Raw genomic sequence first — 72,089 nt, 5'->3', positions numbered from 1 at the left:
TCACTTGTTGTTCACTCACTTCGTTGGACACTCATGTACGGAAGTGAAAGTTGGGTATGGCAGAAGAATCATGAAAGCAGAATAAATGCAGTTGAGATGAGAAAGTTAAGAAGTATGATAGGAGTTAAACTGAGTGACAGGATAAGAAATAGTGAGATAAGGAAACGTTGTGGTCTGAAAGAAGATGTAGTGACAAAAATAGAGAAAGGTATGCTCAAATGGTTTGGTCATGTCGAGATAATGAGTGAAGAACGATTGACGAAAAAAGTGTATAAGGCAAGTGTGGATGGAAGGGTTGGAAGGGGTAGACCTAGGCGGACGTTCCGAGACCAAATAAGGGACATCTTGAAAAAAGGCCAGGTCAAGAGTACCCTAAACCGAAGAGCATGTGTGAAGGGAATAATGAAAGTGGGCGAAGCGAAAGAAGTATGTAAGAATCGTAGCAAATGGAAAAAAGTGGTCTCTGCCTACCCCTATGGGAAAAAGGCGTGATTATATGTATGTATGTATGTATGTATATATGTATGTATGTATGTATATGTGTATGTATGTATTTTTGTATATTCCACCTCCAAGAATATAAACAAATAAATGCAAGTTTATTATAGAACAAGACCGCAACCAACAACCAGTTCCAAAACATATTTTTTAGATCTATTCATACAGGTACATTAAAATACTATACATATTGATTTTTAAAACCAACCAATCCCTAAAACGAAGTATTAAAGCCTTCTGGGGGCTTATGGAACATCGCTTCAGCCTGGAATATCCCACTGTTGGGCATAGGCCTCTTTCCCCGTGTAGAAGAAGGATCAGAGCTTAATCCACCACGCTGCTCCAATGCGGATTGGCGGATATATTCCCTACTATGAGTAACGATCGCTATCAGGTGTACATGATAACAACCAGGACCTACGGCTTAACGTGCTCTCCGAGGCACGGTGGGGAGACCCACAAGGACTGCACAAACACCCAGACCATGGCAAACACCTGTATGGCCAATACAAATGTATGTCATATGCGGGGATCGAACCCGCAACCGCCAGCGCAACCGGCACAATCCATAGCTGTGACCGTTGCGCCAACGCGGCGTCCTTTAAGGAACATACAAAGAATAAAGTTATCTGCCATAGAAAGTTCCATTAAAAAAGGTCAGGCAAAAATTATAAAAAATGTTATTTTGGTGTATGTACCGTGTATATTATACCAAGCAATTATATTAATACTAGCTGTGCCCGTGGCTTCGCCCGCGTTGAAATTAGTGTGTCACAAAGTTTTCCCGGCAAACTTCCAGTGAAACTCTCATCAAAATCGGCTTAGCCGTTCCGTAAACCTTCCTCTTGCCAATGGTGGAGCCCTCTCTCCAATGGCGAAACCGCATGAAAATCCGTTCAGTAGATTTTGAGCGAATCGATCACATACACTTGGAGACTTTGTTTTATAATACACTAACTGTTGCCCGCGATTACGTCCGCGTGGTTATGCAGATATGCATTACTATTAAGATGTTTAACGCAAATAATTTTTTTATTTCAGTCACTTGAAATGCTTATCAAGCTGAGTAACTTTGTAAAAAGCACAATTTAGTATAATTTAATAGTTATTTTTATAAAACCTCTCTATACACAACATTTTTAGTTTTATTTTCAGGCTGCATATGTGTCATACAAACTATCAACCCCAATGAAACCCCCTTAGAGGTGGAATATCGTAAAATCCGTTCTTAGCGGACGTCTGCTAACTATAATCTACCTCCTTGCCAAATTTTATCTTTGTCCAACCTGGATAGATAGACCATCCAGCGGTTTTTGAGTTCTCGTGACGAGTGAGTTAGTGACCTTTCTCTTTTATATATATATAGATTACGATTCATTATTTGAACACCTCCTCGTTCTTAGCGGATGTTTACGCCCTATAATGAACCTTTATACCAAATTTCAAGTTTGTAACTGTTATGGTTTCGGAGATTTCGTGATCAGTGAGTCAACCTACCATCCCCCGTTTTAACCCCAAAAGGGGGTTGATTTCTTAAGATAAATTATTTGTACGCCTTCTTATCATCTATAGAGCATACATTTTAAATTTCAAGTCTCTTACTTCAAAAAAATAGGACTTTCATACAAAATTGCAACCCCCGTTTTACCCCCTTAGGGGTCGAGTTTCGTAAAATCCGTTCTTAGCGGATGTCTACGTCCTATAAGGAGCCTACCTGCCAAATTTCAAGTTTGTAGGTGTTATAGTTTCGGAGATTTCGTGATGAGTGAGTGACCTTTCGCTTTTATATATATTATAGATTATAGATTACAAACAAACACTCCAGTTTTATTTATCATCATCATTCAGTTATCTTATTTATATACATATATATAGAACCCGTGAAAGATAATTTTCGACATTTGCAGTTTTACTACCGCTTTCATTCGTTTTTCTATTTATTAATTCATTATGTAAGTTTTACATAATATTTTTTATTTCTAAGTGAAAACATAAATTCAAAAGAGTTTTTTCCTTACATATTTAAGTTTTGGTACTCGTCATATTGGTTGGCTTTTACGTTTATTGCTTCGTTCCTATCAGTAGTAAAAATTTTTTATAGCCTTTTGCTACTTCTGGCAAATGTAGTTTTTAATTCGTAAAAAAATTTATAATATTAAGGATTTCTAATTAGAGTACAGAAATAACTTTTTTTAAAAAAACAATTGCAGACAGTATAGAAGCTGCTGTGAAGATTGTAAAATTAAAAAGCTTGACTCAATTATAAAGGTCTGAGCTCTTTATCTGATCTTATTAAAGACTCCGTGAAATCTCTTTCCGATCACGTAGACAATTATTCGAGTAAAGCGTGCGGGCTTGAATCACTAACCTCAGTGAACGGCCAACTTTTACAATAAATCCATCCTGGCCTCGACAGTTAATCAGTCCTCCGATAAAAGCTTTAATCACGAGTTAGGTCGAAGTACCTGCTACTCGCAACCCATTTTATTAATTTATATTATTTTGTAACGTTTCACTCTTCAACATAACATGTACTAGGAAACTATTAAATTACTCTAATCAATCCATGTTTCATTAGAAATTCAGATTAAATAAACATTATTCGACGAAGAAAATCGATGGTCGAACTTATACCCTTAAGACGTTTTAATCCGATTCGACAACGCTAATATCACTTACCAGAATTAGGGCGGATTATTTCGCCTATATATTACGAACACGTATACGTTAAAAGTGGTGGTTACTTTGATCCAAAAGTTTGTTGTTTCAGTAAAGAAAAAGTTAACCCTAACGTTTGTCGAAGATGTTTTTTTTGGAGTTTACTTCTTGAGAATCAATGCAGGCTCTTGTTATGAAAAATATGGGAAGTTAAATCGTGTGAAACACAACTAATCAGTGACGCTAACAGTGACGTTTTTCAGTGCTTTAAACTGTTTATCATCCGATTGATTACAATAGAGTGATTCCAGAGGAAAGTTCATATGTATAACACCTGCATAGTATAGTAGAGGAGCACTGATAGTTTTTGCAACCGTGCGAAGCCGGGGCGGGTCGCTAGTGTAAAATAAATCGAATAATATAAGCTAGACATCATTTTAAATTTATTAATCAATTATCTCATTTTAGTGTTATAATTTACTCGTTTTTTAAGAGTATGCAGAAACTAATACTTAAATATGCATAATGCATTTAGCTTTTAATAACAGTATCTAAAGTTAAAAAAAAATACATATTTCCAATGATAAAATATTTTACAGTCCTTATAAAAACAATGTATTTTTAAGCCGTAAAACATATACAACTTTCAGCAATCAAGCATTGTTATGATACATGATCGAGATCTAGATTTGCGAGTGTAATTTTGATTTTATACATAAAAATTTCAATTTTATTTACGGTTATATCGAATCATTTGTAACAAATTCGTTTGATCATTTTAATTTCAGAGCCCATTGATTCTATTTAATAAATTTGTATGATATTATATTAGAAAGCTTTTTTTCTTGTTACGCTTTTTTTCATCACGCTCCCATCCCGCTTAGTGCGTGTACCGCGCGATAAAGAACTTCGTTCAAAAACAAGTTTCTATTATTTATCAGACAGCGTCTTTACAGATCCGATTTTGAAAATAAGTTTTATAAAGTCTTGTCCGTCGCGCATTGTTTGCGAACAATTCAAAATGTCTTTTGTACCCGATTCGAATTCGAACTCTGATCGAGCCTCTGTACGAGTACAACGCACGAGTCTGTTCAACAACTATTGACGGTCGATGAAACTTTCTGCATCCACGTTTCTTAGAATAAAATATTTTCTATTTACAAACAGGCAACATTTTATATTAACTTCTATATTACTAGTAGTAGTAGTAGTCACTGAACTTGTAGTAGCAGTGCAATAGTAATTTATAGTAGTTTAATTTAAATTATTACCGAAAATTCGTCCTGTGTAACTGTTATGTAACAGTATATTCATGTACCACAACTAAGCACAGCCTACCTTATATCTTAATTTTACCTGATACCTTATCTCCTATGATCTATGACTATACATGTAACATAATATCTTATATATAGTTCTTTTTTCACCTCTGAGCACGAAAACTATTCTATATTTTTAACCGACTTCAAAAAAGGAGGAGGTCAATTCGACCGTATATTCGTATATTTTTTTTAATGTATGTTCGGAGATAACTTCGTCGTTTATGAACCGATTTTAATAATTCTATTTTTGTTGGAAAGGAGATATCCCTGGTGTACCATGATAAGGAAACCAAGATTTGATGATGGAATCCCAGGGAAATCGAGGGAAACTCAAAAATCCGCATAACTTTTTACTGGGTGTAACGATTTTGATGATTTTTAATTTAATCGAAAGCCGATGTTTATTATGTGGTCACATTTAAATTTCATCGAGATCTGATTACAAATTTTTGGAGTAATCTTTGATAATACGTATTTACTTGACTATTTTGTCGTCTTTCTACGTTGTATTATGTTTGCCTGCAAACACAATTATATATATTTTCATTTAGAGAAACAAAATAGGTATTATTAATTTTGAAAGGAATCTAATGAGTTGAATGTATATTATTCGTTTAATTTAGATTCACTTGTTTTAAAGCTTGAAGTTTTTCTATTTAGTAACTCCAAATAGATTTTCATAATAATAAAAATTCTTGAAAGCTTTGCTAAAATGATATCTTAAATATGATTTTACTTATAATTTATTTAGCCTTACTAATTTTCGCCATTATTTATTTAATGAATGAAGGCAAAAATTTTGTAACTTAGCCTTTAAAATATAAAAGAAGTTTTTTAATTTTTATTTTAAGGAAAGTTATTTTTCTTACATTTTAAATCACGTTTCATTTTGTTTGTATTATTAAACAAGGCCACTAAGTTGACATTTTAATTTCTCGAAAGAACAAATTTTCTTGAACTATACTTCAGCCATGTATTTCGGTGCTACGTTGTAAAGAGAAAAATGTATGTGAACAGATGAGAAACGTGCTTTAATTTGCATGTTGTGATAGACGAATTACAGGTTATGTATGCACTTCTTTGCGAAGGGATATAAAAACTGTGCATTATTTAGCTCAATGTGCAGATTTATTAAAAACTGAAATGCGTTATAATATACCCAATTTAATACAACACTTACAACACTTACAAACTTTAATTAAAATACGGAATACAGAAGTATGATTTTATGTTTAGTATACATATATATTATATTTCAATTTGACACCTATACAGGCGTATCAGTAGCGCAGTGGAGTAATCGTAAAATTCAATAAATTTCTCATTTACTGAAACATATTACAATATTGTTACTTCAATAATATAATTAGTTTTTACAAAAATTACATTGTAAGCATTGTTTTAGAAGATTATTTAGATATAATATAATAATGAACGTATTAATCATAGTAAACGTTAATTTTACATATTCATATTTGTAAATCCAGGCGAAATTTGCAACATAAGCCCAACATTTATTTATTTATTTATTTATACTTTATTGTACACCACAACTACATTTTAAACAATAAACACATTAAAAAAAAACATTCACAGACTGTGAAGTACAATGGGCGGACTTATGGCTATTTAGCCATTTCTTCCAGACAACCCAAACATTTAAACTGAAATGAAATGAAAATATGTTATGTATTGCAAAGACAATATTTTTGTAGTTTATTGTAGCCAATTTAAAAATACGTTATTAACGTAACGTAATAATTTTTAAATTGAGGCTATAAATAATTATACGTCAACAAAACTTAAGATCTATAACTTAATTGCGGACAATTAAGTCCCATAAATTGGAATTTATTATACCAAAATAAATTTAAGTGATTTCTTAAAAAAAAGTTTGCTTCTACATACTCAGAATCGCGTGTGACTTGTTAATGATTAGTTTTACCAGCCTTGTCCGTGAGGGCTTCAATAGACAGCGTTTACCTACCAGTCTCAAAGATTTCCCTCGACATTCATAAAAGCAATAATGACAGCATCCTGTTTACAGTACAACGAGACTACTTAATTCACTACACTTTTTTTACTACTAAACTTCACTAACTTATGGTTAATATTACTAGGATTTTTATTATTATGTAAGAAAATTTATTATTCTTATGTTATCTTATATGTATTTATTATGTTATTAATATAATGGTCGTTCGTCTTGTTAAGTTACGACCTCGAGGGCGCTGATTAATAAATCAAGATCTGATGAAAATCAACTACCATTTGCGAAGGGAACTCTTGAACGGAGTACAATTAATCATTTGCAATTAATGCAGTTGTTGTATAATCTTATAATGATTATTCATATTGACACTTGACAAAGACGACGCAGTAGCTAGTAGTCAATTAAAGTTGACTGTATTATGTAAAATAAGTCTTCTATGTATTAAAATTGATTGTTCATTTAATGCTAAAGAGCTGCCCGAGTTTTGTATAACATTATAATATAATAAATAACTCATGCAGACCTGACTGACGATGATGATGACGACCGCTTTGATCTGCCGCGTGCTGTGTTAGCGTCTATACACCGGTGAATGGTTATTTGTGTTTGTACATATGTTTATTTCCTGTCTGGCTGTCTTTCCTTGTGGGTCTCTCCACCGTGTCTTGAAAACTACGTTAACCTATCGGTCCCGGTTGTTATCATATACATCTGATAGCGATTGGTACTCAGTAAGTAATATCTACCAACCCGCAGTGGAGCAGCGTCATGGATTCAGCTCCGATCCTTCTCGTACATAGAGAAAGCGGCCTATGCCCACTATTGGGATGTTACAGGCTCAATAATGATCATGTAGACATTCATATATCGTATATTACAAAGCTGCAAAGGACACACTAAAACAAGCGCGGTGTACCTACCTAGTTAAAAAAACTTGTAACGAGTGATGTTGAAGTATATTTTTATACTTTTTGAAATACCGAAATGGATCAAAATTGGTGGATCATTTTATAAAATATGTAAAGAGTTAAAAACAAACACTTACAGGAGGACATCGCCTAGTGTTCGCCCCTCCGTCCGGTCCTGCCCCCACTGAATTCAGTGGCCCTGTCTTCTTAAGGTCGTCAGTCCACCTGGATGGAGGATGGCTTGTGCTCCTTTTGCCGAGAAATGGTTGCTAATCGTGAACCTTCCTTCCATCATACATCGATCATCGGTTCTCATTGCAATATGACCTATACATTGCCGCCTTAGCTTGGAAATTTTGAAAGTTATGTCGGTGACCTTCGTTTGTCTACTGATCTCGTCATTCCAGACTCTGTCACGTAGAGACATACCAAGCATAGCTCTCTCCAACGCTCCCTAAACAACCTTGAGCCTATGTAAAAGGCTAACGGTAAAAGACCACGTCTCAGCGTCGTAGGTCATCACTGGCAACACACACTGCTCAAATACTTTTGTCTTAAGGCACTGAGGTATACTGATCACAGTAGACATTACAAAGAACATACCAAAAGTGTTAAAATAAGATAAAACATCATTCAAAATACCGAAAGGTTTACGAATTAAGTTGTTTATCAGACATATTACAAATAGAACTGCATAAACTTGATTCATTTAGTAATCGACTCGGCGGTGCCGGTCGGCAGGAACTTTATATTTTATGACAGAAACAGAAAACGGAGAATCTTTTGTAGCGATCTTTTATCTTGATAAAAAAGCTATTCGCAATAATCTTAGTTTGTTGGTGAGTAGCACATGTAATAAGTTTTTTACCCATGTGGACATGTAAATACTTCTGTTAGTGTATTGTATAAGAAATAACTTAAATAAATTCGATATAATTGTATTAAGTATTTTTATTAATTGGAGACAAACGTTAAACATAAATTATTTTATTAGGATTTTGAGTTTTCATAGAACATTAGAATCGCCATATAATTTGCGTAATAAAAAAAAACTTGAAAGAAACTTTAGCTTGAAAATATTTATGCAAAGTAATTCTTACTCAAATACAATTTCGTTCTTAAAACCAGTAGTTAGTATTATATAAAATACATAATATACACAACGTTTCCTTTATTTAAAGTAAGAAAAATTGTTCCATAGTTAAAACTCTACCGTCCCCACTGGTACTAATGAAGGGGCTACTCTATCTTCTGCTAGTGTTACATGGACAAGGTATAATAAAATGTTAAAAAATACGGAACAATCATAGGAATTAACTTTAATAATGTAAAAATTAAAGCTAATATTGAAATAGATATTTTAGATATGTGCTGGCGAACCGCTAAACCGCTACTAGTCATTACTGCTTATAAATTTATTTTTATTCTAAGTCTGTTTTCATTCATTTTTAATAAATGTAATACAAACGAGGAACAATATTCACAAAATTAAGAATTATACTTTATACCATGAAAATTGTTAACATGAAAAAAATTTTCTTTCATCGTAATTTATTCAAGTATTCTCTATTCATTTTATCTGTAAACTAGCCGACCCGTGCCCACTTCGTTGGACGTTAATTATTATTATATTAACCAAATAACATACTTTAAAGAACAAATTTTATAGCACTTAAATAAATAATATGTTGCTCCCGTGTATTTATTATTTTAAATTACAGAGAACCAAATAACATACTTTAAAGAACAAATTTTATAGCACTTAAATAAATAATATGTTGCTCCAACGCCATCTATCAATAATAAAGAAAACGTCGTCGATAGACTAAAATAAGACTAAATTAATAACGTCGAAAGACTAATAAATTTTTTTCTCTTAGCGATAGATGGCGCTAGTTTATTTACCATTTTGATATTATATTTTAATCTTTTTCTTATTTACTGAATTTTTGGTTCAATTACAATAAAATATAGCCTATGTCACTCCTGAATAGTGTAGCTTTCTGGTAGTGAAAGAATTCTCATGATCGGATCAGTATTTGGAAGATTACCCCCTACATACAAACAAAGTTATAAACTTTACCTCTTTATAATATTAGTATAGATTGTCTCAGGCTGTAAAGGCACAACTCAAAATAGCGTCAGGCTTATTATAATAAGATTGGATAGAATAACGATAAGAACGAGAATATTTGCTGCATTCCCTCATGTTTTTCATTTGGATCTTCGTAGTGTTATAAAGGATGAACTACGGTAACTGTATTTCTGATTTTAAGTGATATTAATAGCTGAAAGGATTGCGGAAGATCGGGATGTCTGGTGCGAACTGGGGAGGCCTATATCCAGCAATGGACTTCAATAAGCTGAACTGACTGATTATTATTTTATTAATCACTTTGACGATAAAACGGACGGATGAAAGGTCCTCTTAGTATTTCTTTGGTAACATAACCCTAAAGAATACTTTAGAAAATAAAGATTCTGGGTGTACAGTGCAACCTTATGTTATATAGCCTGTTATATATTATACTCTTTTAGAAACGTAGAACGGGATATAATAAATGTTATATTTAATGTCCTGCAACAAAAATAATGACAAAAATTAGAAGAATAATAATTACAAACTGTATAAAAATGAACATAAATTAGTGTCCGATTTGCTGAACTTCTGTTATTAGATTTAGAATTCTGTCTAAGGTAAATAAGAATTTGACTAAGATATTACTTATAAAGATGCTGTTCTAGCTGCCCGACAGACTTCATTCTGACGAAAGTTAATAGTAAGAATTATTATTTTTTAATTTTTTTTCATGGCTGTTGCGCTGGCAGTCGCGGGTTCGATGCCCGCTCACGACAGATATATGTATCGACCATATAGATGTTAGTCGTGGTCTGGGCGTTGTGTTTGTGTATTTGTGTTTCTGGACTCCAACACAGGAAAATCCTACTGGGGGATTCGTTGAGTGTGAAGCGTTTATTATTTCTTTTTTTAGTATTAAAACCTTCCGTGGGCCTTAAGGAACATACAAAAAAAAATTGCCGATTGGTCGAGCCATTCTCGAGTTTTGCGCTTAGCAACATTCATTTTTATTTATATACATTAATGCAATTATGTTTTTCTTTTCAATACGAAATACTTTAAAAAGCAGCATGTTACCCTTGCCGATCGTTCAGGCGCTAATGAACCGCGCGATGAACATTGTAGTAAAGACTTCGGAGTGATCTTGGGGCGGATTTTTTTGAGCGCACCTTCTTCGCTTGTTCATTAGTGTAATTAACTTACGCCGTACTCTTCCACAATTCGTTTCGGTAACCCTCGTTATTAAATTGCTTTACTCTTGTAAAACGTTAAGCGAAATATATTAACAAAAATATATATTTCACCAGGTCTGTATAAAACCTTCCTAAAGCAGAATATTGTTATACAATATTTCTTTAAATTTCTTATTTTGTAGGTCTCTTAATATATTCTTTGCATAAATGGCTGAATTATAAATGTGATGTACGATTGTAATTACCGAGACTGAAACTTTTATTATCATGTTATATATTTATTAATAAAAATAAAACATGTCAATTACAGATATCTATATATATTATCTATACATGAATGGTAGGAAAGTCAAAACTGTACATTGAATATTTTTTTTAAAGAATACTTGGGGTGTGATCTACAATCGATACCGAAGCCAAAAATATAGTTTTTAGAATTTTTGTCTATTTGTCTGTTTGTCTGTATGTATGTCCGGGATAAACTCAAAAAGCACCGCATGGATTTACTTTAAATTTGGCACGAATATTATTAAGAAGTCGGGTCAACATATAGGCCACATATTATCATGCTATCACCTACCAGGAACGAGCAGTGAACCTTTATTTCCTCAACGCATTCTGTAACAACGTGTAATCTAACGACGCATATTTGAATGTTGTTGTTATTATGTTAATAACCATGCTATATAAGCTAGCTTCACACTATAAAAATCGCGCAATATAAGTAACTAAGCCGATCAACATAATTAAATGAATATAAGTAGACAAGACAATTTTAAAGCAGCGCCATCTATGAGATTTTTCTGTAGATATGAAATGTAAAGAAGAAACGGGTAAATGAATGTTATTTTAAAAGGTATAATCGTAGGTTTTTTGGTGCTGTATAGCGTTCACGCAGACGACGTCGCTGGCAGCAGCTAGTTATGTACATATATTAATACGTGAAGCAAAAACTTTATACCCCTTTTTACGAAGATTACGCGAACGGATGAATATGAATTTCGCACTCTAATAGATAACATATAGAAGTGCAGAGTGCAAATTTTTTTATTATTAAATCTATAAAAAAAATTACACACACTACCATGTATTTGACACACACGCGCATATATACTCTTTTGTTTATTATTATAGAAGTATAGTATTTGACAATAGAACCTTAATAATGTTAAAATTTATCGAATCGCTTCAGCCTGTAATATCCCACTACTGAGCATAGGCCTCTTTCCCCATGTAGGAGAAGGATCAGAGCTTAATCCAACACGTTGCTCCAATTCGGGTTGGCGGATATATTCCCTACTATGAGTAACAATCGCTATCAGGTGTACATGATAACAACCGGGACCGACGGCTTAACGTGCTCTCCGAGGCACGGTGGGGATACCCACAAGGACTGCACAAACACCCAGACCACGACAAACACCTGTATGGCCAATACAAATGTTTGTCATGTGCGGGGATCGAACCCGCAACCGCCATCGCAACAGATACAATCCGTGGCTGTAACTGTTGCGCCAACGCAGCGTGTTAAAATTTATAATTTAAATTAATTATAGTCGAAATTCGAACACTGGGCGACCATTAGCTTTTTTTAATACATAACTATACAGACAAAAACAGCGATATTTGAAAGAAACATGAACAATTATTTCATAGGTCCATAAAAAATAATATAATTTATAATTTTTTGAAGTTTGTACTGTAATAATACTGATTATTACCCGACTGCCAAGGAAGGGTTATGTTTTTCGCGCGTATCTTGTATGTATGTATGTATGTAATATTCTTTACTACCTCATATTTCCAGAACCACTGAACGGATTTACATAATTGAGGTATCGTTAGGTTCGTCTTAGCTGCCCAAGTGTTCTTAGATAGGTGACATTAAAAAAAATCAAACATGGCGGCTGCGCGAAGCCATTGTAGTTAATGAAAAAAAAAATTTTTTTCTCGAATACTACAATATGGGTATCGAATTGAAGGGCACAATACAAGGATTTTAAAAAGGTATATCATGATTATTATTACCGTAATACTAATACAGAAATACAATATTAAAGTTTAAAAAATGTGGACTTTGCTCTTTCCCACGCCTATGCCATGTCAAATTCGTCTCCTAGGCGACGATCAACTTCGGGGTGTATGTAGGCTTTCTAATAAAATACAATGGTTAAAAAAAACATACAATTAAAATTACAAATAAAAATTAATAAATGTCACACCAATTTACAATTACATTAATAAAATCAATAACAAATACATAATACCAAATACAAACAAATAATTTTAATAATAATTTCATTATATTAAAACTAATAGTTGTTGACTTAAGCAGTCACCTATTTGCTAAAGGTCAGGCTTACGTTGCTTTGAGCAGAGTGAGATCTTTCTCCGGGCTTGCTATCTCTACATTATGCAACGTCGTAGATAATATGCAGTCGGAGGCATGAAATTGAAGGATAAGTCAAATCATTCTCTCTGTGTGCATGTCTCCGACTGCATGTTATGTACGACGATGCATAAAGTTTCGAAGGACTACCGTATTAATATATTTTAAATGTACAGCACAAAATGTTTGATATTGTTTCTATATATTTCGCTGACTTTGTGTGCATATTGCATTTTTATCTTGTTCCAGCTTTTTCAGTTGATTTTCTATTAGTTATTCTTCACGCAGGCGGGTTTTTTGTTTATTTTTAATTATTATTTTATTTATTGTTATGATCAACATAATATTTACTACACCAAAATCAATCTGATACAGTTCAAAGTCGAACACCACTTTTAATCAAATGTTTTTTTACACAGAAATCAAATACGGGTATTGTGACACAACACTACCTTGTTTTATACCAAGCTTTGTTCTATTATCGAATTACAAGCATAAAAAATATTGTTGTAAAACAAAATTTTACTAATCAAAATACATTATTGTTCTTAAAAACTTTGATACAATAAAAAAAGCTCGATTTACTACCATGAAATAGCGACGAAACATTCTTCAAACAAGCGACGCTTTGCGTCAACATTTTGCTAATATCCACATAGGTTTGAAAAATGAAACCGCCTCTTTCAGAGACAGCGGTATACGGTTTGGTTTATTTTTATTTTTACATTTAAAGACCATACAGCCATGACTATTTCTAAGCTGAGTTTGAAAATATTCGAAAGATAGATATTTTTTTATATATAAATAAACGCTTCACACTCAACGGCCCCCAGTAGGATTTTCTCCTGTGTTGGGGGTCTGGAAACACACACAATACACATGCACTAACGCCCAGACCACGACAAACATCTATATGGCTAATACAAATATCTGTCATGAACGGGGAACGAACCCGCGACCGCCAGTACAACAGTCAGTACTGTGACCGCTGCGTCAACGCGTCGTCAAATTACTATAATAATATATTTAATACAAACTTATTTTAAAGTATTATTATATAGGTACTTCAGTCTTTTTTTCTCTGTTAAAATATAGCCTATGGCACTCAGTGAAAACGTTGGACTTTACTAGTAAAAGAATTCTCAAAACAGATCAAAGTTACACTGAAACTAAAAATCGAATCTTTTCTCTTTATAATATTAGTAGCTATAGAAAATATAACTTTCTATCAAGCTGACTCAAAATGAAGATACCAAGAACAGAGAAAAAACGTGGAAAAAACACACAAATAATTTTTTTTAATCGTTATTTGTTTATCTAACAAACGCAAGAATACTAACATTCTTACTTTGTTATACTATATATTATTTGTTATTCTATATACATAATCCTGTTACTCCTTACCTAAGAGAACGGTTTAAGTATCTCAACGAGTCCCATGAGCGAAACCTGTGCTTCGATGATAGTTTACTTCTTAAGATTCCTCCCCATCATTTACTGTCCAAGCTGTTCAACTTTAAAACTACCTAAGTACATACCTTTACACATTAGACCTGCTAATTGACTTGAAATTTTCAAGAAGTCTGTAAAACACTATTTCCTTTAATTTTAATCCTTAACATTATCTATCTATTCACATATTATCGTCTGTACACTTAATAGATAATTAAATATTATGATACGATTAAAATAATTACATATACATTTTGTATGTCTATTATAATGTCTATTTATACATACTATTCACGTATTTCTACTTTTTTAATTTTTATATTAAATTTTTGTATTTACTGTACACCTATACCATCTATGTATCATTTCCTCTGCCATAAGGTTGTCTGATAGAGATCGCTCATCAGCGATAAGGCCCCCATTTATTTACGAGTATCTCCTATTGTTTTTTGTAATATTGCTTATTCTTAGTGTAGGTAAAATAAAGAGTTTCTATTAATTTTATTATTTTGGGGTTTTCACGATATGTATACTAAGTATATTTATAGATATAAAAAAAAAAAACTAGATAGTCACAGAACTGCCGATTTACATAGTAGTAAATTGAATCGCGCATAGGAAAAACATTAAATGTCTGACGGCATAAAAAAGGCACGAACATTAAAGAGAGTGTGGATATCGCATTATTCGCAAAAAAAAATTGATACTGAAGCCACATATAATCTCACTTATTTTTGTATGTCTATTAATTTCTATTCTCTGTTCTATATAATGACTCAATGAATTTAAATGAAGTTAGGTATTGTTTGAGTTCGTGCTATACACTATAAAACTGAATTCTTTTTTCCCGAAATTCTGCACGGTTCCCTTGAGAGAGAAAACGAAAATTAAAATGAATACTTAGTTGTAATTCATTAACGTCTAGTTCAGTTACAATCATTCAGTCTGTTATACTTAGTAAGTATACAAGCTTTTAGAGTCATAAACGATAATACGAGTATATCCCGAAAGTAACGCATTTTAAAAGTCCAGATAAACTCTTCTGCCTATATAGAAACTTGCCAGCACAATTTGCAAGTAATTTTATTTTAAACATTGTCCTTCTACAGCAACACCATGAAAATTATTATGTAAACAAAAATTGATAGCTTTATGTTATACGCATCAACATTTTGGTCTCAAATATTCATATTTATGTCATTGTCATGTCATTGGTTGAATAGTATTGTTTAATGAAAGGACTAGCCTTTCAATTAAACAGCTATTTGAACCATTTACCTGTGACATTTACACTCAATTAAATTGGTCAAATAGATTCGGTGAAATGGACTGCGACAGGTAAACAAATTTGTTTTTCATTCGAATTAACTGAATCCAAAAAAAAGCTTTATTACTTACTTTTACTAATCGATAATGAACCATAAATTATATTATTTTTTTCAGAATATGACTCAATACTTGTGGGATCACTCCACTAACTTTTAATTGCTAATAACGTTGTAGTGTAATACGTTATCCAGCTATGTATGTACAAGTCTTAGAAAAATGAATATTGTTTTTTAATCTAGAAGATAGAGTATCTGATTACGAAATATTTGGAGCTTGATAAATACCTATTGAATTAAATACATGTTGACTGTCACCAAAAAGTAATTGTAAAGTTAACCGTGACGTATCTGTTATAGCTACTTGTAAATTTTCTCTTAAAACCCATGTTTTTCTTTCAATCCTTGTTCAGCTGAATATTGTATTTCGTTGTATTATTTTATCTCCCGACTCCACACATTTCCACGTAATACCTCAGGTAGAAGTTTTTAAAAATAACAAACTAAAGAAAAGTAGTGGGACGCTACAAGGTATATCGTGAGATGTACAAAGCACATTACAAAATTTACAAAATTACAAATTTACAAAATTACACATGTACAAACATACCTACGTAAACGCTTATGATTATACAAATGTTGAAACTACAGAATCTGAATGGTATCATACTGCAGTTTTAATATTTTTAATGAAACTACAGTATTTGTATGATGCCATATTCAGGTACGATTCAGCCTGTAATAACCGAGTACTGGGCATAGGCCTCTTTCGCCGTGTAGGAAAAGGATCCACCACGCTGCTCCAATGCGCGTTGGCGGATATATTCCCTAAACGATCACTATCAAGTGTACATGATAAAAACCGGGACCGACGGCTTAACGTGCTCTCCAAGGCACGGTGGGGAGACCCACAAGGACTGCACAAGCACCCAGACCACGACAAACATCTGTATGGCCAATACAAATGTCATGTGCGGGGATCGAACCCGCAACCGCCAGCGCAACAGCCACGAACTAGCGCTGTGACCGTTGGACCAAGGCGTCGTCAGGTCAGGTCAAATTCAGGTAGTTTGGATTAAATTTATAATGTGTTTGCGGCACTCAAAGAAATGAAAACCGACAATGTGAGGCCTTTATTTTTATAATTCTGAAACAAATTAATACTCAAACAATCATTTTTGGCTAAAGGTATATTGTCTTATTTGAACTAAAACCATTTAAACATGCTCGATTTTATTACATGAAATCGTTTCGCTTCTCTCCTTTATTGTAGTACATTTGTTATCTTGATGCTATTACTGTCGTTATAAAGTGGGTGATATTTTAAACAAATTATGGTATAGTTCATTCGATTATACTATAATTATAGTTAAAAATTGGTATTTATGAATTTATAAATACAGGTCCAATATTCGTATCTGACTTTATAAAATTCGCTAAACTACGTTAAAACATGGTACGTTTATATAAAAATCTATCTTTTTACTCTAAAAGTTAGATTTTGTATCATAAGCTTCGAAAAATCGCCGCAGGGTAAATTACCTTGGGAATACGGTTAGTAATGCAATAATTGCGATTCACAAAGAGACACTTAACCACTGTAAAAACTAACTTATGCCATTAAAAATCTGACCCGGTTATATTTTCATAGATATATTGAATGCAATATTCAAAAAATCTTTACCAAATATTATTATTTCATTAAAAAATTTTATAATTATGAAAATTGCGGATATGAAAATATAATAATTCATTTAAAATATACAGCATGGATCAGTCAAATATTTTGAGACATTAATTAAATATCCTCCTAGTTATCATGTGGAATCCTGCCACATATTTCATTTGGAAGCACGTCTAGTCTAGGTCATTCCACGCTCCAGAGAGTCGCTCTCCAAGCGCAAAGTGTGCTCCGAGATCGCACCTTCCTCTTGCATGCGTGACCTCGCATTACTTTGTGCACTACTTACGAAAAATATACGAAGAAAATTCGTGGAGTTTGTTCGAAAAATAAAATCTTTTAAAATGGTCTATTATTCCGGTAAAAATAAAGATTCATTTACCTACGTATTTTTTCTTGAAAATAAATAAAAAATTCAGTTAAAAGTACTAATGTTAAAAGCTTGGACAAATTTCTTATTCAGCTAAAGATGTGACTAAAGTTTCTATAATTGTAGTAGAAATTTAAAGTGAGGTGAACTTTAACTGAGGAGTTTCTTAGCGATTCTTCTCTGCAGAATCTACCTTCCGGTGTCGGTGTCGGTGTTAATTTCACATTAACTATAATTAATTAAAAACTAATTAAAAAGTGCTTTTGAAGCCATTGAATAAGGAAGTTTTTGATTTTCGACTGTATTTTTTATGTGTTACCTCATAACTTTTTACTGGATGTACTGATTTTGATGATTCTTTTTTTAATCAAAAGCTGATGCTTATCATATAGTCCCATTCAAATTTGATCGAGATCTGACTAGTGCTTTTTGATTTATCCCTAATACCTCTGTTCTCTAACAACCGCTCTGGTGTAGTGGTGCGTTAAGGCGCTTAAAACATCGACGATTTGCGGGTTCGATTCCTTTCGGGATAGATCATGTGAAAAAACAATCCTGTTCCGGTTCCTGTCGGTCCTGGTTGTTACCATAAATGTATCATAATGTATGTAAATGTAATTACCGTATCTCTAATAATGCATATTTACTTGACTATTTTGTCGTCGGTTTTTTTTTTCGTTTGCAAGTAAACACTTTAATTTTCGCATTTTATAGAAATCATGTAAAAAAGTTATTAAATTTTGTTCTGACTAACCTACCATTAAAAAATCGTTCGTTTTACCCATACACCACGTCAGTGGGCGTATGTATGTGACAATGACGTCAAGGGTTTCAACAATAATTGACATACAAATCGCCGTTCGACGTTGACATACTCGTATCAAGAAGGACTTGCGTAAACACGATATTGTGTTTGACTATATCCGTTGAACTTCACGTAAATCAACATTAGATAATTGAAAAACAAAACATATTTATTATAAAAAAAGTTATGAATGAATATTAATATCTTCCAAAAAAATTGATACCATTTATTTTAAAACAGTTTTATTAATTCAACATAACACAACCGGTCTTCCGAATTTAGAAAGATTTTGCAATTTATTGTAGGTATTTGACTTTGTGTAAACTTTTCTAAAATTGAAAAAAAGTCGTTCTAACAAAAAAATATTTTCTATTTCGCAATCAACCTAATAGTAGTCGTCGTAAAGCTTACGATTAGTACCTAGCCATTATACGCTTCGGTGACAAGTTGCCTAGCAATTATAGTGTCATTATAAATATTTTATTATTATTTATAGCTAGGTATAACATTTTTCAGTAACTCTAAAACTTAGTCGATAGTTGAGGTTAAGGATAATAACAGATAGATTTATATCGAAAAATTTCGTCTCGGGACTTCGCAAAAATAGCTGCAACATAACTAGTACATTTATCATATTTAGATTTTGGTTTAGTTCCACGAGAGAAAATATGGTATTATTACCTTATTTATTACGCCTGTATAATCATATTTGCGTATCTAATAAAATTCTTACACAACTCGAACTCCCAAGGGTCTATGAAAAGGTATAATTGGAATAATAATTACCGAATTTTGGCTAATAAAGAATTATTTATTGTTATAGTACACAATAACAAAAAAGAAAACTATGAACGGTTAATTTTATTATAATACATTTTTCATTCTTACCCAGAAATCAACTTAAATACATTAAGAGATAGTTTTTAAATACCAGGAAAGGGTTTATGAGCTACGTTCTAGCCCTAGTACCTACCTGTATCTTGTAAAGTGGTTCTTACCTATATCATATTTTATATATAAAATTCTCGTCTCGCAATGTTAGTTAACATACTCCTCCAAAACGGCTGAACAGATTTTTATGAAATTTTGTTTGTATATATCGGGTAGGTCTGAGAATCGACCAACATCCATTTTTCATACCCCTAAGCTATAAGAGAGGGGGGATTAAGGGGGTTAATAACATATATATGGCAAAACAACGTTTGCGGGTCAGCTAGTGTACATATAAATACTAGCTGTGCCCGCGGCTTCGCCCGCGTTGAAATCAGTGTGTCACAAAGTTTTCCCGGCAAACTTCTAGTAAAATTCTCATCAAAATCGGCTTAGCCGTTCCGTAAACCTTTCTCTTGAAGCCCTTTCTCCATTGATGAAACCGCATGAAAATCCGTTCAGTAGATTTTTAAGGAATCGATCACATACACCTTTGGGGACTTTGTTTTATAATACACTACCTGTTGCCCGCGATTACGCCCACGTGGTTATGAAGATATGCATTACTATTAAGATGCTTAACGCAAATTATTTTTTATTTCAGTCACATGAAATGCTTATCACTCTAAGTACCTTTTTCAAAGGCACAATTTAGTATAATTTAATATTTATTTTTATATAATCTCTCTATACACCACATTTTTTTAGGCTGCAGTATAAATAACCTATCAGGCGAACTTATAGCTGCTGTATATGTTTCATACAAACTATCAACCCCAATTAAACCCCCTTAGCGGTGGAATATCGCTAAATCCGTTCTTAGCGGACGTCGATTAACTATAATCTACCTCCCTTCCAAATTTCATCTTTGTCCATCCTGGATGGATGGACCATCCAGCGATTTTTGAGTTCTCGTAATGAGTGAGTCAGTGACCTTTCTCTTTTATATATATTACGATGCATTATTTGGACACCTCCTCACCATCTATAGAGCAAACATTTTAAATTTCAAGTCTCTTACTTCAAAAACATAGGACTTTCATACAAACTTCCATCCCCCGTTTTATCCTCTTAGGGGTCGAGTTTCGTAAAATTCGTTCGTAGCGGAGTTCTACGCCATATAAGGAACTTACCTGCCAAAATTTCAAGTCTGTAGCTGTTATAGTTTCGGAGATTTCATGATGAGTGAGTCAACCTACCATCCCCTGTTTTAATACCTAAAGGGAGTTGATTTCTAAAGATACATTATTTGAACACCTTCTCACCATCTATAGAATATACATTTTAAGTTTCAAGTCTCTTTCTTCAAAAACATAGGACTTTCATACAAACTTCCAACCCCCGTTTTACCCCCTCAGGAGCCAGGTTTCGTAAGATCCGTTTTTAACGAATATCTCTGTCCTATAAGGAACCTACCTGCCAAATTTCAAGTTTGTATGTGTTATAGTTTCGGAGATTTCGTGATGAGTGAGTGACCTTTCGCTTTTATATTGTGTATATATATAGGGTAAAACCGGGATAGATGCCGCACTTTTTGGAATAGTCACCTAATTTTAAAAATATGATTTTTATACGAATAATTTTTATTAATGTAGCTAGCTCAATCCTTTATGTTGAATTATGACTATTTTTTTTCAACCTAGCCAATGCAGATTAAGCAGAAATTAGCTTTTCGTGAACCCTTTTTTTTGAGGATAGATGCCTACCTATATGGATAGTTGCCCCGCCATGAAAATAGTGAGTAGGATAGATGCCCTTTAAACCGTGTAAATGAAAAACCCAAACCAAATGTTAGGTTAGGTTAGGTTAGTTCTACTCCTAAAACATCGATTGTCTCCAAGAAACATGGGCCATAGCAATGAAAAAATTTTGTGTTTTTTTTATATCTTTTAATTGTTATAATTAGAATATAATTTTTATATCACACAGATTACTGTACCTAATTAAATTTTTAGAGCTTTTGTTTAACTAAAATATAAATTCTTAAGTTTCAACATGATATATATATATATATATATATATATATATATATATATATATATATATATATATATATATATATATAATTAAATTTTACAAGCATTTATTCATTATCATCTTCCTGCCCTTATCCCACTTTTTCGGTCTGCCGATCGCTCTTCGCCCTTCGACATTCATCCCTAACATTGTTTTACCAACATAGCGTTCATCCCTCCTCATTACATGCCCATACCACGCTAACCTATTGCTCCTCATTTTCTCTGTACGGGTGCTACTTTCAAACTTCCCCTTATATACTCATTTCTAATCCGATCTTTCCTCGTTACTCCACACATCCATCTTAGCATTCTCATCTCGGCTGCGTGCACTCTTCTTTCATCCGTCACTTTTGTTGCCCAACATTCTGATCCATACATTACGACAGGTCTTATGATCGTTTTATAGATTTTACCCTTAAGTTTAAGGGGCATTCGTGGATTACAAGCTGTTCCAGAAACCTGTCGCCATTTCATCCATCCCGCATTTATTCTATTTTTCACGTCACGGTCTATGTTGCTGTCATTTTGTATTAATGACCCAAAGTACCGGAAGTCGGAGCAGACTGGTAGGGTTACACCTTCCAACGAAATATGGGAAAAACTGGACAAACCGCTGAAATTGCAGAATAAGTGCTCGGTTTTAGATCTACTTATTCTCAATCCCGCGCCCTCCAGTCTTTCCTGCCATTTTCCCAGTCTACTCTGTACCTCAAGAGCATTATCTCCGACAAGAACAACATCGTCAGCAAACAGCATACACCAGGGTGCTTCCTCCTGTATGTCTGATGTTAGAACATCCATTACTAGGAGGAATAAATACGGGCTTAAAGCCGACACCTGGTGCAAACCTACAGCCACATTGAACTTGCCAGTTACTCCGGCTTCGGACCGGATGTGGGTGCTAGCTCTATCATACATCGCCTGAACAAGTCGTACATACTTCTCTGGCACTCCTTTCCCTTTCATAGCCCACCACAGAACCTTACGGGGGCTTATCGTATGCCTTTTCCAGATCCACGAACACCATATGTAAGTCTTTTTGTGCGAGTCGATATTTTTTGGCAGAGTTGGCGGAGTGCAAATATGGCGTCCGTAGTTCCCTGGCCCGGCATAAATCCAAATTGGTTCTGACATTCTTCTCTCATTCGTCGCGCTATCACTTTCTCCCATATCTACAAGCATTTATTCAACAAAAGTATAAATTCTTAATTGTTGGTCTAAAATATTCATATCAAGTGTCAACATGCACATTGCACAATCATACTTTCTCATCGAAAGCTGACTGTAGGTTTTCTATAGTCCAAGGACATACTCGAGCTCGCATTTCTTCCTTTCTTTTATATTTTCGTGGCATAGTTCTGCTAGAATCAGTAAAACATCCAAACATAAATATACGTAAATACATAAAAAATATAACAGACACAAAAAAAATTATACATATAAACTTACTCTGTATATGGTGAATGAAGGGATAGATGCCCCTAAGGGCACCTATACCTCAAAAAATCAGGGCAACTATCCTTTGTGATTGGGATAGATGCCCACGTATTTTTTAAATAAATTATAAACAAAATAGCATCTATTTACAACTATATGCAGACTCAATGACCCAGTATATAGACGTGATAAAAAATATAACGGAATTTATTACTATTTATAAAATTATACAACCTTAAATACTAACCTTTAAAACTTTGACGTGTTTGTAAATTTCACCACGGAGAAAATTACACACACGATCCAAACGCGTCCTTGCCACACGAATATCTGTAGATATCTGAGGTACGGGGTGACTTCTACTCCTACTTATGCGATTAATTTTTATTTGTGAGTTCGGGATGTTAGGTTTTTAGAACGTGAGGCATCTATCCCACTGCGGCATCTCTCCCGGTTTTACCATATATATGGTACCTACCTATATCTTGTAAGTAGCGGAGAGTTTCCAAGGACTTGGAAAGTTTTGGACTTATTGTAGGAAAATCACTAAACTAGTTAAAAAGTTTTGCGAAAATATTCAATAGATCTATAATTAGATTTTTTTTTGGCGTTTAGCGTTTCAGAATTGTTTGGCGTTTAGCGTTTCAGAATTTTACCCTATCTTCAATATTATTACAAAAGTCTAAATATCATAAAATTTCAACTACGAATCCGAATCGAATCTATCTACGAAATCCGACCAGAATTTCCAAAAAAAAGTTACACATTCTCAGCACACGAACTCGTCTACATATAATTGTGTTTGCTCGCAAATGAAAAAAAAACCGACTTCAATTACATGGACGAGTAATAATACAACGTAGATCGACGAAAAAATAGTCAAGTAACTACGCATTATCAAAGATTACTCAAAAAGTAGTAATCCGATCTCGATAAAATTTATATGTGACCCCATAATAAACATCAGCTTTTGATTAAATTAAAAATTATCAAAATCGGTACACCCAGTAAAAAGTTATTGCGAATTTTCGAGAGTTTCCCTCGATTTCTCTAGGATCCCATCATCAGATCCTGGTTTCCTTATCATGGTACTAAACTTGGGATATCTCCTTTCCAACAAAAAAAGAATTATCAAAATCGGTACATCCAGTAGAAAGTTATGCGGTATAATACAACGTAGGTCGACGAAAAAAGCGTCAAGTAAAAACGCATTATTAAATACAACTCGGAAAGTAGTTGTTAGATCTCAAATAAATTTAAATGGGACCAAATGACACACACCACCTTTCGATCAAAAGAAAATTTGTCGAAATCGCTCCACCTAGTCAAAAGTTCTGAAGTAACATACATTAAAAAAAAAACTATCGAATTGAGAACCTCCTCCTTTTTTGGAAGTCAGTTAATAAAGTACACGTGTATGGTAAAAAGCTACTGCTAACCTGCCTATTTATAACTGACGAGAATTCCAGTCTGCGTATTTTTCTGTATGGGTATTTTTAACTCTACTTAAGCGAAGCATATTTTTAACTGACTTATTTATATTAATAACCGACAAAAAAAAAACGCCAGCATAATAGAAAAACGAATTACCAAAAAAAAATTTTTGTTTACTCTGCGTGTAGATTTAATAAATGAATCTCTGCATGAGCAAATTTCTCTCTTTCGTGAAAGATATAGGTGTATCAATAAGTCTTAAATAAATAATCACAAACAAGGGTGGAAGGGCCTAAGTGCGGGACATTAACAAGGGTCCAGTCCAATTTTCGTCCTGTCTACATTGATATATTGAGGGCCGAAGTGAAGCCGCAGCGGACCTCGCGCTGACCGAGACGACACAACTCATTTAGCTTTTTCTGTAAATGTTATTCCGATAAAAGTACTATTATAAACAAAATTGTTTTTTTTTCATATTATTGATTAATAAGCAAAATAGTAAACAGAATTTATCGTACAGAGTATTTCTAATTTTACCCATAATTTTCAATTATTTAATAATAAAAACAACTAGCAAAATACTTCTCGATATATGTATGAAAAGCTGTCCATAATTAGTAAAAATGTGAATATAGTTACTCCTTACTACTTAATATATGTATGAGTACTTAATATATGTATATACCTATGTATATTTATATGAAAGAAATCTTTTCAGTCTAACTAATAAGACATTGGTATAAAATACTGATACAATATTTATGCAAAGTAAATATAAATAAATTACTAATACTAAATTAAACATATGTGGCGAAAAATATATCAGATACATGTATAAAGTTTATACGTAGTAAAGTCGATGTAAAACGCAATAGCAGGAAACCCCCAGAAGCTGACAGCCACAAAACCAGCGCTTTAAAAATTCAATGTGTACCCAACCGACCACTTCGCTTGCATTTTTCGAGAGTACTAAAGTCTGCTTCGTTTATATTAAAGACCTCTATCTATTCGTTTTATCCTACGAGAAATAATATGCTTTCACTCTCATCGCGTCTTTATTCTGCTAAGACTACATGCTTAAAATATTTTGTTGAGCGTTTTTTATAAAGAATTAATCCGAAAATATTTGACACTATTTTTTTAAACGAACGAATAATTCAGAGTTTGATGTTTGTTGTTTTTCTAACATAAAAACTAAGCGAACCAACTTTACCATATATACTGATGACTTTATCACATAGACAAAGAAAAACATATAATTACCTAATGATCTCTCATAAATAAGCAGACATTGTGAAATTACTGAGCATTTCTCTAAATTCGTTAATGTTCCACCAATGAATTAAAGAACCGATTTTCCTATATTGGCCTTTAACTCTTAAAGCTATCTATACTATCTCTTCTACGGGCTTATTAGTCATTCAGTCAGCTAGTTCAGCCTATTGCAGTCTACTGCTGGACATAGGCCTCCCCTAGTTAATATAATACACAAGCACAAAAGCCCAGACCGTGAGGAACATCTATATGGCCGATACCGCAATCACAAGCCCAACAGCCAATGCCGTGACCAATGCCCGAACACGTCGTCAAATATATGATATTAGTTAAGACATCAAGCATCATGCTTTTTATTTACGGTCGTGAGATTTCGATGTTACAATAAACATTTCGTTCATTCGTCATAATTAGGTATAAATAAAATAGTAGTACCGCGCGGTTTCCTGGCGTTGATTTGGATAAAAAAATTGGTTGTCGGTAATGTTGGTTTACGAACGATAAATTAACGTGACAACGTCATGACAAAACATCTCCTCGAACGCATATGATAGACCAATCGAGTGGAAGAGGGATAGATACGGCGCAAGCGTAAAATGAGCGTAACGGGAGAATGGCCGTAACGCTACAATGAGTCATCCTTTTCGTGCATGTAGCCGTCATTCATCGTTTTATTAAGGGGAGGATAGACGTGCGAGTAAGTTCGCGAACTTGTAGCTCGACGTCCTTTTTCGCTAGTGTGTCACCCTAAGTAGGCGTAATTTAAAACCGCCGAGTAATTTCGTTTGCGATTCGACAAGTTTGAAATTTTGCTCGTAACCCGCCTCCGCTCGTATGTGTGGCAGCACTGCGACCTGCGACGCGCCATTTTTAACCGACTTCCAAAAACGGAGGAAGTTCTCAATTGGATTGTACTTTTTTATGTGTGTTATCTCAGCAGTTTTGACTGGGTGGACCTATTTCTATGGTTTTTATTTCAATCGAAAGGTGGTCTGTATCGTGTGTTCAATTTGATTGCGATCTAGCAAGTAATTTTTGAGCTATTTAGACCCCCTTTAGACGTTGTCGCGTCAAAACGTCTTAATTTAAAATATTTTAACTGATACGGCTTTGTATCGTTTGATTTTCCATTACCATTTTATTTTCTGCAATCACTGATTTCTCGTGAAGTTATTTTAAGACTATTATTCTAATACTATTAAAAGAGCAATTTTTGTATGTCTATATATAATCTGAATCTCGGAAACGGCTCCAACGATTTTCATAAAATTTAGTATGCAGGGGATTTCGGGGGCGATAAATCGATGTAGCTAGGATTCATTTTTAAAAATGTCGTTTTATCCCTGTTTTAGGCAATAAAAAATAGCTACAATATCTTTAGAATACGCAGGTAAATTTCGCAATTGTTAATAAAGTTGTAATACCTCAGGTGGGAAATCGGCTGGTCGGAATCGACCGAGAAGACCATGGTTTAAATCCCCATCCGAGAGTTTAAATAGGGTATTCCACTATGTTTGAAAAAGTACTTCAAAATGTTGATTTTCCAATAAAAAGCTACAAAAAAATATATTTCGGCAAAATAAACACGCTTTCATGCCACAAAATTAAATTATATTTTAAACCTTTTTTATTTCCGCGAAAACGCTATCAGCCATTTTGGTGACGTATTATGGTTAATAACAAAAGTCGTGTATGACGTATGTAAAACCGAACTCGTTCAATACGTCAAATGTTCAATACCTTATACATATACTTTTTGTCGTTCAACGTTAACAGCTACAAATATTTGGTTTTTTGTGTAAAATAATGAATTACAATAGCTATCGTTGGTGTGTAGTGTCTACTTGTACAAATACTAGCATAAGAAAAACTTTTAAGTCTTAATTTGGCAGTAACTTAAGGAATAAAACATAACCTAACACTTTCTAACAGTATTTTTCAAATTAGGTATACCTAAATTACAAAAAAAAAAAAACAGTTTAATATAACAAGTAATACATACAAAGATGTTTTAACATTCCAAAATTCGGCAGAACAGAAGTCTGGGTAGCATGCAAAAATCTTTGCAAGCATAATTAAATCAATTGTTGGCAGATTTGTACTATCTGCTTTTACAAAACCTTTTTGCATTTAAATAAATAAATAAATAGATAGGTGTACAGAGTATATACATACATACTCTGTCCATTCAATTTATTTCAATATATATATTTTTATGTTCTTTGTCTACTAAGCGTTTCATATACATTGTGTATTAACGTGTATTAATATGAATAAACCAGTGTAAAAACAGCACTCGTGGAGTAAAGTCATTTCGCACCTTAACTCCTCCTATATTATTTATTGTACGTGTACAAACAGTTCCGTACAATAATTTTTTGGTCCTTCGAGAAACTGATAATTTCAGTAAAGTTTAATTCTGTGTGATAACAGTCACATCTGTGCAAACAGCACATTTTTATTGAACTTTAAACACATCACGTGGCAAACAGTCACTCCCTCGCGACACGTGGCTCGGTGTTCAGTGAACAGAATATTAACCTGGACCTTTTTTAGTGCTAGTAAAGTGAGACATTTAAACTGTGGTCAAGAGTACTTTTGGTGTGACCCCTTCGCACGCCCAGAGGACATCAGGGACGTGACCGTAAGGCGCTACCTAACAACAACTCAAGTAAGATCTTTCCTTTTTTTTCTGATAACATGGATACGCTACTCCAGCGTCAGGCTGAAATTCTCGACGCCGTTAAGCAAATAGAGCGTAATTTCAAGAAAGATCCTAGTAGCCGCAAAACGCGTCAATATTTAGACGCCAAGCTCGAGTCCATCGACAAACTGTGTTCGGAATTTAATTCCAATGACAACAAGCTAGAGGCTTTTAGGGACGACTCGCCATACTTCGCGGAGGAACAGTACGACCGAGCGAAAGAATATTACGCCAAGGTTCGCTTTATGATAGCGTCACATCAGGCCGTTCCATCCCTGCAGCACAAGCCGGTCGTATGTAGCCAGGACGCCGAACTGAAGGCCACGCCATCAGTCAGCACTGGGGGCGACGCAACCGGTCGCGCCGGGACGCCCAGCCCGCTGCGCGCGCCGGCGCCGCGCGACGCTCACCAACAGCTCGCTCCCGCACCCGTGTTGCAGTCAGAGCTTGAAGAATTATTGTCACAACAACGAACAAATTTTAGAGCCTTGTCGAGACAAATACAAGCTGTAAATTTAAATACTATTATAGATAAGTGGGAGCTGGAAGAGGAGCTTCGTAATCTGCAGACGCGTTGGGATACCGTCGATAAATTGCACCTTAAAATCGATCATATAAGTCAGGGTTCCAACACGCAATATGAAAATGAATTTAGTTATAATGAAACAATATACAAAAATATGAGAAGGTCAATTTATCAAAAATTGTCAGCCACTTCCCATCTTCAACAATCCACCCCTAAAATAGATATTCCGGTTTTTACAGGCAAATATATTCAGTGGCCTACTTTCTTTGATCTATTTAACGAAACAATTCACAACAATAACTTTTTAACTAAGTGTCAAAAAATGCAACATCTAAAGGGCAAGTTGAAGGGGGAAGCGGAGAGGCTAATACAGCATCTTAATATTTCTGCTGATAATTATGATACTGCGTGGGATCTGTTAACCCGTAGGTACAATAACACCCAACTGTTATTTACAAAAAATTTAGAGACCTTTTTGAATCAACCTACAGTTCAAAAGCAAACAGCTTACGAAATTAAGCGTCTCTATGACACTAGCATGGAATGCATTCATGCTATACAAAACTTAGGGGTAAACATTTCTTCATGGGATCCGATATTAGTTCATTTAATATGTAAAAAATTAGATCCTGTTTCCTATAATGATTATAAAGAAGCCCGTAAGTCACCACGTGACTTGCCTTTGCTTAACGAGCTTATGAACTTTTTAGAGGGAAAATTTACAGCCCTCGAAGAGATTAGCAAAAAAGATTTAACTTATGTTTATAAATCTAATTTGAATAAAAATCAATCGCCTACAAACGAATCGAGTAATATTAATCAATTTCGTTCATCAAATCGCAATGGAAAATTCCAGACCAATACAACACGTGTTTGGAATTGTCCATTTTGTAAGCAAAAACATAATTTGTTTAAATGTAATAAATTTGCGCAATTAGGACCGGATGCGAAACTGAAAACGGTAAAGAAATTGGATATCTGCGCAAATTGTTTGTTCAGTCATGATGGCAACGCATGCAATTCTAATAAATTGTGTAAAATATGTTACGGTAAACATAATTCCATTTTACACGATTCATTTGCGTCATATTCCGCGCCCCCTCTTACCGCTGCCGCTAGTAACTTGATGCATGCTTCCCCGAGTGCCCCCGCGCCGAACAAATTGCTGACACCCGTTGCAGACGGACATCATAACGTTAACTATGTTTCCAAGGACGACGAGGAAATTCTTCTTACGACATTATTAGTAAAAGCTAAGGCAGCGGATGGTTCATACATTACCCTGAGGGCTCTACTCGACCAGGGCTCTCAAATCTCGCTTATCTCTGAAAATGCTGCGCAGTGGCTAGGCCTACCGAGATCTCGTTACCATGCATCTATTTCCGGTATAGGTTATGGTTCAAAACAAAGTAAAGGAGTACTTAATCTCTCTTGTCAGTCTATATACGACGATTATGTTTTTGAAACACAAGCCTTAGTCATAAATCATGTCATAAATAACTTACCCAACGTCTCCTTTGCTAAGCAAACCTGGGAACATCTCCAGCACATACAGTTGGCTGACCCGCATTACAACATCTCAAAACCCATAGATTTATTATTAGATGCTAGTGTTTATTCCGATATATTAATGAGTGGGTTAGTTAAGGGCCCCGGCAAAGCACCCATTGCCCAACAAACAAGGTTGGGTTGGATATTATCAGGAAATGTGAAAACATTCAATTGTAGTGTAGTTATTAATAATTTATCTGAGATATCGAATTATTGGGAATTTGAGGAAATAAACGAGTGTGCCGCTGACATGACGGAAAGTGAAAAATATTGCGAACAGCTTTATAAAAATACCACTAAACGCTTAGAGAGCGGTAGGTACGAAGTAGCGCTTCCTATGAAGCCAAATTTTGAACAAAACTTAGGTAAATCAAAAAACAAGGCCATCGCTCAATTCATTAATTTAGAAAAGAAATTAGCTAGTAATGAGCAATTTTCTCAAAGTTATAAACAATTTATGAATGAGTATTTGAGCCTCGGTCATATGAAACCCGTCGATAACAGTCAACAAGGACTGTCATGTTACCTTCCCCACCACGGAGTTATAAAAGCTGACTCAACTACCACTAAATTACGAACAGTTTTTAACGCTTCATCAAAAACGTCATCAGGTAACAGCCTGAACGATTTGATGGAGCGGGGACCAAATTTACAAAAGGATCTGCATAGCCTTATTTTAATTTGGCGTCAACATAAATATGTAATTACTGCGGATATCGAAAAGATGTTTCGTCAGATTCTTGTAAATGAGTCAGCTCAGCATCTACAGCGTGTTGTGTGGAGGGAATCCCGAGGAGACCCATTGAGAGAGTATCAGCTTACTACTATCACGTACGGTACAAAGGCCGCCCCATACCTCGCTATGCGCACATTAAGGCAGCTCGCAGACGATGATGCCCAAATATATCCCATAGCCGCTGCCGCCTTAAAGAATTCGTTTTATATGGACGATCTTCTAGAAGGGTGTAGCAGTCTCGAACAGGCTAAGGAACTTCAACAACAGCTGATCAATATATTGATGAGAGCCGGCATGAAAATACGTAAGTGGAGTAGTAACGACCCTGCTCTTATTCAAAATTTATCACCGGAGGACGTGGACTCCTCCTTAGACTTCCGATGTGCGGAGTCCAGAAAAACACTGGGGTTACGATGGAATCCAAAATATGATACCTTCTCATTTAAAAATATATTTTACGACATTAATGATGATACACATATTACGAAGCGCCAGTTGCTATCACATATTTCAAAAGTTTTTGACCCCGTAGGGTGGCTCGCTCCGCTGACCATCAGGGCTAAACTTTTATTTCAGAAGACCTGGTCCGATGATTGCATGACCTGGGATCAAAGGTTACCGCACCACTTAGTAGAGGAGTGGCAACAACTAAAGCAAGATCTCCAAAATATTGAAATTTTTGAAATACCGAGATATTTTGGAGAAAGTGATAAAATTAACCTATATGCTTTCTGTGACAGCTCAGAAAAAGCGTATGCTTGTGCAATTTTTGTAAGCACTAATGCTAAGGGTGAGTACACAACAATGTTATTCACCGCAAAAACAAAGTTAGCACCGATAAAAAATAAATTAACACTACCGAAACTCGAACTTTGTAGCGCTTTATTACTATCACGCCTTATAACAAAGGTTAGGCAAGCGCTAAATAATAAGATAAATAAAATACATGCTTTTACAGACAGTATGATTGTTCTTGGCTGGATCTACGGAGATACCAACCGGTGGAAGCAATTCGTAGCTACAAGGATCAAACGGATCACTGACGTTATTCCATCCGCATGTTGGCATCATGTAGAATCCAAACAAAATTCAGCAGATTGTGCGACGAGAGGGATGACCGCAGCACAACTAAAAGGTCATTCCCTGTGGTGGGAGGGCCCAGAATGGCTTCGAGAGTACGATTCTAAAAAAATAAAAAGCGAATGCTACTCTTCCCCCGGTATTGAAGTTAAAGAAAATCTAACCAAATTCAGTGTGTACGCAGCCTTAAACGAGAACAATGCATTTATATTTCAATTAATAAACGAATGCAGTTCGCTGAGGCGCGCGGCCGTTAACCTGGGATGGCTATCACGTTACATAGTGTCATTAAGAAATAAACAAAGCGTACCGCGACTTAGCTATCTAACTACCTCAGAAATGCAACGTTCGTATGACGTAATTATAAGGACGATACAAAAATATGAATTTGAAGAGGATTACCAACGTTTAATTAATAACAAAAACATTAGCCGAAACAGTAAATTATCAAGCCTATGTCCCTATATAGACAAAAACGATAAACTTATGCGAGTTCGAGGAAGGCTCAATAACTCACTTTTAAGTTCATCAGCAAAACATCCAATCATACTTCCGAGTCACAGTCGTCTAACAAATCTGATTATATCTGAAGCACACACATTGACGCTTCACGGTGGTCCTCGACTAACACTTTCTTTTATCAGGGAGAAATATTGGATCATAAGTGGACTACGCACCGTTAAAAGGGAGTTGCGAAAATGCGTCAAATGCAGGCGCTTTAGTGAACAGAAGTCACAACAATTGATGGCTGATCTTCCACAACCCAGGGTTACCCCATCACGTCCCTTCACACATACAGGTGTAGACTTTACGGGTCATTTTGACATAAAAATAAACAAAGGACGCGGGGTTAAAACCTCAAAGGGCTACGTAGCAGTTTTCGTATGTTTCTCTACCAAGGCAGTTCATTTAGAACTGGTATCAGATCTCAGTACCCCGGGATTTTTAGCTGCGTTTAGAAGGTTCTGTGCTCGACGCGGGTGCCCTCGCCGAGTTTACAGCGACAACGGAACTAACTTTGTGGGCGCTAACAGGCTGCTCAAAAGAGAGTACGAGCAGATCATAAAAACTATAAACCAGGATTTCTTTCGTAACATATATAATTACAATATTGAGTGGGTATTTAACGCACCAGGTAATCCAGAAGCTGGAGGTTTGTGGGAAGGAGCCGTTAAACGCATGAAGTATCACCTGAAAAGAGTGGTTGGGGAACAAAAACTCACCTACGAGGAGTTCATCACCATCCTTCATCAGATAGAAGCTTGTCTTAACTCTCGGCCGCTGGTTGGTTTAACAGAAAACCCAGAGGATGTATATCTGACCCCTGGGCATTTCTTGGTCGGAGGCTCTTTACTCTCTCGACCACAGACAGACCCTGAACATATTAGTTTAACTACCAGATGGAAGATGATACAATCCATGAATAAGCAGTTCTGGAAAAGGTGGTCTGCCGAATACTTACAGGAGTTGCAGTCTCGTTCGAAGTGGCGTAAAACTACCAAAAATCTAGAACTAGATGACATTGTCGTTATTAAAGAAGAAAACTTGCCTCCTGGTAAGTGGGCTCTGGGGAGAATTGTAGAAACTCATCCCGGCAAAGACGGGTACGTTCGGGTTGTATCAGTAAAAACCAAGAACGGCGTCATAAAAAGGCCAATTATTAAGCTTGTCCCTCTACCGGTAAAAGAGGAAACAAAAGCGTTGATGTTATCCCCTGACGACTAAAGTACAGCTCGTGACGTCACCGCCGTATTAATGAAAACGGAACGTAGTGTGCACTGCCGGAATAGTTCACGGAATAGTTTTTGTAATTTTTTAGTAACACTTTTAATGCAATCTCTTTTTACTTAATCTTCTATACACGCATTTTACAATTTTTCTTGTTTATTATATTAATAGGTGTATATTAGCGTTTATTATTACTTATTGTATTTAGCGTTATAAAATAAAAGATGAGCCTCATTCGCGAACGGAAACTGTCCTCCTATTGGCCAAGCCTAGAGAGCGTTAATAAGTATGTCAGTCATATACGATACGATATATAAATCACTACAACGATATTCTTATGATTCATAATAAAACTCGTAGGCTGAAAAAAGGTTTGGTTAACGGAATTGGTTGTTTAGCAACAGCGTTCTCGATGACAGGTTTTTTGAACAATACGAGAAAGACATTTAGAAAAATAAAATCAACGAAAGTCACTTACAAATATTGTTAAAAAAACAGACTAGTGTCATAGAGGCACAGTATTTTACGTAGAAATGAATACATAATGAACAAACACTTTGGTGTTATTCAGGATTATATTAGAAATATGTTATTAACTTTGAATGGTGTTCAGTTACATAATAGAAATGAATTGTAAGTATATTTTATCTCCTTTTAGCTGTTCAAATAATTATATCAAATATTAAGTGTTCAACAAAATTTGATTAATGCTGTAACCGATATTTGACATTTAATATGTATCTATTTTATTTTAATCCGTGTCTTCTCTTATTGCCCTTTTGGAGTGGGCAGTATGTACAGAGTATATACATACATACTCTGTCCATTCAATTTATTTCAATATATATATTTTTATGTTCTTTGTCTACTAAGCGTTTCATATACATTGTGTATTAACGTGTATTAATATGAATAAACCAGTGTAAAAACAGCACTCGTGGAGTAAAGTCATTTCGCACCTTAACTCCTCCTATATTATTTATTGTACGTGTACAAACAGTTCCGTACAATAGGTACAAACGAAATGCACAAACGAAAGAGTACAAGTATTACCCCTTGAAGGTAAAGTTGATAGATATGTACCTAGCTCTTTAAAGCTCTGATAAAACTTTGTTACTGTCCGTATGACGTCATACAATGGCGGGTCGTGTTTTAAGTCACGTGATATACATATTAAAATATAGAACTTTTAATTTCAATATAATAAAACAACAATGTGCTTTTATGATTCCAAATCAGAATATTTAAGTTTATTTCTACATACATTTTAACTTTTATCAAATTTTATAACTTATTTTTCACTACCAGAAGTACCCGAGTTATTTTGCTTATTTTAAATTATTGCTGTATGTTGAATACGTAATTATTGGATTAAATTGAGGCTTTGCATTGGTTTTCATAATGTCAATACGTACCTATTTACTTCATTGTGATGACTAACACTTAAGGAAATATCTTTCTGATATATATAATATTTTATCTTATACAGATTATTTTATAATCTATATAAGATATATATAAAATGGCTGTTTGAATGTATTGTTTTCGTCTTTTGAGCTTTTGTAGGTTTCCACTTGATATACCCAAATCCAAAGGCAAATACACTATGGTGGGAACTCTTAAGTATTTGAAAGTTTGCATAAAAATCGAGTTTCTACTTTCGTTAGCCGGGCTTTAGTATATCTGTAGTTTCTCCCTTCGCCATAAGGTACCTATAATCTATGACAATCTATACAAATTACAAAACCAAAGAGTATATAAAGGTATACAAAACATAACGCTTGAAGTTGACAAGTTGATTTACGTTTTAATCTTTTTATACAAATACTTAAAAACTCATTTACAAAATTATTTATGTAATTTGTCAACATAGTAAAACAATTATAAATAAAAATAACAATCGAAGTTGAACTATTTGGAAGGTAAACTGTGAATTTGAATATCTGTTTGTATATAATATATACGTTAATTGCTATCGCGTGTCTGTATGTCAACATAATATTTGAATGTATATTATAGATTATTATTTTTAAATTAAGTGTTAGTGTGAAATATAATACTGTGTGGCTACGACATTAAAGAATATAGCCACCACCTCTCATCCCGTGGGTGTCGTAAGAGGCGACTAAGGGATAACACAGTTTCATTACCACCTTGGAACTTAAAAAGCCGACCGATGGCGGGATAACCATCCTACCGCTAGTTTTGAAATACACAGGCCGAAGACGGGAAGCAGTGTCTTCGGTGCGACAGAGCTAGCCTTGCGGTCACCAACCCGCCTGCCCAGCGTGGTGACTATGGGCAAAACACATGACTTCACGCTATTTTTGGCGTGAACTTTTGGAGTCCTATGTCCAGCAGTGGACTGTGATAGGCTGAAATGATGATGATGATGATGATGATGAATGATGTGAAATATTATTTTTGTGCTACTTCTTAGATTTGGATTGTTTATTTGTGCAGTATTGCATCTACCTGTCACGACATTACAAAAACTATGAGCTTCTTTTTATAATATGATGGAGGAATCACACCCTATTTTGGAATCATGCAAACCTTTAAAGACCGAATTCGACTGTTTCCGAGAAATTCAAGTAACTTCAGAAGATGTAAGTGACTTAAATTTTCATTTTAAAATAAGCTAACACATAATAACTTGCTATATATATATAATACTAAAATTATTTAAAAATGGCACATTTACCTTCTTATTATGTCATACTATTACAGTTCACAATTGGTCGTGGTCTTCACAATACTGTGGTAATTCCATTCTTAGCAATATCGAGAAACCATTGTAAGTTCAAAAAAAACAACACAGAATGGATCATTGAAGATTACAGTTCTTTTGGTATAACAATTAATGGTGTTAAATTAGGGAAAGGTAAATGGAAAAAATTAAATCACCGAGATGTTATAATTTTGGATGCATCACAAGAATTTGAATATAAATTTATTTGCAATGACTCTGAACTAACACCTTGTTCTGCAAAGCGAATAAAAATTGAACCTGATTTAAATAATGCTGATTTAATACATGATGCGAAAGTTAAATTTGAAGAATCTCAAAATTTTGCAATAAAGCATTTTCATGATATTATTCAAAACACAAAACAAATTAAAAGTACAAATATACTATTAAAAGAGCAGTTGCAATCAGATATGAAACGAAAAATAAGTCAACTGGAAAGTGAATTTGCAGTGCAAATACAAAATTTAAAAGGAGAAAAGAATGAAGTAGAAAGACAAAAAGCACTTCTTTTAGAAGAGAGAGACATGCTACTACTGAATTTAAAGAATGATATGGAAGGAAAAATATCAGAGCTTATGGTAAAGTATATTTTCAATTAATAAACATTGTTTGATTTAATATAAACCCCAATTTTTTTATTTAAGAAATGGTTTTTAATGTTTTAACTACTACACACACTATCACTTAAATTATCATCTTGGTTTAAATAAAATCCTAATTTTTAAATTATCTTTTTATGCTTTATAAAATGATGTCAAAAAGTTATTTCGAAGCATATTTCGCTACAAGCATACTTCAATATCTTGATCTTTGACTTCAGGAACAAATTAAAAGTCATACCGAAATAGAAAATAAGCTTTTGAAGGAAAATAATTTATTAAAAGAGAAAATGTTAAAAGAAAGAGAGGATTTCCTCTCGGAGCTGAATAAAGAAAGTTCATTGAAACAGAACATGTTAGATAAATTAAGTGCAAAAATGAAAGAACAGGAGGAAGCTAGATTAAAAGAAAAACAGGAGTTTGAAGAACTTCTCAAACAGAAAACAGAATTATTAAGACTAGAGAAAGAGAAGGTAATTTATCCTTTTTTTTTAGACAAATAGATTGTCAAACAAGTGTACAATGCCCCTAATGGTGAGCGGTAACCGTAGTCTACAACACCAGAAGCATTTATACTTATAAACTTATGTCATATGTATACTCCTGTTTCCCGTTTTTATTGTCACATTAGCTATTTCCCTAGTGGGGGCAAGGGCAAAGGGCATCATGCCCCAGGCGCTACTCACAAAAGGGTGTCAAACAGTCCCCAAAACTAAAAATTGCTGGACAGATATGCTTTTCGAATGGTTGTAGGGGCAAAAAAGGAATTGTGCCCTGGGCGCGAGTTAAACTTGCGCTGCGGGCACACATTTACACCTCTATTTCCACTGCCTTTATTTGTAAATAAATTGATCCCATGTACAAAGATGCACATATAAAGTTAATATATATCAATAAATACTAATTAATTACTCATTTCTAGTCAGTTAAATGTCATGTTTCTAATCTTGAAAATGACACATTCCATACAATCTTGACACCTATATCACACTTTCAATCACTTATTTCAGTATTTCAAACATTATCATAAGTGGCTTAGACTGGTCATTAATATTTCAGTTCTGTAATTGCACAGCAACAGATTAGTGAGCTAAGATCTGAAGAGATCATTTCTAATAAATCTATCTTTAAATGTACTCTATACTATATAAAGTATGTAATAGTTTGTTGCTGTCTTTTTACTACTTTTAATATATCCTTATACTAAAATATCTCTACAAATATGCATCTAAGTGTGTTTGTAGAATTGACTTCTTTAGTCAGGCTCTCTTGGCAGAGTGGTCATAGTTGTCACATAACATGCTCAAGGGATCTTTATTAGCACTATTACTTCCCATTTTTGATGTTCTTACGATGTTTCTCTACTTGTAACGTGTTCTTAAATTTTGTCACACTACTAACTAGCTGATTGAAATTCACCTACTAGATCTTTTACTTTCAATATAGCCCTGTACCAAGTTTGTTTATCAAACTTTTGTTTCTGGAGATGTGTCAGAGAACTTCAGTATTCTCAATTTTGTTAGTGATAGGAGGCTGGTAGCTATCTTAAATTTTCTTAGGATTGAGAAAATCTTTCGATGGTACCAAATTTAAAAAGCATGAAAAATAATTTGTTAAATTAATTAAAAGATATGGTACTTCATCAGCACTTTGGTTTTTAATGAATCACTATTCAACATTTTGGGAGGCACTCTCCTGTAGCATCCCAGGATGACTGTGTCAAGTGCTTTTTCCAAATCTACAAAGCATATATAGAGGAGTAGGGATTTAATTTTCTCTTGCCTTCTTGATAATTTGCCATAATAGGTTTGTTAACATGTTCCCCTTCCTTTTTAAAAAGCAGTTTGTTCAGATGCGATATGTCTTGCTAATGAGTCCCGCAGTTATTAAAATCCTTATATAGAAATTAAAATATGTATTTAAATACTGTCTTCACAATATAATCTAAGTAGTTTTATACTTTCAATTAAGTTTACTTTTGATATCAGATAGTTTAACATTTTATACATATACGAATATGAAAACATACATATATGAAAAATTACTAGCGGACCCCGCAAACGTTGTTTTGCCATATATGTTATTAACCCCCTTATAACTTAGAGGTATGAAAAATAGATGTGGGCCAATTCTCAGACCTACCCGATTTGCACACAAAATTCAATAAAAATGGGTCCAGCCGTTTCTAAGGAGTATGGTAACTAACATTGTGACATGAGAATTAACATATAAGATTTATCCGGTCCTATGAGATAGCCTTTATCTTTCCAATATATTAATGAGGCTAAATACTAGCCAAACCGTGCCCACTTCGTTGGGCCATAATTATTATTTTTGTGATGCAAATATATAATACTATTATTTTTAACTGAATTTTTTTGTTCAATAACAATAAAATAATGCCTATACACTCACTCCTGAATAGTGTAGCTTTCTGTTAGTGAAAGAATTTTCATGATCAGATCAGTATTTGCAAAGATTAAAAACAAAGAAAGTTAGAAACTTTACCTCTTTATAATATTAGTATAGATTGTGATTAAATTAAGGTTGCTGGATAACACTAGGTACATTATCTAAGTTGTAGTATACCAAATGTCTATAATATGTATTATTTTTTTTTATTAATTGATGATTTTGCTACCCTTAACTTTTTTATGTTTGTTGGTTTCTTGCGTGTATAATTTTTTTGACATTAAAAGGGTGTGTAATCAACTTATGGCATCATAAATACGTCTGTTACCTAAAACACAGGCATTAAGGGGCCTACCTTATGAACAAACAACTGTTTGTGTATGTTAGATTTTTTTTTTTTTTTTATGTCACTAGGTCGGCAAACAAGCGTACGGCTCACCTGATGGTAAGCGATTACCGTAGCTTATAGACACCTGCAACACCAGAAGCATCGCAAGCGCGTTGCCGATATTTATTATCATTTAAATAGTAACCTCAATTCTAGGAATTACATGAATTAGTAGAACAGAAGAAGCAAAGAGAATGTGAACTAATGGAAGAACTTAGTAATATAAAGAAAAATCTTGAGGAGCAAGTTGAACATACTGAAAAACAGAGATGTGAAGCACAACAACAACTGCACAAACAACTAGAGGAAATGGAGAAAGTTAAAAGTGAAGACAAATCTAAAATGGAAAAATTGGTAATTGTTATTTTGAACTTTTATATAGCTATATATGTAGTAGAAATTCATCAGGTTCTCTGGACGAATTTTCTTTTTAGCAATAAGATCACCTTGATTATAAGTACTTGTATCTTTAATTTTATTCTTTGCTTTAAGGCGTGATTGACCACTTGTGAATAACACTAAGTGATGGATGACATTATCTGATAGTAAAAAGTTTATTTATTTATTATTCTTCGACTAGCCCGTTGGCGTAGTTTGTAGTGCCCCTGCTTTCTGCTCCGGGGGTTGTGGGTTCGATTCCCACCCTGAGCCTGGGTGTAATGTATATATTTATTTATATATTTATATATGTATTATTTATAAGTATGTTTATCGAAGAAAAAAAAATGTAGCTATACCAGTCGGTTGTTACCTATAACACAAGCATTAAGTTGTTTACTTTAGGGACAGACGACCGTGTGTGTATTGTGTAAATATTTATTTTATTTATTTATTTATATTCTTTTTACCATTGAATTGTACTATATTCATGAGATATTTCTATTCACACATATTAATCAAGTTGCATTTGCAGTTTATGAATTGAGGAGAATTGGTCTTACTGGCCTATTCAACCTCTCGCTGTTAGTCTATTTGTAGTTAGTCTATTTGTAGTTAGTCTATTTGTATCATCATCTGTCAAATAGAATTATCCACAACTGGTGAAACAAGCCCTAAATGTGCAATAAAGTATATTATTACTATATAGTTGTTGTATTTATATATCAAATCACTCAGGTTTCATTTTCTGATTAAATATTATATAAAAAATAAATCGATTTTTGAAGGAGTAATAAAACCATTAATTTTTTAATAATTTATAAGATGTCACTATTTTTTTTTTTATTAATTTTTTTTTTTTAATTTTAGATGCAAGAAAGAGAAGAAATTCAAAAAAGATTAAATGAAGCTGTAAAAAATTCGGAAAAATTTATTGAAGATTTAAAGGTAAATTTCCTTTAACGACGATTCAGCCTATGACATCCCACTGCTGGTCATAGGCTTCTTTCTCCATCTATAAGATGCCCAGTAACCCTTTAAGTACACTTATGTGTAAAGATATGTAACGCAGAAGATTCACACGACATGTATAATTAGAACAATCATACTGAAACTGAATCTACTAATAAAAAATCATATATCAATGTCACATCATTGTTTATAAAATTATTTCCTGCCTGTATAGCCTTAATTATTTATCTTGATGTTTAATATTTCTACTCATTCTTACGTATATAAATATATATATATATATATATATATATATATATATATATATATATATATATGTAATATACTGTAAATTTATTGAAAAAATAATTGTAGCTATATCAGGCGGCTTTTACCTATAACACAAGCATTAAGTTGCTCACCTTAGGACTACCATGTATGTACCTATGCTATAGATATTTATTATTATTAATTTAGACCAATAAAACCTTTATAATCAAATGTAATTATGCATTGCATGCTCTATCCAAAAACATTAAGTTGGCTTACCTTAGGAACAGTCGACTATTTGTGTATGTTATATATGTATATATATATTTATTATAATACTACTTATTTTGATAAATATTTATATTTTATTATTTTTCAGGCAAGAGTCACAGAGAGAGAAGTAGAACTAGCAGCATTGGCAGCGGAAAGAATACAGAAACAAGCAGAACAATCGAGTGAAGTAATAAGTTCGCTACAGGAACAGTTAGAAAAGGTACTCGAGATACACATTAATTGTAATAAACATTAACTAAATAAATTTTAATCTTTGCACATTATTTTACAATAATTTGAAATAGAGTAATGATTACTTCTTTTTTACAGGTTCGAAATAAACTGCAAAACGTTGAAAATGAAAACAAGAAATTACTTGAGAACACCGTACCAGAAACAAAAGCAGAGTCGTCGAACAAAATTGCTGAAGTAGGAGAAATAATGGAAAGCGAATTACAATGTAGTATATGTGCGGAATTATTTGTATCAGCGACCACTCTCAACTGCTCACATACATTCTGTAAATATTGTATTTCAATGTGGAAAAAGAAAAAGAAAGATTGTCCAATATGCCGGTAAATATAATATTATTAATGCTTATACTTAAATCTGATAAGCTTTTAACAAAGGGCTTTAGTATTATAGCAAAATAATTCAATTTTTAGGACATCCATCACATCAGAATGTAAAAGTTTAGTCCTGGATTCTTTTATCGATAAAATGGTACAGAATCTATCAGAAGAAATGAAAACAAAAAGACAAGAAATGTTGAAAAATCGACAAGGTACAATAATTTTTTTTTTTTTTAAATGACTAGTGTACAAGACAGCTTCATAATGATGTCAAAGTTTTATATGTATGCGCGATTATATAATCTAAAAATGTGGTATGTGTTTCATAAATATGTTAAATATTTTGTTATTGAACAAATATTTATAACTCTAATATTGAATTCATGAAACGTATACTGCAAATATTACATAACGCATATGCATATTCAATTTTTTTTATTAATTATATTATGTATATAATTTTTATGTAAAATTTATTAATATGAAATAACTTTAGTAAAATTACTAACTTTATGAAGCTGTGTTGTTCACAGAGCTTGAGTCGGAACTGGAGAAGAAAATAAAACCAAGAAGCAGCCGGTATGTTTGTTTTTATATACTATTTTCACATTTAAGAGCCATTTCATAAAAATTTGTAATAATCCGCGGAATTGAAACATTTTGACGTCGTTAATCTCAGTATTGTATGCAATAATATAATTTCTATTATTGAAATTTAATAGAGCAACTCTAAAGTTGTAAGGGAATAAGGAGAAACAATTTTGATATATATTATGTGTGTAAAATTATTAACCTTGACATCAGCCTTCCTCCCTGGTCAAACGGTCGCAATGTATACTTTGAAGTCCTACTTTTCAATAACCTCTACGTTGAAACCATTTAAAAAAATATCAAAATATATAATATGGAATATAATTTTGTTGAATACTAGAAAAGATTTTTATTCAATTTGTATCTCTATTAATCGACAAAATAAAAATTTAAAGTTACGAATATTTTCCAAATAAGTACAAGTTTAAAAGCGATATTTTTCTTAGAAAACTAAGAAATTTTAACAAACTATCTTTATCAAAGTAAACTTACATCGTTAAGGAATACCAAAAAATAAATAATTAAAAGATGTAATCATTTTTTATTAAATAATAAAAAGATAGTATATATTACCACGCATCAAAACCAATAAATCAGAGTCGAGCGCCAGCGCCAGCGCTCTTAGAGATAAGTTCCACGCCAAATTCTGCGCAGCCGTCTCTTTCGCTCACACGCGCCAAGCGCCTGTTGTTATAGTGGATAAACCGCATTTGATACTTTCATAAAAATAAAAACATATAACGAAAATGACTGTAAAATAATATAATGATAATTTCTGTAAACAAATGTATAATTTAATTTTTTTTCTCACATTATCAATACAAATAGGCATTTCAATCTGTTTGTCTTGTTATTTGTTAATTAATATGTTTGTCGGTGTCATTGAGTTTATAAAAAAATTAAAACCTGCAAAATTTGATGGTCTACTTTCATCCAAAACTATGCAACTAACATTCACACACACATTTTCTGGGGCATAATAAAATGCTATTTTATTCATATCGTAAATATTAGATTCATTCGTAAAGTCAAAAACGGAAATCAATTTAAAAAAAATTGTTTCATAAAATTGATTTTTTATTTTTATTTTAAATTTATTGACTGTTGTTATATGAACAGACTTGAAAATTTTTAACAAATTAATTATGTAAAAAACATTTTATACCATAGTTATTATTTTTTATTATACATTAGAAAATGATTAAGATGGTCTTTTGGTTGTCACACTATACTAACTAGCACAAAGATCGCGCGGCTCGTACGACTCGCGTGATGCGACCAAATTTACGTAAACTTACAGAGCTAAAAAACTGTGAAATGGCTCTTATTACATATCTTGAGTGTCTGACTCACTGTATCACTCAAAAGAACTAACTAAAACTATAAAAGAAAGTTTGCTCAAAACTTTAAAACTCAAAAAGAAAAATGTTTTTAGAAATTCTATTCTTTAATGAGTGAAATAAAGCACGTAAAAACTTATGTATGGAAATTCTGTCATATTTTTTTTTATTGATGATGATACATTTCATTTGAATATATTCAGCTTAAAATCTGGAGCAGCCCGACTGAGGAAATACCTCAACCTTACAGAAGATCACAGTTACATAATACTGTCTCAAGTAATTTTGTGTTCCTGTGGTAAGGTTGCCCGAGTTCCTAGGGAGGGTCTTATAAGTTATAGAGTCGGCAACGCGCTTGCAATCCCTACTTATCAAACAATACACAATTAGTGAAAACCTTATATTATCATGCATGACATATGAAAAAATAGACGAAATGATAAAACTACACTTTATTAAACACATTAGTTACATTCGCGATAAGCAAAACAAATATGTAACATTTAATTATAGTTAATTGTATCAAATTACTATAGAATTTCACAATATTGCATGTACTGTGCATCCTATTGTGAAAGTTTAATTTATGTTATCTGTTTATTATATGAATTACCGCTTCAGCCTGTAATATCCCAGTACTGGGCCTCTTTCCTCATGTAGGAGAAGGATTGGAGCTTAATCCATCACGATGCTCCATTGCGAGTTGGCAGATATATTTCCTACTATGAGTATGATCGCTATCAGGTGTACATGATAACAACCGGGACCGACGACTTCACGTGCTCTCCGAGACACGGTGGGGACTGAGGAAACCCGCAAGGACTGCAGCATGATACGGAAGTCGTGTCTATTATTCTAAGCTTGTTTCTAGCTTAATTAAGATTTTTAAGTATCTATAATAAAATATTCAAGCTCGAAATCGAACCGAGATCAACAATTATACATACTTATTTAGACATATACTTTCTTGTAGACGAAGAGACTCGTATGAAGAAGAAGACGAAAGCTCCGAGTCCCTCGAGGAGGAGGAGGAGGACGAGGACGAGGACCTCACCCCGGACAACTTCATGGGCCTGTAAGTGTTCATATATCTTTTAATACATCATTTCATGAGTTAGGACACAGTAGAAAATATCCTGCGCAAAATCTGAAACAGCCCGACTGGGGAAGTCCCTCAACCTTAGAAGATCACAGCTAAAGAATACTGCTCTCAAGTAACGTTGTGTTCCTGTGGTAATTGAGGTGACCATTTAAGATGGACATCTAGCTGACCCAGGAAACATTGTTTTGCCATATATATTATTAACACCCTTAATCCCCCTCCCCCCCCCTTGTAACTTAGGGGTAAAAAAATAGATGTTGGCCAACTCTCAGAACTACCCAATATGCACGCAAAATTTCATAAAAATCGGTCCAGCCGTTTCGGAGGAGTATGGTAACTAACATTGTGACACGATAAGTTTAATATATAAGATTATATAAGATCGGTCGGATGTTATTGCTAAACTAAGTCTAATTGAATCGGCATATTTTACAAATTGAGTTATGTCGACCGCCCCTTATGCTTTACACAGACCGACTTTTGTTATTGGTTGCTAAGGGAGAGCACGCCATATCGGTTTTTTTTAAAGTATAGTGTTGGAAATTTAAAGAACTGGACCTTTTCCCCGGCCCTCTTTAAGCGCAAGCAACTTATACCCTTTTTTATACATTTAAATATGTGAGGAGGAAATCAAACCCGCAACCCTTGAAGCGGAAAGCAAGCTAACTGTCAAATTCAAGCTAACAAGCTACTCAAGTAAGACCACTATTAATGCTCAAAAAAGTTTTAGGTTTATTTATGTTTAAATTAATGACTTCAATTATTTCAGTGAACTCGACGATTACATCCTTGGGTACGACTCTGAATTCGAATTCGAGAGATCAGATTCCGACGGTGGATCTTACAATGCTAACGACCTCTCCGCCGAGGCCACGGATGATTTCCCAGGTAACAACTATTAATTAATAAACTATCTACCACCAGTGAAACTAGCCCTAAAGAAAGAAAGCTTGTCTATTAGTTACTTGTTAATTAGTAATTAGAGTCCTGCGACACAGATTCGGAATTGTACGGTTTTTAACGCACTTGGACGGCTTATATACGTTTTAGAATTACAGTTCTACAACCAATTTGCAAAGAGTAGCATTGTATTATTTTGTTTATGGTATGATTATATCATCATACTACTTAATTTTTGAAGTTAAATTTGTTTACGCACCCTTGACTTGGGGAGTAAGCTGGTGAATGCGTGACGAGAGCGTTGCGAAAAGTGTGATCGCGTGAGGCGAACGGGGCAAGAAAGGGAAGTGCGAGCACACGTTTTCTTTCTCTCATATCCAGTTACGCTTAGTATATCTAAGACACAGTGAAGATCTATTGTGCAGAAATTTTACTTCAGTCGTGTGGTCTAAACAAAGAGCAACACGGAGGGGAGTCGCCATAGCGTTTTTTGCCGATACAAAACTGTCTGTCAGTTTTGCGGGGGAAATCACTGACATGCACACTTTATCTAATTCCCACACAAAAATAATCGCCTGTCACTACAAAACTCACAGATACTAAATTAAAAACACGCTTACATTTTTCACACACACATAGACACATTCTGTGTCATTACAGTATGACATGCCGCAACTACACTGATAAGTTGCTTACAGCCGTGGTTGTAACAACTGTCGATACGCATTATTGATAAATGCAAGTACACTGTTAGGGAAAAATTAGGTTTTTAAAGTATACAAAGATAAGGTGTTATTATAAAGATGGACTTTATTTATTATGTACTACAATAATTATCATGTCAAAAATAAACTAAATGTTTATATCATTTTAAAAACCAGTGACAGTTGTATCTATTACTGGTTTTTAAAATTTATTAGTTTTCTGTAAATATGACGAATACATTTTTTGTGGGTTTTCTTTTTTCGTTAAGAAAGAAATGCTTATACTGGTATATTTTTCATTATTAATCTTGCCAGTTCCACACTTAAAAGTCAGAGGTATTGAAATGATTTGAGCAAATGACACTATTTCCTTCTATTATTTCCAGGTTAGTTTGTTATTACCAAAAAAATTCCACGTATGCCTTAAGTTTGGATCTTTAGGAAACTTGCAAAAATTAATATAAAACATTATGGTCGAAGTTAACACTAAGTAATTGTACTAAAATGTGTTAATACTCGTAAGTATTGTATTATATTTAATTTAATGCAATTTTATTATAAAACTATGTATATTAAAATTACGCTCGCAGTATTATATTATAAATAAATCAGAATCTCAAATATGTCTCTCTCCTCCTTTGCCATTGCCGTTTTTATCGATAATTTTCTACAACAAACCGGTAACAACACTATCGCTCGGCGACAGCAACTTCTCGGAAATAGACTCGGATCAGTCGCTCGACCGATCTGCATATTGTATGAGGGCGAGCGGCCTGTGTTGGTAAACAAATTCGAAACAACACGACCGATAACATTTGTAAATTTTAAGTTTAAAAAAGGTTTAAAAGAAGTATACAATAATAATGTGAATAAAAAATACTTTCATATGAAAGGTAACGACATCGTTTAGTAAATTTGACGTGGCAGATCTCTTTTTGCAGCAAAAAACTGAACAATTCAGCATTTTTTGCAGGACATTGATTCAATCGCACAACTATATTTAGTCTAGTGATCAGTGCGTGTGCAACTAGTTTTATTGTACGCGTAGGACCTTTTGGACTTATACCTTGACAGAGGGGAACGCCTGTACATGGCTACTCCCCTCCATGTTGGTCTATGGGTCTAAAGTAGACTCGTTTTTTATAATTAGTAAACTTTTTATGTATGAACAAAAAATAAATTTTCTTTCTCTCTTATGTGTTCTAGATACCATATCCCTGGGTCGTAACGGAACAAGACGAAGGACAGTCCCAGGCCGACGGGACGCGTACTACGGCGGCTACGGGCGCTGCTTCCGCTGCGGCGCCCGGGGACATTGGGCGCCCGGCTGCCCACTGATCGGCGACCCGCAGTGATTATAACGTTTATGTATCATAAATTATTATAAATATTATTATTAGTTCATTTCCTGTTTTTATTTACCTTACTGCTACGTGACATAATATCTTTACAACTTGAATATTTACAGCTAGTTTTTAAAAATGTGACACCTTAACCTATCAAGACCTTTTTAAAGGCCTTTGTCGCGTCGTACCGAGCAATCGCTCGACGTCATACATGACGTTACTGTTCGCAACCACATCGCACACTTCGCCCACAAAATATAGGTGGGTCAAAGTTGGCTTTTATCAAAACGTGGCGGGAATTAAAAAAAATAACTGTCACTTTAATATATCAAGCACCCCACGCTTTTTACTCTGAATTGAATTATTCTCTTAATAACATAAATTTTATTATAATTTTATTTCGAAGTAATTAATTATGATTGATTGTTCGATCCTCTACTACTGTAATATAAACTCTTTCTAATTAAAAATTATTTTCTACTTTTTAGTTTGATTAGCTATAAAAGCGTAGTTTTTGTCTCTTAGTAGAGTCTCTTTTAGTCTTCGTAAGCTATAATTTATTTTTATTTTTTACTTCGTTTTTCAATTAATTATTTGCGGACATGTGATAGTTTTCCATTATTAATATAAACAATAAAATAATATCTATTCCGCGCGGAGCGAAGCCACGAACTTACGCCACGCGAAGCGTGCGGGAAACAGCTGGTAAAGAATAAACAAGGTAAAAATGCAACTAGCCTGTAAAAGTATTTGCCTCCGTTGTGCTGTGCCGAATGCCCGAGTGAAAGAGTAAGTGTAATTGTCTGTATATTCTGTTTTTAAGTGCAATAAAGTATATATAATAATAAGGATATTGGGAAACTGTTATTAAATTATTGCATTGTCATTGGTCCTTGATACGTGTGCAAAGTTTCAAATTAATCAAACTTCTAGCAGTTGGTGAAAATTATGCTCAAAGATTCCATTACATACATACATACAACCCAAGCTAATAAAAGCGTGGTAAAAAAGCACATAAAGAAATTTAATAACAATGAGAAATATATACACATAAAGAAATGTAACACCACATTTCAAAATACATAATATACTTACCGATAAGTATTAAAACATGATATTTGAACTACATACCTATTAATTTGTTGATAATTAATTGAGTATGCTCGTAAACGAAGAAAAACCGACTTCAATTACAAAAGTAGTCATAAGATCTCGATCAAATTAAAACGGAACCACAAAACAAGCATCAGCTTTCGATTAGAATAAGAATCATTAAAATCGGTATATCTAGCCTGTGAAAAGTTATGCGGTATAATACAAAGTAGATCAACAAAAAAAAATAGTCAAGCAAACATTATTAGATTGAAAATTCTTGTTAGATCTCAGTTAAATTTACATGGGACCACATGCCACATACCACCTTTAGATTAAAAAAAGAATAATCGAAATCGGTCCACCCAGTAAAAAGTTCTGAGGTAATATACATTTAAAAAAAGTAATTCGAGTCGAGAACTTCCTCTTATTTTGTACTAGCTGCTGCCCGCGACGTCGTCTGCGTGAATGCTATACAGCACCAAAAATACCTACGATTATACCTTTTAAAATAACATTTATTTACCCGTTTCTTCTTTACATTTCATATCTACAGAAAAATCTCATAGATGGCGCTGCTTTGAAATTGACTACTTATATTCATTTAATTATGTTTATCGGCTTAGTTACTTATATTGCGTGATTTTTATAGTGTGAAGCTAGCTTATATAGCATGGTTATTAACATAATAACAACAACATTCAAACATGCGTCGTTAGATTACACATTACAGAATGCGTTGAGGAAATAAAGGTTCACTGCTCGTTCCCGGTAGGTGATAGCATGATAATATGTAGCCTATATGTTGACCCGACTTCTTAATAATATTCGTGCCAAATTTGAAGTAAATCCATGCGGTACTTTTTGAGATTATCCCGGACATACATACAAACAAAAATTCTAAAAACTTTATTTTTGACTTCGGTATCGATTGTAGATCACACCCCAAGTATTCTTTTAAAAAAATATTCAATGTACAGTTTGGACTTTCCTACCATTTTATTATATGTATAGATGATTTTATTTTAGATTGAAAATTCTTGTTGGATCTCAGTTAAATTTACATGGGACCACATGACACACACCACCTTTCGATTAAAAAAAGAATCATCGAAGTCCACCCAGTAAAAAGTTCTGAGGTAACATACATAAAAAAAGTAAGTGGAGTCGAGAACCTCCTCTTTTTTTCATTTTTTTTTAATATCATATAAAGTCGACTGTTCCAGCGGGATCGAACCTGCGTCTCCGACTGACCGTGTCGGTGCTCTAGCCAATTAAGCTATGGAACGATGTACTCGCTAGATCGAAAATTTTGATATGATTTTTTTATATTCGGTCTAAGCGAACGTGGCGCCGTCAATAGTGAGTTCTTTATAAGCGTTCTTTTTAAGTGTCTAATTATCTAATATGACAGCTTTAATTTTGATACAACGTCAACATGATTGACGGTCAGTACATTTTTTGTTCAATAAATAAATAAATATATAATTTTAGAGGTATGAAATAATAACAAAACAATATTCGAACAACAATTTAATACACATTAAAAACGAGAATTTAAAAAAGTACACTAAAGGAATTGTTTAGACTTCAATGAAAAATACTGTTAATTACTGAAGTATTGGAATAAAAATGGAAAATTGTCTATCCTGAAAATTAACAAAATTTTATTTGAAATATAACCACTGGAGCAAGTATTTCTAACTTTTTAAGTAAAGATAATACAGAATATCATCAACATTTATTCTTTCAAGCCACAGCTGCATTTTTTTTTTATATAATTTTGTTTTATACTTTCAACTATAACAAATCCATATTTTAAAATCATTATTGCTCTAGTAAAACTAAAATAAAAATTTTCAAAAAATATTTGCAGTTATTTAGAAAATAACTATTTCTACAAATTTACACAGATCTGCCTCAAAACTCCATAAGTATAACAAAATGCAATAATTTTTCTAGAACCTAGAATTTCAAAATTTGATGTTACAGAAAGGTACAAAAGAAATACAAACTGTCGTACATTGATTAGAGTGTTATTGTAATAGTATAAATATTATAAACTACGCTTACGTCCATGCTATTTTGTACTAAATCAGTACAACTTACCCAAAAGTTATTTGTTTCATTCTATTTGTAACTGTTTTTTTTTTTATATTTATTATTTTATAAAACTTTTAATTAATTGTTAAGGATATAATTTTATTTAAATAATCGTAACAATCTTAGCAGTGATAGTTTACTATCTTTGTCAGTAGTAATAATATATAAAAATTCATTTATCAATACGAACATCACAAATAATAAAATGATTAAAAATTTCGATAGAAGAAACTATTGTATCAATCTTGTTCACAGGAAAAACAAAAATCAGCAAGATTACATATGTATTTTCACAATTATTACACATAATCTGAAGTAAACTACTATCGTTAAACACACAAGATTTGAGCTCCTTATTTCTTAGTTGATCTCAAGGAAGCTAGTAATGCTTATCTATACATTTTACAACATATTCAATAAATATTTAACTAATATTAATTATATAAAGAATGTAGAGTTATTAAAGGAAAAAAATATTTGGTAAATGTTTAATCAAAACATCTTAGGAGGCATAAATTACGTGAGGTGTTTTTTTTTTAAATTTTCTGTCCATCCCTCCCCCCCTGGTGAGATTTTATTCAACCCCCTCCCCCATCCTCTAATCTCACGTGAGATTTTTCAAAATGTGGGTTTCTTACGTAAACGCTTTTGATTGCTATTGAAATTATTTTCTTTCGAACGAATTAGTAAATGTTCTTAATCGTATTACGATTACTCTTAAGATTAAATCTTAAGCATGTACAATCTGGATTACATGGACCAAAATAGTATAATTTTTTTTTTGTGTCAATCAGAGAAAAAATTGCGTGATATTTGCCAAGGCCCTCTCTCCAACGTAAGATTAGATGAGATTTGACTCGACCCCCTCCCCCCTTAAACATCTCACGTCTTTTATGAACGCCCCCTTATTTGAATGGTAGACCAAAAAGTTAATAAGTATGGTTTTACTATTTTTTATATAATAATATTACATAAAGATAAAACTCAATGGTGAGATAGTGACATTAAATGCTTAATATAGTACAATATTCCTTTGACAGGTTTTTAAATATGTTGTACAATCACAAGTTGGCCTAAATTTTTAGCCTTTTTCCCTTACATATTGCAAAATATCAATTTCACTAACTAAAATTTCACTATTTAATCATTTTTCTTATCAGTTGGTTGTTCTCCTTCGGTGATGGCAAGATTGCCATTTTCAGATTGTTTTTGCTGTTCCATTTCTCCAGAGAAACCAAATTCATTCACTCTCTTATGATCAACCTTATATATCCAACGTTGATATAAAAATATAAAGAAGACAATATCTGTAATTAAAAATATATTATAAAAATATTTATAAAATAATAACAAAATTATATTTACCTCAAATTTTCATACATACCATCTCTAAAACATCCTATACGGTACATAGTAGGCATTTTGATAACAAATGCAAAGATATCATCAATAAATGTGTTTAAGAATTTGTATGTCATCATGCGCCATGGCAAATGAGCCACTGACTTTAACTTGTAATTAATAAACAGCTGTGGTGTCATCATTATAAATCCAAAAGTCAATAAATATCCATACATCATGTTAAGAATGAAAGAATACCATCCTTTGTGTTCTTGGTATAGCAAGGAGTAGACTCCGTATCCAATGAGAAGAGGGAAACAAGCCCAGCTAAGATAGCGGAACGCTAAAGTATCATACTGTCTAGTACTTGATTCCACATAGGACCCTTTATCAGTAAAAGTTAGTTTTGGGATACCCAATATTCTTTCCTCTCTATTTATTTTAACATCCATTACTTTGTTAATTTTCCATATTTCAATCATAAGACCAATGAAACATGATATTCTCACCATGACATTTGTCTCATTGTCTAAAACATAAAGTAGGACTACGGTTGATTGGAACACATTGAAAAACACTGATCTTACAGAGAGACCTTCAAGGGACTGCCTATTGTTCCAGAACTGTATGTCATTTTTGAAAGCCAACAACTCAAATATAGAGTGCAAAATCGACACCGATATTGTCAAAGCTAATAGATATGGTGATGTGTCCAACAATAACTCTTTTATAGTATCTTGTTCTTCGTCCTGTTCCTCTGCTCCTAATGCTGAAAACATGTTCAACTTGTCTCGCATAGCCTGAGTAGTATAAAGTTGCCATTTAAAAAGACTTAATGGTTGAAAAGTCAATTTTAATTGAAGATTTGTAACTGTATTATTCAATGGCGTGTAATCTCTCATCATATTCCAATAGTCATTAACAAATACGGCAGGCTTATACTGCTTACCATCAGGTAAGAAATAAATAAACTCATCTAGAGGTGGAGGCACACTGCCTTGCATCCAATTAGTGTGATCAGTGACTATATTAATTGTTAAATTTGGGTGCCAATGAGAAACTATTTCTTCTTTTAGTGTTTCTGCTTTTTTAATTTCTTCCTCCGACTTCTCAGTTTGCCCAGTTAAAAGGTTGTGAGTTTTGAGATACTTTAACTTTTTATATTTATTTATCATTTTCTTGCCATAGGTGATGAAAGGTCCAGCATAGTTATTTTTATCCTTTTCGTCTAGAGATTTTCCCGATTCCACTATGTATACATGGAGGTAAATAGAACCATTATTCTTTAATTGCTCTGAAGGCACAAAATTTGTTGAATATGTGTAAGTGCCGTCATTATTTGGTCCCCCATACCAATCTCCATAAATCAGACCAGGCAGTTTCCAGATTAATTTACCTTCATCAGGGTTTTCTAAAAACTCTTTTTCAGATAAATAAGAATACATATCTAATATTGTCCCGTTAGCAAACATATTCACAGCGGGAGAACGAGTAACTCCAGCAGAACTGTTCGCATCTGGTTTGGGCACTGATGGTTGACGAAACATCGATGTTATAAGATAAACAACTAAAGCCCTTATTATCAATGATTTTGTAACCGCAAAAAAAGATTCTAATCTTGTTGTTTCTTGTGTCGTCTGAATAGGTTGCTCATTGATCTGTGCATTATTCTAAAAAATATAATGACCTAGTTAATAAAACATTTTTTCGAGTTGAACAATTATTGACAGTCGAAGTGAATATAAATGTAGCCAGTATTAATAGAGTGAAAATTCTTATTACAATGCTTGACTATTTAACTTAGTAACAACAAAATATAGTTTGAGTGACATTTTCATATTTTATCAAGAAAATATTTTATAATTTTACTACTTACAGGAGTTTCAATTTGCCCTGTACTAAGGACTAATTTATCTGAAGCTTCTTTCGATGTACTTTCTTCACTTGCACCAGCCATTTTTATATTATTTATCTGAATAACATGTATATACCAAATAATACGTCCCAATTGATTTTACTGCAATGTGATATAGATTTTTAGCAACATCACGGAGAGCAAGACCCACAGAGAATAGTCAAAGAATCAAAGAGTATCAAAGAACGTAATACATATAGAAAGCAAGACCAAAGATAACTATATAAAGACCAAAAAGGGTTGCTATATATATAACTGATAAAACCCTAAAACTTACTTTATAATTTTGTATCGATTTGACTGAGTAAAATTTTTATTGAACTTGATTTTTCATATTCTTTTAAAAATAGCTCATTTTTATTAGGATTCCAAACATAAAAAGTGCTAGCAGGAAGTTATAGCACGCTAATATTATGAAAAGAAAAAACTTGTAAATATGTAATTTATGTAGTATGTAGTAATGTGTGTAGTAATGTATGTAATAAATAATTATTAAGTTGTAAAACATAAATTATAAAGAAGAACTGAAAATACAAATTCTTGACTCCTATCAAAAAATATTTATAAACAAAATAAAAACAAAAAATGTGGTTTCATTATTATTTCCATTTAAATAGTCTATATACCTTTTTTTTGTTATGTCAGACTCCTGGGTAGGACGAGACGGGGTCGCGCTAGCATTCGCCACCTCACCCCGGCGGTAAGCCCGGACAAAGCCTCCGGGCCCCGGCACAATGGTGGGGTGGTCTCACTCACAACAAGGCCACCCCTCAGACGTTTTAGGTTGTGTCCGGCCGGCCGAAGTCCCCCGATTACCGGCCGGTGACCCCACTATTGCGAGGGGGGGAGGACGTGGGCAAACCGTCTCTTCCTTGCCCCCGTACGTCTGCGCCGGAGTGCGTCAGCGGAAACGTCATTCTCCCTGGCCCGCTCAGCGGCCTCCTTCTGCGTCATTACCTCTTCGCAGAAGGAGACCGCCGCCTAAAGTCTATATACCTAGTCCAGACATAAGTTCTGTTACAAATGAAAATGCATTTTTTTTTTAATGAAGTTATGTATTATTATTAAAATTTATACCTAAATATTTCGAAATGGCCACCTTTAGCTTTTATACAGGCCTTTAATCTGTTTGGCCACGAATCTATGGATTTACGCACTGTTTCCAAGGGAAATTTCGCCACTGCTTGCTCCAAAGATTTTTTAAGAGACTCAATGTCGCCGTATTGTTTAGATCAGGCCATGTCCTCTAAAACTAAACTGACTGATTTGAAATCTAAAGGGTAGAGGTCTGGGCTAGATGAGGGCCAGTCTTCAACTCTTATACTTCCTGGATGTTGGCTTCAAGCCAGGCTTGAGTAGTTCGTGCCTTTTGACCAGGTGCAGAGTCCTGCTGGAAAGACCACGGTATATTTTTAAAAATTTGTTATAATTATGTAACTTTGTATATTGTGCGTCTGTTTTCTTTTTGCGAATTGTGTGTAACACCTATAATTAAGGCAACACTTATACTTAATATTTTTGTAAAAATTCATTCTTTTTATGTTCTTGTTAGTGTATGTCTTGTTGGTATTAATGTTAAATAAATAAATAAATAAAATAAAAATAAGTGTATTACTTACTGAGAAGTTTCACAACATGATCCAAGACTGTATCTTGATACACTTTGGCTGAAGTTTTCACTCCTTTTTTAACAAAAATGTAGTTTTGTGACTCCTTGATAAGACTCGCCACACCAAACCATCACTGACGCAGGATGATGACCACATTGTACCTTTCCGACAACTTGAGCAGCTTCTTTAGAACTGTGAGCGTACACTTTATCATTTTTTAACCGAATTCAAAAAAGGAGGAGATTACTCAATTCGACCACACATATATATATATATATATATATATAGTCAAAGAATCAAAGAGTATCAAAGAACGTAATACATATAGAAAGCAAGACCAAAGATAACTATATAAAGACCAAAAAGGGTTGCTATATATATAACTGATAAAACCCTAAAACTTACTTTATAATTTTGTATCGATTTGACTGAGTAAAATTTTTATTGAACTTGATTTTTCATATTCTTTTAAAAATAGCTCATTTTTATTAGGATTCCAAACATAAAAAGTGCTAGCAGGAAGTTATAGCACGCTAATATTATGAAAAGAAAAAACTTGTAAATATGTAATTTATGTAGTATGTAGTAATGTGTGTAGTAATGTATGTAATAAATAATTATTAAGTTGTAAAACATAAATTATAAAGAAGAACTGAAAATACAAATTCTTGACTCCTATCAAAAAATATTTATAAACAAAATAAAAACAAAAAATGTGGTTTCATTATTATTTCCATTTAAATAGTCTATATACCTTTTTTTTGTTATGTCAGACTCCTGGGTAGGACGAGACGGGGTCGCGCTAGCATTCGCCACCTCACCCCGGCGGTAAGCCCGGACAAAGCCTCCGGGCCCCGGCACAATGGTGGGGTGGTCTCACTCACAACAAGGCCACCCCTCAGACGTTTTAGGTTGTGTCCGGCCGGCCGAAGTCCCCCGATTACCGGCCGGTGACCCCACTATTGCGAGGGGGGGAGGACGTGGGCAAACCGTCTCTTCCTTGCCCCCGTACGTCTGCGCCGGAGTGCGTCAGCGGAAACGTCATTCTCCCTGGCCCGCTCAGCGGCCTCCTTCTGCGTCATTACCTCTTCGCAGAAGGAGACCGCCGCCTAAAGTCTATATACCTAGTCCAGACATAAGTTCTGTTACAAATGAAAATGCATTTTTTTTTTAATGAAGTTATGTATTATTATTAAAATTTATACCTAAATATTTCGAAATGGCCACCTTTAGCTTTTATACAGGCCTTTAATCTGTTTGGCCACGAATCTATGGATTTACGCACTGTTTCCAAGGGAAATTTCGCCACTGCTTGCTCCAAAGATTTTTTAAGAGACTCAATGTCGCCGTATTGTTTAGATCAGGCCATGTCCTCTAAAACTAAACTGACTGATTTGAAATCTAAAGGGTAGAGGTCTGGGCTAGATGAGGGCCAGTCTTCAACTCTTATACTTCCTGGATGTTGGCTTCAAGCCAGGCTTGAGTAGTTCGTGCCTTTTGACCAGGTGCAGAGTCCTGCTGGAAAGACCACGGTATATTTTTAAAAATTTGTTATAATTATGTAACTTTGTATATTGTGCGTCTGTTTTCTTTTTGCGAATTGTGTGTAACACCTATAATTAAGGCAACACTTATACTTAATATTTTTGTAAAAATTCATTCTTTTTATGTTCTTGTTAGTGTATGTCTTGTTGGTATTAATGTTAAATAAATAAATAAATAAAATAAAAATAAGTGTATTACTTACTGAGAAGTTTCACAACATGATCCAAGACTGTATCTTGATACACTTTGGCTGAAGTTTTCACTCCTTTTTTAACAAAAATGTAGTTTTGTGACTCCTTGATAAGACTCGCCACACCAAACCATCACTGACGCAGGATGATGACCACATTGTACCTTTCCGACAACTTGAGCAGCTTCTTTAGAACTGTGAGCGTACACTTTATCATTTTTTAACCGAATTCAAAAAAGGAGGAGATTACTCAATTCGACCACACATATATATATATATATATATATATAGTCAAAGAATCAAAGAGTATCAAAGAACGTAATACATATAGAAAGCAAGACCAAAGATAACTATATAAAGACCAAAAAGGGTTGCTATATATATAACTGATAAAACCCTAAAACTTACTTTATAATTTTGTATCGATTTGACTGAGTAAAATTTTTATTGAACTTGATTTTTCATATTCTTTTAAAAATAGCTCATTTTTATTAGGATTCCAAACATAAAAAGTGCTAGCAGGAAGTTATAGCACGCTAATATTATGAAAAGAAAAAACTTGTAAATATGTAATTTATGTAGTATGTAGTAATGTGTGTAGTAATGTATGTAATAAATAATTATTAAGTTGTAAAACATAAATTATAAAGAAGAACTGAAAATACAAATTCTTGACTCCTATCAAAAAATATTTATAAACAAAATAAAAACAAAAAATGTGGTTTCATTATTATTTCCATTTAAATAGTCTATATACCTTTTTTTTGTTATGTCAGACTCCTGGGTAGGACGAGACGGGGTCGCGCTAGCATTCGCCACCTCACCCCGGCGGTAAGCCCGGACAAAGCCTCCGGGCCCCGGCACAATGGTGGGGTGGTCTCACTCACAACAAGGCCACCCCTCAGACGTTTTAGGTTGTGTCCGGCCGGCCGAAGTCCCCCGATTACCGGCCGGTGACCCCACTATTGCGAGGGGGGGAGGACGTGGGCAAACCGTCTCTTCCTTGCCCCCGTACGTCTGCGCCGGAGTGCGTCAGCGGAAACGTCATTCTCCCTGGCCCGCTCAGCGGCCTCCTTCTGCGTCATTACCTCTTCGCAGAAGGAGACCGCCGCCTAAAGTCTATATACCTAGTCCAGACATAAGTTCTGTTACAAATGAAAATGCATTTTTTTTTTAATGAAGTTATGTATTATTATTAAAATTTATACCTAAATATTTCGAAATGGCCACCTTTAGCTTTTATACAGGCCTTTAATCTGTTTGGCCACGAATCTATGGATTTACGCACTGTTTCCAAGGGAAATTTCGCCACTGCTTGCTCCAAAGATTTTTTAAGAGACTCAATGTCGCCGTATTGTTTAGATCAGGCCATGTCCTCTAAAACTAAACTGACTGATTTGAAATCTAAAGGGTAGAGGTCTGGGCTAGATGAGGGCCAGTCTTCAACTCTTATACTTCCTGGATGTTGGCTTCAAGCCAGGCTTGAGTAGTTCGTGCCTTTTGACCAGGTGCAGAGTCCTGCTGGAAAGACCACGGTATATTTTTAAAAATTTGTTATAATTATGTAACTTTGTATATTGTGCGTCTGTTTTCTTTTTGCGAATTGTGTGTAACACCTATAATTAAGGCAACACTTATACTTAATATTTTTGTAAAAATTCATTCTTTTTATGTTCTTGTTAGTGTATGTCTTGTTGGTATTAATGTTAAATAAATAAATAAATAAAATAAAAATAAGTGTATTACTTACTGAGAAGTTTCACAACATGATCCAAGACTGTATCTTGATACACTTTGGCTGAAGTTTTCACTCCTTTTTTAACAAAAATGTAGTTTTGTGACTCCTTGATAAGACTCGCCACACCAAACCATCACTGACGCAGGATGATGACCACATTGTACCTTTCCGACAACTTGAGCAGCTTCTTTAGAACTGTGAGCGTACACTTTATCATTTTTTAACCGAATTCAAAAAAGGAGGAGATTACTCAATTCGACCACACATATATATATATATATATATAGTCAAAGAATCAAAGAGTATCAAAGAACGTAATACATATAGAAAGCAAGACCAAAGATAACTATATAAAGACCAAAAAGGGTTGCTATATATATAACTGATAAAACCCTAAAACTTACTTTATAATTTTGTATCGATTTGACTGAGTAAAATTTTTATTGAACTTGATTTTTCATATTCTTTTAAAAATAGCTCATTTTTATTAGGATTCCAAACATAAAAAGTGCTAACAGGAAGTTATAGCACGCTAATATTATGATGACCACATTGTACCTTTCCGACAACTTGAGCAGCTTCTTTAGAACTGTGAGCGTACACTTTATCATTTTTTAACCGAATTCAAAAAAGGAGGAGATTACTCAATTCGACCACACACATATATATATATATATATATATACATGTATATTTTCTTTTTTTATGTATGTTCGGAAATAACTCCGTCGTTTATGAACCGATTTTGATAATTCTTTTTTTGTTGGTTTTTGTTGGGAAGAAGATATCCCTAGTTTATATATATATATATATATATAAACTAGGGATATCATCATTTACTTGGTACACTACTGCAGCTTACATTAAGAAAACTAACTATCCCTAATGCAGACGTGAGTCCACCGACCAAAATTATGCTAAACTAATTGATATCTTACATGCAAAAAGACATTTTTTTAAACATTTTTTTTATTATCATATTGCGCCTTACTTTAATTATTGTTGTCATTATTATTATTATTATTTTCCATGTTTATGTACACTTACTTATTATACTTACTTGCTATCTATAATATATGTACACTTATCGTCTAGTTAACGTATATGTACACTTATGGCCTACTTGGCCTACTTACAATATACACTTAACCTATGTTACTATTAGTAATATTTTTTTTCCTTAGTCCTATTTTTTTCCTTACATTAAATTACAATTTATTCTTACAAATAAGGTGTGCTACAATTTATTATAATATATTAATTCTGTAGTGTTGTCTTCACACCTCAACACGTTTTAACATTTCGAGCACACCCTCAATGACGGCGGCATCCCTGTGGTGAATTGCCATCCTGAGGCTGTGTCGTCGGTGTAATAGACACAGGTGTTGGTGTGCCTAGTCACCGCGAATACAGCGTGCGAGACGCTGTCGTGGGTCTTGAGATATCCCTAGTTTGGTACCATGATAAGGAAACCAGGATCTGATGATGGGATTCTAGAGAAATCGAGGGAAACTCTCGAAAATCCCCATTATTTTTTACTGAGTGTACCGATTTTGATGATTTTTAATTTAATCGAAAGCTGATGTTTATCGTGTGGTCACATTTAAATTTCATCGAGATCTGATTACAACTTTTGGAGTAATCTTTGATAATGCGTATTTACTTAACTATTTTTAACCGACTTCCAAAAAAGGAGGAGGTCCTCAATTCGACTGTACTTTTTTTTTATGTATGTTACATCAGAACTTTTGACCGGGTAGACCGATTTCGACAAATTTTGTTTTAATCGAAAGGTGGTGTGTGCCAATTGGTCCCATTTAAATTTATTTGAGATCTAACAACTACTTTTCGAGTTATATCTAATAATGCGTTTTTACTTGACGCTTTTTTCGTCGACCTACGTTGTATTATACCGCATAACTTTCTACTGGATGTACCGATTTTGATAATTCTTTTTTTGTTAGAAAGGGGATATCCCTAGTTTGGTACCGTGATAAGGAAACCAGGATGGGGGTGTAGGGCAGGGGTGAGTACGCTTAAGTGCGCGGCGTTAAGCTATTGGCTTGCCCCTGTCAAGTCTGTCATACGCGTCCCAACCCAACCACCCCAACCAAACCCAATCCTTAGGGCTTAGGTCTTTTGGAGTGGGTCGCACACCCTGGTAATACTGTGGTCGAAACGGGCGCCGCAAATTACCATCTACCCCGGACTGCTGTAGCTAAGTGTGACAGGCCATCTGCCGGGTATAGTAGGTGACCCGGCGGATTCCAACTACAATTGCCTACCTGCGGTAGAGCCTCCGCAGTCGATCGCTGTACGCGCGGATGACGGAGTCCTGGGAGGTTGAGTCGTGCCAGACCAGCCGACAACACGCCCCTTTGGTCCCGAATTCGTGCTAAACAGTAGCCCCTGAGTCTAACCAGCTTGGGGGAAACGGCTATACGTCCCGTCAGAGGGCCGTAGGTGAGGTGGAGGGGGAGAAGCGGAAGGCCATGCTGACGGAGTAAGGATGTGTGGAACAACTGGTAGATCCGAATCCGGTCTACCAGCCACACATAGTACGCGGCCCCCGGGCACGTGCGTCCGAGCTCCCGATGTCGCGCTGTACGCCTATTCTCTTCACCTATATCTGCTGGGTAGTCCTAGTGCTCATGTAGCACTCCCAGTTGCGGGCTCGAAGGAGGGTGGGAAGCTCAGCAGATGAAGATTTTACTTTACAAAACATGGAAACCACAGGATTCAATTTTAAAAACATCGAGAAACCGGTGGCTTCGGAGGACATCCCGAAGAAGCCCCCAATAAAACAACTGCAGTGAACGCGTCCGGTGATCCAATCACAGATTTTCCTGTGCGAGGGTCCCACGCCACAGATCAAACAAAACAAGGTAGGAAAGGGGGAAAAGGGAAGGAGACCAAGGGGCAACCCAAGGTTTCTAAACCCGCTCCACCGACATCCACTAAGAAGCAACAATCGAGGCCAGTGGCGGCCCCACGGGGCCCCCTTACCTCATTTACCTCACCTACCTCGGGCCGCCCTGCGATGGTTTCGACGGCCTCTGCCATAGGAGGGAAGGTGGCAGCCACGACACTGGAGGCCCCCCCAACGGTGGCGGAGGCTGGCGAAGCTGTCGCGGGGAGGGGGGCGGCTGTAGATGCTCCACCGGCGCCCATGACCGGCGAAACGAGAGCCGACGCTGAAGCAGATGTGGCGGCATCCAATAACGTGGTTTTGCCCCCGTCGGCTGATGCGGAAGCAATCGCGAATGCTGAGAAGGGGACGTCCGGGGGGGTGACTGCAGCCGCCCTACCAGGACCGGACAAAGGAGGACCATGGACGGTAGTCACCTCCAAAAAATCAAACAGGCCACAACAAACCAAAAAGGCCAACACGAACACTGGAAATACGGAGAAAAGCGAACCAGACAAACGCAGAAAGAGACCAAATGCTGTAAACAGGCGAAAGAGGAAGCTAAGAGCTGAAAAGGCTCTGGCGCCAGCAACAGAGGTAAACGTGGAAGTAACGCCAGTTCCCGAACCGGGTACCTCAAAGAATACTGACAAACGACATCGTCCCGAGGATACGGTGACGCCTAGTGGCGCCAACAAGAAGGCCCGCACTGGTGCGACACCCAAATCCTATGCAGCGGCCGCTAAATCCGATTTGATTGCGGCCGTTACAGCAACAAATGCGGGACACCTAACGAGGGAACAAGCGGAAGAGATAGAGGAGACGCTTAATAACAGACTCTGGTCTCTAGTTCAGGCCAGAGCTAGCAATCCACCCATGTTCCAGGGCAAACCGACTTACGCTAACGGCTCACTACAGCTGTGGTGTATGAACGTCGAGGCCATGGAATGGGTGAAGAATAACATCGACGGCCACACACTGACTTCCGGAGTCAGTTTGGAAGTTCGAAAGAAATCGGACTTACCAAAGAAAGTCAGGTGTGGTATTCTAATACCAGGCAAGGCCGAGACAAACAAGATTGGCGAAGCACTTCGCTACTTCAACCCCTGGGCTGAAGTAGATCGGTGGTTGCTGCACGCGGCGCAAAAACAGGCTACAGGGACCTTCATTGTAGTCAGCATACCAGAAGAACTGATCCCTACCATTCTAGAACGTGGACGGCAATTATGTTACATGCTGGGCGCCGTCTACATTAAGTTCGAAGAACGCAAGGGACGGTTTACGGACATACCACCACAAAATAAGGAAACAACACCGACGGAGATGAAACAGTCAGGGGACACCCCGATGATGGTAGAGGAGTCTACCCAGCAACCGAGCACCAGTCGTGTAGAGAACGACACTCCCGAAGGCACCCTCTTGGACACTGCGCACGATCCGACGAACGCCGACATGGCGAGCGACGGTGATGAGGCGGATAGTGTCGGGGATTGGGCCCAAGGGATACAGGAACTCGACCTTGGGACAGGGGATGACTCTGACGATGGAGTCCCTTTTACCCAGTAGTCGAGCTCTCCAAATCAATCTCCACCACAGCCTTACCGCCACGGCACAGCTGCGTAGGTGGTTGGAGATAAACAATACAGCTGTAGCCTTCATCCAAGAACCCTGGCTATCGCGGTCAGGGTCCATACAAGGATTAGGCAACCTCAAAGCTAAGCTCATAACAAGTAACGAACCTAACCCAAGGGCAGCTATATTTGTCACAAATAACATACCCGTGCAGACCCTAACTGAATTCTGTTCCAGAGATGTCTGCACAATTAAAACAGTTACAACAGCATACTCCTCGGGCACATCGCGGGGAGTAGTTCTCACGTCTGTCTATATTCCAGACGGAGAAGACCCCCCACCACAAGATCTGGTACGGCTGGTCAACTACTGCGAGGCAGAAAAATTAGACATTATCGTTGCAACAGACTCGAACTGTCATCACACAGTCTGGGGTAACGTAAAAACTAATAACAGAGGTAAGACACTTTTTGAATACTTATCCACTACTAAACTATACATTATCAACACAGGTAACAAACCCACGTTCGTTACCAGGCGTGCTAGAACCATAATTGATCTCACGCTGGCAAACGACGGCGGGTCCAAACTCATATCGAACTGGCACGTGTCTGACGAAGCGTCCTGCTCAGATCACAGGTGGATACGCTTCGATCTAGGCTTAGTCCCAACACCTATACAACCCTACAGGAATGTGCGTAAGACTAACAAGGAAAAGTTTCGTGCAATGCTCGAAAAAGGACTACAAGCACTTGACTGTCCTGAAAAAATAAGAAACACTCAAAGTATAGAAGAACTAGTGGAGAAACTAACATCTTTGTTAATAAAATGCTATGAAGCAACATGCCCACTAATTCACCCTCAGGTCAACCCAACCGACAAAAAATCATGGTGGGGCCCAGAGCTAAAACGCCTCAGAGCCAAGGTTAGGAAAACACTCAATAGAGCTATGAACACATATGACAACCAGGATTGGGATCACTACAGAAATGTAAAGGCCTTGTACAAGAAGCGAATCAGATACTGGAGAACTCGAGCATGGCGAAAGTTCTGTGAAGCGATCGAATCGTTTGTGCAGGCCAGTAGAATCCGCAAAATCCTTACTGGGGACCCACAACGAGATCTGGCGTCCCTAAAGAAAACAGACAATACCTACACCAAATCATCAGAAGAGTCACATCAAGTGCTGATCCAAACGCACTTCCCTGACTGCACTATGGTTACCACAATCAGCTGGCAAGACACAAACCTCACTACATCAGACAGCGCCTGGAAGTGCGCGGGTGAGGTAATACAACCAAAGAGAATAGCGTGGGCAATCAGGAGCTTCCAGCCATTTAAAACGCCAGGACCAGATGGTGTTTACCCTGCGTTCCTCAAATGGGGAGGCACAAGATTAAATCACACACTTAACACAATCTTTCAAGCCTGCCTGGCTTTTGGCTATGTGCCGAAATCATGGAGGGAAGTAAAGGTTATCTTCATTCCCAAACCCGGTAAAGCAGACTACTCAGACGCAAAGTCCTATAGGCCAATCAGTCTCACATCTTTCCTCCTAAAGACCTTGGAGAGACTATGCGATAGGTATCTGAGATAACGTACTACCAAAAGTACCCCTACATAATAATCAACATGCCTATAGTGCAGGCAAATCTACGGAATCAGCCTTACATGCTGTAGTGGGCAAGATTGAAGAAGCACTTATAAGCAAGGAATCCTGCCTAGGCACCTTTATAGACATCGAAGGGGCCTTTGATAAAACAAATTTCAACAGCATAGTTACAGCACTAAATCGCCACAAAACAAACCCAACTATAATTACTTGGATCAGGAACATGCTGGCAAACAGGATCGTAAGAGTAGACAATGACAACAAACAAGGCGCCATCGTTGCTAAAGGATGTCCCCAAGGAGGGGTGTTATCACCCTTGCTATGGAACCTCGTAGTTAACGATCTAATATCCTTGCTAAATGACAACAGATATTATACAATAGGCTACGCAGACGACCTGGTCATACTCGTGGCGGGCAAGTTCACAAATACACTCTGTGAATTAACTCAGACAGCCCTTCTATTAGTAGAAAGATGGTGCGAGGAGCAGAACCTATCCATAAACCCGAACAAAACAGAATTAGTGATGTTCACGAACAAACGAGATTTGGGAAATTACACTCTACCTAAACTCCTTAACTCAACCCTGAATCTAACCACAGAGGTAAAGTATTTAGGTGTAATACTAGATAATAAACTTAGCTGGTCCAAACACATAGAAAATAAATTAAACAAAGCCAGCATCATCTTCTGGCAATGCCGCAGGATGATAGGCAAGAGCTGGGGACTTACACCAAAACTGACCCTATGGCTCTATACTGCGGTCATTAGACCCATGGTCAGCTATGGAGCTGTGGTGTGGTGGCGTAGAACACTCCTCACCACAACGCAATCCAAGCTACAAAGCTGGCAGAGGTTGGTGTGCATGGCAATCACGGGCGGCATGAGAACCACACCAACAACAGCAATGGAGGCCATGCTAAATATTCTGCCACTTCACCTATTTATCCAACAAGAAGCTGCAACCACTGCAGTAAGACTAAAGACCCACAAACTACTGTGTTCAACAGGCACACCACACATTAAGATTCTGGAAGACATAGCCAAAGACATTCCGTTCATGGAAGCACCAAATGACGGAATACAGATCAAATATATTTTTGATAAAAAATACAAAATACAGCTGGAAGAGGATTCACGTGTAGCCTCAATTGGGCGAGACCTGAGTATCTTCACGGATGGCTCAAAAACGAAAACAGGGTCAGGAAGCGGTATCTTCTCCGAAGACCTCAATATTAATATACCATCTCTCTTTGCAACGGAATGTTGTGATGCGCTCTCGTTACCACTCTCAATAATATACAACAGATCAATAAAGTCTGGATATTTTCCTGCTGCTTGGAAAGAGTCTAAGGTTGTACCCATCCCAAAATCTGGGGATATTGCTTGCATAAAAAATTATAGACCTATTTCTATTTTACCTGTATTCGGTAAAGTATTTGAAAGACTAATAAGACCCACACTTTCCTGGCATATAAAACAAATGATATCGGAACAACAGTCTGGTTTCTTCAAGGCTCGATCCACAACAACCAACCTTGCTTCATTTGTGACCTTTTTGACCGATTCAGTTGATTCTAATATCCCAGTTGACACAATTTATACAGACGTAAGCAAAGCATTCGATACCGTGGACCACGTTATTCTTCTTCACAAGCTTTCAACCTTTGGTATAGCAGGTAACTTGTTGGAATGGTTTCGCTCGTATCTGAGCAATCGGAGTTCTAGGGTAGTTGTCAGTGGATACTCGTCTCAAACATTTTTAACCCAATCAGGTGTTCCCCAAGGATCAGTTCTGGGGCCTATTTTATTTAATATATTTGTGAACGATATTGTAGGAATATTTAAACACAGCAAATGTTTTCTTTACGCCGACGATCTCAAAATTGCAAAACAAATAAAAAACCAACATGACACTATCCTTCTACAAGAGGACTTAAACAGCTTAGTCGACTGGTGTGAGAGAAACGGTTTGAAACTGAACATCGATAAATGCAAATATATACGATTCTCACGTGGAACTTACCCGAACTCGCAGTCTTATACTATCAATAATGAGACGTTGCGGGAGGTGATTGCTGTCAAAGACTTGGGAGTTAATTTGGACAGTAAAATTAGATTCCACACACACATTGACAGAATAACAACTAAGGCGTTTCAAATGCTGGGTTTTGTAATAAGGAACAGTAAAAGTTTTAAAAAACCGCAGACCAAGATTAGCCTTTATGCGGCCCTGGTTCGATCTGGTTTGGAGTACTGTGCTCAGATCTGGTCACCACACTACGAGGTACATATAAAGCGTATTGAAAGGGTCCAAAAGCGTTTTCTATGGCACCTTTCTTATCAGTGTAATAAAGTAAAACAGTTGCCGACATATCATAGTCGTTTACAACATTTTAAACTTAATAGTTTACTCGATCGGAGACATTTATTAGATCAGGTTTTGCTGTATAGATTGGTTAACGGTATGTTGGACAGCCCCGATCTTGTAGAAAAAATATATATAAATGCGCCCACCAGATTTCCCCGTGCAAGTAAATACGTTCCATTTTCGATTCAACGTTCAAAAACAAAATTAGGTCAGAACGCTACCATGAATAGATTATTTGAACAGTATAACCGAATAACAAAAAACAACGACATTGATGTGGATATTTTTTCAGACAGCCTCCCAAAATTTAAAAATAAACTTATTGCAAGCTTTACTTCTCTATCTTGACATTAAATGCATCACTATGTCTTACAATATCGATCATGTACTGTATGTTTTTCATGATATGTATGAGTGTGTATATTTCTTCTCTTTAAAAAAAAAAAAAAATATAGTTAACGTTAAGTTGTTATTGTTTATAGATAAATTGTATTTTTTTTTTCTTTCTATCTTTTTGTAAATTTTAATTTATGTAAGAATTAGTTATTTGGAGTTTTTAGGTTTTTGTTTTTTACATTTATATAAATTTAAAATAAATAAAATAATTACTACTTAGATGGAACTGTCCTTAACCACGCCGTGGCAACTTGTAAATAAAACAACACTCAGCAAATTATTGTAAACATTTATTTTTAAAATCTGTATTAGTGTATGTTTTGTAAGTTGTCCTAAAAAAAATAAATAAATAAATAAATCACTACCCATTGGTACCTATAACACAGTGTTTCAAGCAGAGTGCTTGGGTATACTTGAGGCAGCCAGAACAATCGGGAGGAGGAACGTAAAGGATTCCCACATCCGTATACTATCGGACAGCATGTCAGTATTACAGGCACTGGATAGTAACTCGACCACGTCAGGTATAATCTATGAATGCCATAACACCCTGATGCAGGTAGGTGAAAATAATGGCATCACACTACAATGGATCAAAGGTCACAACAACACACGCGGTAACGACAAGGCAGGTGAGCTAGCAAGAAGGGGGTCAAGTATGACGGCTATAGGGGCCGAACCGATTATACCGTTACCTTCTTGCTGGCTCAAAGGCCAAATTCGACAACGCATGAAACGCAAACATATCACACTATGGTCCGAAATTGAGGGCTGTAGGCAAGCCAAGTTGGCGCTGCCAGAAATTGATGCCAAATTGGCAAGAATTCTAATAAATCTGGACAGACGTCAACTGAGACTAATAACTGCGGCACTGACTGGACACGGTCCGTATAACAAACACCTATTTAATATGGGCATTACCGACAGTCCCCTGTGCAGGGCTTGCATGGGAACAGAAGAAACGGCTACGCATGTACTTCTTTACTGTCCAGGTGTAGCGGCTTACCGGGCACAACATCTTGGCACCCTGGAGACACTTCCGGAGATCTTCAAGAAGCCAAAAAAGCTTCTAAAGTTTCTGGAGGAGCTTGGGTGGCAAGAGTGAATCGAATCACTCCCACACACGCAAAATAGGCGCAAAGTCGTCGAGTTGCGGAAACCAGCCCGTGTTAACCATACCATACCATACCATACCATACCAAGGAAACCAGGATCTGATGATAGGATCCCAGAGAAATCGAGGGAAATTCTCGAAAATCCGTAATAACTTTTTACTGGGTGTACCGATTTTGATGATTTTTAATTTAATCGAAAGCTGATGTTTATCATATGGTCACATATAAATTTTATCGAGATCTGATAACTACTTTTTGAGTAATCTTTGATAACGCGTAGTTGCTTGACTATTTTTTCGTCGATCTACGTTGTATTACTTGTCGATGTAATTGAAGTCGGTTTTTTTTTTTTCGTTTGCGAGCAAACACAATTATCGTCTACCTACGTTGTATTACTTGTCGATATAATTGAAGTCGGTATTTCTTCGTTTGGCTGCAAACATAATTATGCTTATTGTAGTGTTCTTCAATCGTGAAAAATTTTTTTATCGGTAAAGAGGGTATTTCTGTGCCTTTCACGGTCTGCGTATCGCAACAGAAGGCGTTTTGATCGATCCACTCTCTTTAATTATTTTTTTTGTAATTTTCTGTCCCTCCTTCCCCTGGTGAGATGTCGTCAGATTTTATTCAAGCCCCATCCCCCTATCTCACGTGAAACTTTTCAAAATGTGGGTTTATTACGTAGATAAACGCTTTTGATTGCTATTGTAAAAAGAAAAAAAAATGCTTCGTGCTTTTATTTACGACTAGTTAAGACTGGTCATCAGACACAATCAACAAATCAGACAGTCAGTACTTAGATGTATAACGTCGAAGTATGAATTAAATTATTTTCTTTCGAACGAATTAGTGAATGATATTAATCGTATTACGATTACGCTTAAGATTAAATCTTAAGCATGTACAATCTGGATTAAATGGACCAAAATAGTATATATATTTTTTATTGTTTCAATCAGAAAAAAAATTACGTGATATTTGCCGAGCCTTCTCTCCAACGTAAGATTAGATGAGATTTGACTCGACCCCCTCCCCCCCTTAAACATCTCACGTATTTTATGAACGCCCCCTTTATCGTACCTCTGTGAAATTCTGGCCTCCTGAAATTGTCTCTCAGGTATTATTTAGTATTTACTAGGCAGCCTACTTTACATTTTTTGATTTTTATAGTAATTTTATTTCTTTTTCGACTGACTGTTTTTTATTTATTCTGTCCAGCAAATAACCGGAAGATTTCGAACGAAATTGGGTAAGTCTGTCCTACAGTGGACTGTTATAGACAGAAGCGAAGCGCAATGATTTAATAACTATTTGTTAGTGGTCGTCGATCATTCACACTTAACAAATGTAACAATAATTGTGTTTGCTCGCAAACGAAAAAAAAAACCGACTTCAATTATATCGACGAGTAATACAACGTAGATCGACGAAAAAGAAGTCAAGTAACTACGCGTTATCAAAGATTACTCAAAAAGTAGTAATCAGATCTCAATAAAATTTATATGTGACCACATGACAAACGTCAGCTTTCGATTAAATTAAAAATTATCAAAATCGGTACACCTAGTAAAAAGTTATTGCGGATTTTCAAGAGTTTCCCTCGATTTCTCTGGGATCCCATCATCAGATCCTGGTTTCCTTAATATGGTACTAAACTAGGGATAGCTTATTTCCAACAAAAAAAGAATTATCAAAATCGGTACACCCAGTAAAAAGTTATTGCGGATTTTCAAGAGTTTCCCTCGATTTCTCTGGGATCCCATCATCAAATCCTGGTTTCCTTATCATGGTACTAAACTAGGGATATCTCCTTTCTAACAAAAAAACAATTATCAAAATCGGTACATCCAGTAGAAAGTTATGCGGTATAATACAACGTAGGTCGACGAAAAAAGCGTCAAGTAAAACGCA

At 35.1% G+C, this 72,089-nt stretch overlaps 3 protein-coding genes across 4 annotated transcripts; 2 read left to right on the top strand and 1 right to left on the bottom strand.

Annotated features, from left to right (window-relative positions):
- Positions 1 to 28,468: 28,468 nt before the first annotated feature.
- Positions 28,469 to 34,090, top strand: LOC123656006. Its single transcript, XM_045591728.1, has one exon. The coding sequence runs from the start codon at positions 28,469 to 28,471 to the stop codon at positions 34,088 to 34,090; it is 5,622 nt and encodes a 1,873-aa protein (XP_045447684.1).
- Positions 34,091 to 35,830: 1,740 nt separating this feature from the next.
- Positions 35,831 to 48,729, top strand: LOC123655636 (E3 ubiquitin-protein ligase RNF8-like). Of its 2 annotated transcripts, XM_045591399.1 has the most exons (13): positions 35,831 to 36,015; positions 36,557 to 36,702; positions 36,824 to 37,423; positions 37,666 to 37,917; positions 40,401 to 40,598; positions 41,493 to 41,570; positions 42,223 to 42,336; positions 42,447 to 42,691; positions 42,782 to 42,900; positions 43,222 to 43,267; positions 45,593 to 45,694; positions 46,491 to 46,609; positions 48,532 to 48,729. In XM_045591399.1, the coding sequence occupies exons 2-13, from the start codon at positions 36,610 to 36,612 to the stop codon at positions 48,678 to 48,680; spliced, it is 2,115 nt and encodes a 704-aa protein (XP_045447355.1). In that variant the 5' UTR covers positions 35,831 to 36,015; positions 36,557 to 36,609; the 3' UTR covers positions 48,681 to 48,729. The 2 variants fall into 2 exon arrangements, with proteins under 2 accessions (XP_045447355.1, XP_045447356.1); XM_045591400.1 differs by lacking the exon at positions 43,222 to 43,267.
- Positions 48,730 to 52,795: 4,066 nt separating this feature from the next.
- LOC123655598 (cleft lip and palate transmembrane protein 1 homolog) lies at positions 52,796 to 55,337 on the bottom strand. The gene is made up of 3 exons (XM_045591364.1): positions 55,084 to 55,337; positions 53,251 to 54,877; positions 52,796 to 53,173 (listed from the first exon to the last, which is right to left on the bottom strand). Exons 1-3 carry the CDS (start codon positions 55,162 to 55,164, stop codon positions 53,007 to 53,009), a joined length of 1,875 nt encoding a protein of 624 aa, XP_045447320.1. The 5' UTR covers positions 55,165 to 55,337; the 3' UTR covers positions 52,796 to 53,006.
- Between the last annotated feature and the right edge of the window lie 16,752 nt (positions 55,338 to 72,089).

This window comes from Melitaea cinxia, chromosome 8 (genome assembly GCF_905220565.1).
Source record: "Melitaea cinxia chromosome 8, ilMelCinx1.1, whole genome shotgun sequence".
NCBI classification, from domain to species: domain Eukaryota; kingdom Metazoa; phylum Arthropoda; class Insecta; order Lepidoptera; family Nymphalidae; genus Melitaea; species Melitaea cinxia.
The sequence above is the reverse complement of the archived record's forward strand: the minus strand, read 5'-3'. Positions and strand labels throughout refer to the sequence as shown.

Coding starts and splice junctions, on each gene's coding strand:
- LOC123655598 (XM_045591364.1), bottom strand. CDS start 55,164: ATGGCTGGTGCAAGTGAAGAAAGTACATCGAAAGAAGCTTCAGATAAA. Junction 54,878..55,083: donor CAGGGCAAATTGAAACTCCT/GTAAGTAGTAAA, acceptor TATATTTTTTAG/AATAATGCACAGATCAATGA. Junction 53,174..53,250: donor TATAGGATGTTTTAGAGATG/GTATGTATGAAA, acceptor TTTTAATTACAG/ATATTGTCTTCTTTATATTT.
- LOC123655636 (XM_045591399.1), top strand. CDS start 36,610: ATGATGGAGGAATCACACCCTATTTTGGAATCATGCAAACCTTTAAAG. Junction 37,918..40,400: donor TAAGACTAGAGAAAGAGAAG/GTAATTTATCCT, acceptor CCTCAATTCTAG/GAATTACATGAATTAGTAGA. Junction 46,610..48,531: donor GGCCACGGATGATTTCCCAG/GTAACAACTATT, acceptor TATGTGTTCTAG/ATACCATATCCCTGGGTCGT.
- LOC123656006 (XM_045591728.1), top strand. CDS start 28,469: ATGGATACGCTACTCCAGCGTCAGGCTGAAATTCTCGACGCCGTTAAG.